Source organism: Odocoileus virginianus, chromosome 5 (assembly GCF_023699985.2).
Source record: "Odocoileus virginianus isolate 20LAN1187 ecotype Illinois chromosome 5, Ovbor_1.2, whole genome shotgun sequence".
NCBI lineage: Eukaryota > Metazoa > Chordata > Mammalia > Artiodactyla > Cervidae > Odocoileus > Odocoileus virginianus.
In genome coordinates this window covers 758,158-830,246 of record NC_069678.1, presented here as the reverse complement: position 1 = coordinate 830,246, position 72,089 = coordinate 758,158, and the positions used below count along the sequence as shown (strand labels likewise).

The 72,089-nt window shown below is 45.0% G+C and overlaps 1 protein-coding gene across 5 annotated transcripts; it reads left to right on the top strand.

The window, feature by feature from the left end:
• Positions 1 to 42,157: 42,157 nt before the first annotated feature.
• On the top strand, positions 42,158 to 63,809 carry GJA5 (gap junction protein alpha 5). 5 transcript variants are annotated; one of them, XM_070467206.1, is made up of 4 exons: positions 42,158 to 42,263; positions 48,516 to 48,570; positions 52,881 to 55,512; positions 56,065 to 63,809. In XM_070467206.1, the coding sequence occupies exon 4, from the start codon at positions 56,097 to 56,099 to the stop codon at positions 57,174 to 57,176; it is 1,080 nt and encodes a 359-aa protein (XP_070323307.1). In that variant the 5' UTR covers positions 42,158 to 42,263; positions 48,516 to 48,570; positions 52,881 to 55,512; positions 56,065 to 56,096; the 3' UTR covers positions 57,177 to 63,809. The 5 variants fall into 5 exon arrangements, with proteins under 5 accessions (XP_070323307.1, XP_070323308.1, XP_020754286.1 ...); XM_070467207.1 differs by lacking the exon at positions 48,516 to 48,570; XM_020898627.2 differs by lacking the exon at positions 52,881 to 55,512.
• The last annotated feature ends 8,280 nt before the right edge of the window (positions 63,810 to 72,089 follow it).

The window sequence follows — 72,089 nt, the reverse complement described above, 5'->3', positions numbered from 1 at the left end:
CTTGTGAAGGTCTGATACCCTCCTGTCCACACACTGTTTCTGGCTGCTTTTTGCTCCTACAGTTCATACCCATGACATCTCTCCCTTTTTTTCCAATGGACTATTATTTTTTAGCACTGCTTTAGGATCATAGCAAAATCAACTGTAAGATACAGAGATTTCCCATTTACTCCCTGTCCCCCTCCCAATATCAACATCTCCTTCCAGAGTGCTATATTTGTTATAATTGATGAACCTAGAGTGACACATCATAATCACTCAAAATCCATTGTTTACTTTAGGGTTCACTCTTGATGTACATACATGTAATGAATGACATGTATTCATCATTATGATATCATACAGAGTATTTTTACAGCTCTAAAAATTCTGTGTTCCACCTATTCATCTTGTCTCCCTGCAACAACCACTGATCTTTTCACTGTCTCCATAATTTTTCCTTTTCCATAATGTCATATAGTTGTAATCATATTCCCTGGTGGCTCAGATGGTAAAGAATCTGCCTGCAATGCAAGAGACCCAGGTTCAATCCCTGGGTTGGGAAAATCCACTGGAGAAGGGAATGACAACCTACTCCAGTATTCTTGCCAGGAAAATTCCATGGACAGAGGAGCCTGGTGGGCTACAGTCCATGGGGTCACAAAGAGTCAGATACGACCAAATGACTGACACTTTCACATGGTATGCAGCCTTTTCAAATTGACTTATTTCACTTAGTCATATGCATTTAAGTCTCCTCCATGTGTTTCCATGACTTACTAGCTCATTTCTTTTTAGTGCTGGATCATATTCATTGTCTGTAAGTACTGCAGTTTGTTTCTCCATTCACCTACTAAAGGACATCTTGGTTGTTGGATCTACTTTTAATCAATATACTGTTTTCAATATGTTGTAAATTACTATACAGATTTGATTGGCTTTCAGCCCTGCCCTGCTGTGGGCTCATTAAAGCTCATTCTTATTCCTTGGATGCCCCACAGTGCTTCATATCTATACAGGACATTGACATCATGACTTACACCTTCCCCTTTGGGGCAGTCAGTGTACAACACGCCCTGTTCTGTTGCCTTTGAGTTAAATTCAGTTCAGTCGCTCAGTCGTGTCCATCTCCTTGCGACCCCATGAACTGCAGCAAGCCAGGTCTCCCTGTCCATCACCAACTCCCGGAGTCCACCCAAACCCATGTCCATTGAGTTGGTGATGCCATCCAACCATCTCATTCTCTGTCGGCCCCTTCTCCTCCTGCCCCTGATCTTTCCCAGCATCAGGGGCTTTTCCAATGAGTCAGCTGTTTGCATCAGGTGGCCAAAGTACTGGAGTTTCAGCTTCAACATCAGTCCTTCCAATGGACACCCAGGAATTGATCTCTTTTAGGATGGACTGGTTGGATCTCCTTGTAGTCCAAGGGACTCTCAAGAGTCTTCTCCAACACCACAGTTCAAAGCATCAATTCTTTTGCACTCAGCTTTCTTTATAGTCTAACTCTGACATCCATACATGACCACTGGAAAAACCATAGCCTTGACTAGATGGACCTTTGTTGGCAAAGTAATATCTCTGCTTTTTAATATGCTATCTAGGTTGGTCATAACTTTCCTTCCAAGGAGTAAGCGTCTTTTAATTTCATGGCTGCAATCACCATCTGCAGTGATATTGGAGCCCAGAAAAATAAAGTCAGCCACTGTTTCCACTGTTTCCCCATCTATTTGCCATGAAGTGATGGGACTGGATGCCATGATCTTAGTTTTCAGAATGTTGAGCTTTAAGCCAACTTCTTCACTCTCCTCTTTCACTTTCATCAAGAGGCTCTTTAGTTCCTCTTCATTTTCTGCCATAAGGGTGGTGTCATCTGCATATCTGAGGTTATTGATATTTCTCCTGGCAATCTTGATTCCAGCTTGTGCTTCATCCAGCTCAGCGTTTTTCATGATGTACTCTGCATATAAGTTAAATAAGCAGGGAGACAATATACAGCCTTGATGTACTCCTTTTCCTATTTGGAACCAGTCTGTTATTCCATGTCCAGTTCTAACTGTTGCTTCTTGACCTGCATACAGATTTCTCAGGAGGCAGGTCAGGTGGTCTGGTATTCCCATCTCTTTAAGAATTTTCCACAGTTTATTGTGATCCACACAGTCGAAGGCTTTGGCATAGTCAATAAAGCAGAAATAGATGTTTTTCTGGAACTCTCTTGTTTTTTTGATGATCCAGCGGATATTGGCAATTTGATCTCTAGTTCCTCTGCCTTTTATAAAATCAGCTTGAACATCTGGAAGTTCATGGTTCACATATTGCTGAAGCCTGGCTTGGAGAATTTTAAGCATTACTTTACTAGCATGTGAGATGAGTGCAATTGTGCAGTAGCTTGAGCATTCTTTGGCATTGCCTTTCTTTGGGATTGGAATGAAAACTGACCTTTTCCAATCCTGTGGCCACTGCTGAGTTTTCCAAATTTGCGGGCATATTGAGTGCAGCACTTTCACAGCATCATCTTTCAAGATTTGAAATAACTCAGCTGGAATTCCATCACCTCCACTGGCTTTGTTCGTAGTGATGCTTCCTAAGGCCCACTTGACTTCACACTCCATGATGTCTGGCTCTGGGTGAGTGATCACACCATCGTGATTATCTGGGTCGTGAAGATCTTTTTTGTACAGTTCTTCTGTGTGTTCTTGCCACCTCTTCTTAATATCTTCTGCTTCTGTTGTCTTTAGCCTCTCAGTTTTGTCCCTATACTCAGGAGCAAGGACCTTCCTCTTTTGGACTGTTAACTCCCTGCTCGGGCTTACTCCCAAATCAAATTTCTCTGCAGGTGCTCTGACACCCCTGAGCTGAGGAGGTGGGCAGTCCCCCACAGAGCCCATAGACCCCAGTTCATGAACCCCCAGCTTGCCCTTCCTGAGTGGGTGGGATCAGCTCCGGGTCTGGAAGACCCCCTGCTGCAGCCTGTAATAGGGACTCCTCTTTGATAGACAGACTCTGTAGTAAGCACAATACCGCAGAGGGTGGCCCCTGGGGAGAGGTGCTGGTTCCTGGAGATCACTCTCCTGGCAGTCTCCCATGGCCCTGCAAATTAGTGAAGGTAAAGAAAGAATCGGCATGAGAGGCGTCTGGGTCCCCTCACTAGTCTCTGGGCCAAGTGGGCAGCTTCCCACAGAGTGACATCTGAAAACGGGCCTGGGGTTCTCCCGCGGGGGCTGGACGCTCCATGCCCTACTGTATTTTGAGCTCTGTGGACACTTAGGACAGTGCCTTGTGGTGTGCAATAAACACTTACTGAAGGGATAATTGAAGAGTGATGACCTCCTGTTTCCACAGTTCTTTGTTGGTGGCTGCTGACAAGGGAAAGGCACTGGGGAGAGGGAGGACGGGAAGGAGGGAGGGATGAACACAAATCCTCACCACCAGTGATGCTTCTGGATGGTGAAGTGTCTGGTGTCTGCCCTGCAAAAGGCCACACTGGCCAGGGTGACCCCTGGGCTCCTTCTACACCCAGAAGTGAACCTTCTCAGTGAGGGTCAAGGACACATGCTGCCTTTTCACGGCCTTTGCCCGTGGACAGGACTCTCGCAGCTGAGCAGAGGAAGGGCTGTGCTGGGCAGGAGGATGAGGGAGGTCCTCCGGAGATTACACTGGCTGAGGCATTTTATCAGAGATGCTGCTCATAAAAGAAGAGGTGATGAGGAAACATTAAAAGTCAACAAGGTGCTGCTGATGTTCTCCGGGCCACCCTCCTCCTGCTGGTCATGGTCACACTGCAGCTCCCCCTATACCCTCTCCCCAGCACCAATCTCCCCAGCTCCCAAGGGGAGGCTTTCTCTCTGGACCAGGGCATGGGACCCTGCTGGCCCACAGGGTGCAAGGACCCTCTCTACGCTGCTGCCCTGGGAAGCAAAAGAGGCACCGGCTGTGTCTCCATGGCAACCTGGAGGGCCTGTCTCTCCTCCTTTGGGAGTGCGGGTGGCCCTGAGCGGGGTGAGTTGTCAAGTTACTTTAATTCTGTTTAAGTATCCTCATCTATTAAATGGGGCTTGACAATACAACACAGTTCTGGTGATGATGGAAATGAGATTAATTTATATAAGATCCATAGCCCATATTTGCTCAATGAATTAATTAATTCAACAAATATTTAGTGACTAGCTGTTATGTATTCCTCTCTATTCTAAAGGCTGGGGATACAGCAGTGAACAATCCTGGCCGTCATACAGCTTATATTCTAAAATGGGGAGACAGATAATAAACAACAAAATAAGTAAATATATAAAATGTCAGATTGAGAGAAATGCTTTGGAGAAAAGTAAATCAGAGTAAAGGACCCTGAGGGTGGTTGGGGAGGGGTTTTATTTTACACAGGTTGATCAGGACCAGATGTTTGTGTCCCCACTGAATTCATATGGAGGAGCCCAAATCCATGATATAATGGTATTTAGAGATGGGTCTTTGGTATACACTTTGGTCATGAGGGTTGAGCTTCCCTCGTGGCTTAGATGGTAAAGAATCTGCCTGCAATGCAGGAGACCCAGGTTCAATCTCTGGGTGGGGAAGATCCCCTGGAGAAGGGAATGGCAACCCACTCCCTTATTCTTGCCTGGAAAACCCCATGGACAGAGGAGCCTGGTGGGCTACAGTCCACGGGATCACAAAGAGTAGCACACAACTGAGCAACTAACATTTCCACTTTCTTTTGGTCATGAGGGCAGGGACCTGATGGGATTAGAGCCTTTTTAAAATGAGATGCCAGAGAGCTTGCTTCCTCTCCCTCTCATTCTCATGAGGACATAGCAACAAAGTGGGCTTTGTAAGTCAGGGAGAGAGCTCTCATCAGAACCCGGTCAGGCTGGCACATTGATCTAGCAGCCTCTGGAACACTGAGAAAAGACATGCTATGACTTAAGCCACCCCAGCTGCCTGGTATTTTGTTATGGCAGCTGGAGTGGACAAACACAGGTCTCTCTGACAGGAAGACACTTGAACAGTGACCTGAAGAAGAGAGCAGGTCATGGAGACTTTGGGGCAGAATACTCTAGAAAAACGGAAGGGTAAGGGCAAAGACTCTGAGGTGACAATATGCTTAGTAGGTTCCAAGACTATCAAGGTGACCAGATTGTCTGGTTAGGAGTTAGAGGAAGAGAAGTAAGAGATGAAGAAGCAAGAGATCTTAATAGGTAAGAGATTATCACAAGCCCCTTTAAATAATCAATTTTTTTTTCACCAAGTTTTTTCCTGAGCTGGGAATTTGGAATAATAAAAGAATTTATGGGAAGAGGGATGGACTGAGGGTGGGAGTAGGAATCAGAATAGGGTTGACATAAGGTTTCCATGCCTTCCCTTTTGTCTCCTTCCTTCTCTAAGACCACTTGCAACTCAGTTCCCTGTGAGTCTATTTATTAACTCACAGCAGTGGTCAACAGAAGACCATGTGTGGAAGACTGCTTTACTTGTTGACAAATATGTGTGCCCCTGCATTTTTCATGCTTTTCTGTAGATGACATCCTATACATCAGCTTCAGGATTGGCCATGGGACTTACTTTGATAAGTAGAACAGGAGCAAATGTGTCAGAGCTGAAGACTTAAGTGTGCTGGTGTGGTTGGCTCTGTCCCCTGGGGAGTCTGTTCTCCTCAGGGAGTGGCTACCACTTAATCACAGGTCATTGAATGAGAAGACAAGTGAGAAACCAGGGGAGTTCCACAGAGCCAGAGCCAATCCACAAACTTCAAGAAAGAAATGCCTGTGCTTGTAAATCACTGAGACTTTTTGGGTTTAGGGGTTGTCATTGCAACAAAAATCTGACTAATAAAATTAGATTCTGTGCTATGTACTTTCAAATGTTATTTCATTTAACCCCCACACCAGCCCTTGCCTGTCTGGACAGTGGGTATTCTCATCTGAATTTTGTAGGCAAGGAAGATGAGGCCCAGCAAGGTCAAGCAACTTATCCCTCTTGTACAACCAACAAGAGGCAACCTCCAAACATAGGTCTCGCTGACTCCCCATTCCATGTGCCACTTTTTTTCTTTCATACATGATCCAGTGGAAGATTAATAAAGATGTCTCCATGACAAGCCCAAATCCCCTTTGAGTAAGGCTGGACATTTCCCCCACAAGACCAGTAGACCCCTTACCTCTCTGTGGATTCTCCCTCCCCCAACCCCACCCCCTGCTGCTGAAAGTGTTCTTTGCCTCATACTTTCTTCCAAATGGCTATTTGAAACTATCTTTTTGGGTGAAATCTTTCCAAGTTGACAAAAGGAAAAGTTTGGTCTCTCTTGCCATTATTATTTCCAAAAATACAATAACAAATTTCTTGGAAGTTTCTTCTCCATTCTTCATTCCCCAATGCACTAATTTTTCTCTTTACATTGTAAATGTGTCAACTGCCATGTTTAGTGAGTGCCTACTACAGACCAGCCACTGTACTGGGGCTGGTGAGTTAGAGGTGATTAAGGTACTTTGCTGGAGGACTTTAAAACCTAGTGCAAGCCAGCACATAGGTAGATTGTGTTATTAGAAGTGCTATAAAATAAGTACACCTGAAACTAACTAACAGGGTTATGATTGCACAGAGGAGGGATCAGTGCTCAGCTGGGGAGCAATGATTAAGAAACTTCTCTGGGGATGATGACACATAAGCGGAGTTTTGCAGGGTGAGTGGGAGCCAGCCAGATGAAGAGGCAGGAAAGAGAACAGCATGAGAAAAGGCTGCCGTGGATTTGAAGACCCTTGAAAAGCTGGGTTAGCTGGAGTATAAACTTTGAGTGCAGTCTGCAGTGGGGTGTGAGGTGGAGGTAGTGGCAGAAGATGGCCTGAAGGGACAGAGCAGATGCTGACCCCTGAGGACCTGGTACATATAAGTCAGTAGGTTAAAGTGCCCAGTGAAGGTAAAAGTGTCATCCCCCACCCTGGTGGGCAGCATTGCTTCAGTCAGAGCAGCACCGCTGTGTAGGCCCTATGGACAGGCTTTTTTTGTGTATGTGAGTTTTTTTTTTTTTGAGCAGAATTTTTATTAAAAATTTTGTTCATTTTATCTTGGAGTATAGTTGATTTACAATGTTGCATTAGTTTCAGGTGTATAGCAAAGTGATTCAGATATGCATATACCTATATCTATTCTTTTTCAGTTTTTTTCCCATATAGATATTAGAGATTATTAAGTAGAGTTCCCTGTGCTGTACAGTAGGTTTTTGTTGATTATCTAGTTTATATATGGTGGTGATGGAGTTGCTCAGTCGTGTCTGACTCTTTGTGACCTCATGGACTGTAGCCCACCAGGCTCCTCTGTCCATGGGGTTTTCCAGGCAAGAGTACTAGAGTGGGCTGCCATTTCCTTCTCCAGGGGATCTTCCCGACCCAGGGATTGAACCCGGGTCTCCCGCATTGTAGTCAGATGCTTTACCATCTGAGCCACTAGGGAAGTCCCAGTTTATGTATAGTAGTGTGTAAATGTTAATTCTAACCTCCTAATTTATCCCTCTTTCCCACCTTTCCCCATTGGTAACCATAAGTTTGTTTTCTATGTCTGTGGGTCTATTTCTGTTTTGTATGTAAGTTCATTTGTATTGTTTTTTTAGATTCCACATATAAATGGTAATGCTTGATGTTTGTCTTTCTCTGTCTGATTTACTTCACTTAATTTGAGAATCCCTAGATCCGGTTTGTTTTTGAAGCTCCCAATCTCTCACACACTTTCCCTTGTTGCTTCCTGTGTGTTCCTTCCCTGACCCCACAGCTTATCAAGACCTTTTTTGATAACTTTGCTTCACCATAGAGTGCGAGGTTAAAGCATCCCTTTCCTCAGGCATGTCTGTATTCTCACAGGGGGTGAATGGCACCCACAACATCAACAAACATTTCCTGATATCTTATGCACCAGGCTCTGTATGAAGCACCATGCATGCACACATTACATCATTTGATCCTTTCAACCACCCTGTAAGTAAGGCACTAGAGTTATCCCTGTTTTAGCAATGATATGACAGAGCCTTAGGGAACATCCTAGGAAGAAGAGAGACAAGAGGTGGGAAAATCTGGGGGGAAGGTTGGGAGGGGGTGAGTAGGATCGGGGGTGAGGAAAAACTTCCAGCTCCAACATCCCATCACCCAGGCTGACTATCAACATACATTCCTGAGCTCATCTGTCCTCTGTAACTTCAGTGCTCAGTGTTAGGAATGAGTATTAGGGAAGAGGTGCTCCATGTTGGCAAGCTTTGGGTTAGTAACTGTTATTTTCAGGCTCATGACTTGGCCAGTCACGTATGGGTCACTCATAGTGAGCTATATAATATGACTCTGTATTTGATTTTTTTTTTTTTTGTCTTGAGAGAGGGAGAACTAGAGAGGACTGGGTCTGCACTGCCTGCCAGCCTCTGGCCCTTTAAAACTACCTAGTCCTTTAGGAACCCTGTCCCCACCAGCGTCATAGAGGCCATAGAGGCCAAACCAGGAATTTGCTAAGATTACACACGGCCACACTTGCTTGTACCCAATTTGCCCTTGATCTGACCCCCTCTACCCAGCCCGTAACTTGACTTACTCAGATCCCTCCTTCTGAGTGTCTGGTTTCAGACTTCCCCTACTTTCCCCAAGGGATTCCAAGCTGCTTACCCTGGTCCCTTGGTTCCCATGCTGGCTAGATCTGGCTTTCCTCATGCAAACCCAGCTTTTTACCCCCATCCCCACCCCCATCAGTGGCAGGCAGACAGGAGCAGGGTTGCTGATGCAGTTGGTGCTCAATAAAGCCCACCAATGAGGGAAATATGATATTAATAGCTGACATCACTGAGAACTCCATTGACCAAGTCTCAAGCATTATGTCAGTTAATTAACATGTTGTTAAATCCCATGGTTAGTTCTGTCCTCATCTTATTTTGTTTTTTTAAACTTTTTATTTTGTACTGAAGTATAGCCAATTAACAATGTCGTGATAGTTTCAGGTGGATATCAAAGGGACTCAGTCATACATACACATGTACCCATTCTCCACCAAACTCCCCTCTCATCCAGGCTGCCACATAACATAGTCCTCATCTTACTTTAAATGTTCTATAGGCTACATTGACTTTCTATACTTGCTTTCCAAGACTCACTCTCTCTGAGTTTTCTTCTTTCTCAGTTTCCTTTAAGAATTCCTCCTCTTCCTTCTGACCTGTTAGTATTAGTGTAACCAGGACTTGGTCCTTTATCCTGTTTTCTATTTATATTCATTTCCTTGGTGACCTCATTCTCTCCCATGACTCTGAAACCTTTTTCCTGAACTTGTATATCCAACTATCTATTTGACATCTCTAACAAACATCTCAGTCACATTCCTCTGATCAAACCTGCTCTCCCCTCAGTCACCCCTATCTCAGTTGAGTGTAGTTGATGGCAACTATATGTTTCTGTGGGGTCATCATCCCCCCACCACACTTCTAATCCTTCTGTAAATGCTGTTGTCTGCCCCTTCCTCTGACCACTCCTCACCATCTCACAGCTACACCTTTGTTATCTCTTACCTAGATCCTTGCAGTGTCTTCCTAACGGGTCTTTCTGCTTCCACTCTCTTCCCCTACAGTATATTATTCACTCTGTAACCAGATAGACGTTTTTAGAGTATAAGTTAGACTATGCTGTTCCACTGCTCAAAATCCTGCAGTGAGAAGTAGAGACAGAGAAGTAAAGAGCAAATATAGGTATATTAAGGGAGAAAGGGGATGGGAGGAATTGGGGGATTGGGACTGACATATGTATATACACGATTGCTACATGTATAAAATAGGTAATGAAAGAGAACCTACTGTATAGCACAGTGCTCTGCGGTGACCTAAATGGGAAGGAAATCCAGAAATGAGGGGATATAGGTGTCCATATAGCTGATCCACTTTTCTGTAGATACTAACACAACATTATAAAGCAGCTATACTTCAATAAAAATTAATTTTAAAAAATCCTGCATTGGCTCTAATCCTCTCTGTGTAAAAGCCAAAGTGCTCACAATGGCCTGGGACACCATCTAACCTTTCCCACCTCATCTTCTGACTTCCTCCTCCCTTACTTGGCCCCAATCACACAGCCTTGCTAACAAAGCGAATCAAAATATGCCATCCCAAAATGTGCTGCTTTGAAATATGGATTATTCTGAGCAGAAGACAATTGAGAAATGGTTAATACAGGCTGAGCTCTATCCTCTCTCTGTTTACCTAAAAACAGGGTATAAATTTTCCCTTGGGAAGGTGTCGCCCAGTCCTCCTCCCATGTCAGAAAAAAAGGAGACAACGCTTATTGTAGATAGCTTTGACTTGTATCTGCATAAATAAATGTTACCAAAACAACTCTTATCTTCCATTAGCTTCTCTCTGTGTGTTTACCTTACCACAATTTACTGCCCCGAGAAGCTCAGATCTTTTCCTTTGTCTTTCCACTTCTCCACAGATTTATTGCTCTTTTAAAAACTGGTATATAAGATCTTGCACCTAACTACTTCTTCGGGTTTTCACTTCACTTTCTGTGAGACCTCCGTGTATGTGTAAACACAATTAAAATATTAACTTGAAATAAAATTTGTTTGCCTCTACTCCTGTTAATTTGTCTTTTGTCAGTTTAATTTGCAGGGCACCAGGCACAGAACATAAGAGAATAGAGGAAAGTTTTTCCTCCTCTACGCTGACTGTTCCTCCAACATGCTAAGTGCACAGCCCCACCCGAGGGCTCTTGTACCAGCCAATCTCTCTTCTATCATATTTTTTCCCCAGATTTAGGCTTGAGTCTCTCCCTTTAACTCTCAATTCTTTGCTCAAATGTCACCTTGTCCATGAAGCCTTCCCTTTCCATCATGTTAAAGATTGCAACCCACTCCAGGCACTCTGGGTTTCCCTGGTGGCTCAGATGGTAAAGAATCGCTACAATGCGGAAGATCTGGGGTTTGATCCCTGGGTCAGGAAGATCCCCTGGAGAAGGGAACGGCAACCCTCTCCAGTGTTCTTGCCTGGAGAATCCCAAGGACAGAGGAGCCTGGGGGGCTACAGTCTGTGGGGTCACAGAGTCAGACACAACACACACACACCAGGCACTCCCAGTCTAGCTTTCTTAGCTTTACGTCCTGCCTGTAACACTTGTCACCTTCTAATATGTTAAAATAGTTTACTTATTTATGATTTTTTTGCCCCCTTCCATTAAAATATAAGTTTCAACCAAGAATGCAGTACCTAGAAAGATAGCTAATCATTATATAGTACTGTGTTCCAGGCCTTATTAAAAGTACTTTACATATGTTAAGAAATTTAATTTTATATCAACTCTATGAGGGAGGTACTATTGTTATCTTCAGTTTATGGATGGAGAGATTATATGATTTACCTAAAGTCACATAACTAGTTAGTGGTGAATCCTGGACCCAGATTCACCTGGATGAATCCTGGTTTCAGGGTTCATGCTTTTAACCATAAAAGTATACTGTCTTTTGTTGCATAGCACATATTAGGTGCTCAATAAAGATTTGTGGAATAGATACATGAGTGAATGATTAAAATAATAACTAAGTAAATAAGTGTTATTGTTACCTTACAGATGAGGGCGTACATGCTGAACCACTTCAGTCCTGTGTGACTCTTTTCGACCCTATGGACTACAGTCTGCCAGGCTCCTCTGTCCTTGGGATTCTCCAGGCAATAATACTGGAGTGGGTTACCATGCCCTCCTCCAGGAGATCTTCCTGACCCAGGTATTGAACCTGAGTCCCTTACATCTCTTGCATTGGCAGGCAGGTTCTGTATCTCTAGTACCACCTTGGAAGCCCGACAGATGAGGGCACTGAAGGACAAATCTCAAGATTTAATAAGTAACTTGCTCACACACGGAGTGACTGAGCTGGGTTCTGAACCCAAAGTGCTGCTTCTATTTCCAGCTCTAAATATCATGGATGCAGGATTAATACAAACTGCTGATAAGCAACACTTCACATAGTTTCTCATTGTAAACCCTTCATGTAAAATGTTTCTTTAATGCACTTGTCTAGGAATTCTAATTAAATACCACGAAGGAGGTAAGAAAGAGCATCAGGCTCCAATATACTAATATGAAAACAAATCTCAAATAGGTCAGTTAACTTCCTCCATGAGAAAACATAGCTTAGGAGCATAGCTTCTGTTTCCCAGAAGGATTCCAATTTCCCAATAATCTACAGAAATGCAGAGGAAATAAAGAATTATTCTCACTGACTTCACTCCTTTGTCTAAGGAAAAATGTTGGAGTTGAGACATGCGTCATTTATGGCACTAGATTTGCGTAGAGATCGGCCACGCCTGGTCACTGCTGCTCTCGATCCTGGTCTGAGAACCACTTAGTGGCTCAGTCATTTTTGTCAATTTTCTGAGTGTGTGTTGGTTGTGTGTGTTCCAAGTTGCCCTGGTGCTTGCCCAGCTGGCTCTCCATCTCATGGAGACATTCCCACTCTGAGAAGGTCGTTTATTTACATGTCTGCATTCCTGAATTCGCCATCAAGTCAGTTAAGAAGCACTGAAGGCAGATGTCAGAGCTGTCAGAAAATGGGACCCTGGAAGAGGGTGTGCTCTTTCTGAATGCTGACAGTGCAGGGAGCTTAGAGAGAGGGGGTGCAGAAACTAAAACCTCTCCTGGCTAGGACAGCACCTGACTGCTGGGTCTAATGCAGAACTGTCATGTTAAGGGAAGTTAGTCTTAAAAGCCCTTCCATTCCAAAGTTTCTTCTTTATCCGCAGCTCAGACTGTGTTTTCAAGCCTCCCAGACAAGGCGTCATCTTGGACCCCGTGATAGCCCTGTTCACCGGAGATTGCCCCCATCGGTTCACTGTGTCTCTCCAACTAATCGTGGGATCCTTGGTGGGTCTTATTCATCTCTATCCACAGAGCTCAGTGCACAGCCAGCCCGTTTGGGTCACACAGTACTGGGCACGAAATGGTAACAGAAACAAAACCTCATGTGGCCCCAGTCAAAGGGAAACGATGATTACCTGGCAGTTATGTTCAAGTTGCGGGACCCATTTTCACCTCCAACCAACCTGTCACTTGCCCTTTTGGCAAGAGGTTTGTAAGCCCTCTCTCCACTGCCACATGACAAATAGGATGACATGGTACATGGGGGCAGACGGCAGGTAGTTGAGGGACTCGAAGATGATGAAGGGATGCTGGCAGACGGTGTACCACGTGGGCTGGAAAAGATCAACACCCGAAATAGTGAGGCTACACCCAACTCTTGGTGAAAATGCTGAGATTTTCCTGAAGGCAGCAATGAGGCCGTGACACAAGCAAGTGACCTGTCCCCCAGGTAGGGCTGAGGAAAGGACAGTGGGAAGCATGGGAAAGGAAGGGCCAGCAGAACCAGGGAAAGGGAAGGAGAAAAATTGGGATCTATAAAAACCGAGACAGCCCTCTGAGTACTGTAGGCTAAGGGTTGCCAGCAATTCCTCACCGAGGAGGGGCTGAATGTCACCAGCAGGGTCCTGCTGTGAGGTGACTGCACCTGCATATAATTATGTCTTCCATTCATCAAACAGTAAGCCATACACACTTCCCACCCCCTTGCAAGGATGAAATTAATCCTTTTAATATTTTCATTACTCCCCTGGTGCTGGATCTGAATCCTGTGGATTTGACAGCTATTTTGGTCCTGATCCTGCAGTTCGATCTGGGTAGGAGTTGGTTCTTAATGAAGCCTTTTCGTCTGTGTGTGCGCTCTGGTTAAACCTGTAACACAGCAGGTATCCCATTGTTGTTCAGTGGATGAATGAATTTGGCTCAGGTTCTTTATGCTATCGCTGGTCAAGCCTCTCCACCATGCCCATTCACGACCTTCTATCCAAGGCTAGTGCCCCCTACTCTGAACCCATCTGTCTCCAATATTTTTTTAATATTAAACAAAAGGCTAAGCATTAAGGAATCAGGGTACAGTTCACAGTACATCTCTGCTTTGTCGCTTCACTGAAAAGAGAAATAAACCTCTTCAAAGGAGTAGCTGAAATGGCTGAAATTTATTCCATCCAATTTTTCCCTCAAGTTCAAGTTAAACAGTGATAGATTCTGTTTTGGTTTCCTTAATTTCAATTTCCCGGATAGGAAACCATCTGCCTTGATGAACATGATATATCTCTGGAATTGTGTGTGGTGGAAAGAGAGGTCCTGCTTGGGTAAGGTTGACTGTGAATTTCTGGTGTGAACCAACCACACTAACTCTTCAGCTGGAGGCACCAGTGTTGAGGACTGGTGCACAACCAGCTGACTCTACCTTCAGGCTCACACAACCCTGGATTTGGATCCTTGTTCTAATACTTTCTACCTGTGGCACCTTGGGCATGCTCCTCAATGTTTCTGAGCTTCACTTTCTTCATCTATAGAATAAGGTATTATAACGCCTATTCAACAAATAGCTCATCTGAAGTCATAGTATTATGGGAAGGAATCTCATCAATAGACTTACCCAAAGGTAAAGTTGAGATTTTAACTTAAAGTTCTAGATCCTTGTGTGACTTCCCAGATGGTGTGGTGGTAAAGAATCTGCCTGCCAGTGCAGGAGACGCAGGAGATGTGGGTTCGATCCCTGAGTTGGGAAGAGCCCCTGGAAGAGGAAATGGCAACCCACTCTAGTATTCTTGCCTGGAAAATCCCATGACAGAGGAGCCCGGTGGGCTACAGTCCACAGGATCTCAAAGAGTTGGACATGGTTGAGTGACTGAGCATGCACACACTAGATCCTTCCAAAGACATTTTAGGGGGGCTTGGTAACTTATTCCAGGGAATGAAGCTCTGATGGGGGTACAGGGCACTCAAGGTCTTGGCTAAATCACGCTCGTGAGTCAGAAGATCAAGAGCTCCAAAATCAACAGAGCTAAGAGGGTGGGCCCCAGAAACAGGGAGAATAGGATATGACAGGCACTGTTCTTAGGACTGGAGATCCAGTGGTATATTGAGATAATCAAACCCTTACCCTCATAGAGCTTATATTCTACTTGGGAGAGGTGGGTAATAAACACTTATATTTTAAAAAAATTTTTTTATTTTACTTTTTTTATTAGTTGGAGGCTAATTACTTTACAATATTGTAGTGGTTTTTGTCATACATTGACAAGACTCAGCCATGGTTTTACATGTATTCCCCATCCCGATCCCCCCTCCCACCTCCCTCTCCGCCTGATCCCTCTGGGTCTTCCCAGTACACCAGGTCCGAGCACTTGTCTCATGCATCCAACCTGGGCTGGTGATCTGTTTCACCCTAGATAATATACATGTTTCGATGCTGTTCTCTTGAATCATCCCACCCTCGCCTTCTCCCACAGAGTCCAAAAGTCTGTTCTATACATCTGTAAACACTTTTTAAAAAATATGTGATATGTCAGCTTAGGGCTTCCTGGGTGGCACTACTGGTAAAGAACCTGCCTGGAAATGCAGGAGATGTAAGAGACACAGTTTCGATTCCTGGGTCAGGAAGATCCCTGAAGGAGGGCATGGCAACCCCCTCCAGTATTCTTGCCCAGAGAATCCCATGGACAGAGGACCCTGGTGGGTCACAGTCCATGGGGTCACAAAGAGCTGGACACGACTGAGCAACTTAGCATGCATGCATGGTGTGTCTAAAGGTGTCTAAACAAGAGAAGTTTTCTTTGGTAGGGTGGTGCTGAGTTTTACAGTTTTAAACAAGGTGGTGAAATATGCCTTCCTGAGACAGTAACATTGGAGCAAAAACCAAAGGAGACGAGGATGTCTCTAAAAGGGAGTGGGCAGCCTGGGTGGGGGGTGGGCAGCCTGTCCACTTCCAAGTCAGTGGACAAGGGGTAGAAAAGGCTCCAGCCTCAGTCCCTCTGTCAGTGCCTGGTGACATCAGAGAGAGCAAAGGGCAGTCTCCGAGCTAATGATGTTTTGTGTTTATTTGTATTTGGTTGTGCCACGTCTTCGTTGCTGCATGTGTGTTTTCTTTAATTGCAGTGAGTGGGGGCTACTCTTTGTTGTGGTGTGCAGGCTTTGTATTATGGTGGCTTCTCTTGTTGTGGAGCATGGGCTCTAGAGAGCAGGTTTCAATAGTTGTGGCACACAGGCTTGGTTGCTCCGTGGCATGGGGGATCTTCCCGGACCAGGGATCGAACCTGTGTCCCCTGCATTGGCAGGCAGATTCTTAACCACTGGATCACCAGGGAGGTCCATGATTGTTTTTAATAGGACCAGTTGGTAGGAACCCTTTCTGTCCCCGCCACTGCCTCACTGGATCTCTGCCTGTTTCTATCAGCCTCATTTTAACAAAGCAGATAGGGGAGTCCTTCTCTGAAGTAGGATTGCTATGTATGGTTGTGAAGGTTGCATACTATAAGAATGATACATTGAAGGGGGTTCCATTTATATTTCACACATTCTCAATTTGTATACATAATTGTAATTTTCTGGTAGGTGGCAGTAAAGTGTGTGTTAGAAAGCAATATATTACAGTGCTTTTCTGACTATTGGAATAAAGCATCTCAAAGAAGGGGAAACTTTTTCCAATTCACATTAAGACACCTGGGAGCTAAGTGGTAGCCCTTGAAGTTCCAAATTTCCAACAGGTCCCACCCGCGGTTTGTTGGGAATAGATTTACTGGTGAAGTCAAGTCCTTCCTTGGCTGAAAATTCTACTGTGGCTCCTATCACATACTGGAGAGAATTCTGCATAGAGACATCCAAACAGTGGAAATTCCAGAATTTCTGTGCTGAAGAGGCATCAGGTAGCAATCAATTGGATGGAGGGGACAAGGAAACAGGATGAAGCTTCACTAGCAGGGCAAATGTGCAGTGTTCATTTTTTAGTTTGGGGAACAGCACCGCACATGACCCCTTGACCCCAATTCCTTCTCCACTTGGTCTCTGCCACTTTCTCTTGCCTCATCTCTGATAGCGCTACGGCAAGTCAGTGACCCAGTGGTACCCAGCTACTAGAGATGACAGATCATTTACATGTAATGCACAAGAAGTCCACTCTTCCTCCTGCCCCAACATGCTGCCCTTAATCATTGCTTCCTCTTCAGAGTCTTCCTTGATGGCCAAATCTCACTCCATGCACACTCAGTCACTCTCTTCCTGTGCTCACTTCTCTACTCACGCTCAGTTGCTCATTCCTGTCCGACTCTTTGCAACTCCATGGACTGTAGCCCAAGGACTCCTCCTCATGGAATTTTCCTGGCAAAGAATACTGGAGTGGCTTGCCATTTCCTTCTCCAGGGGATCTTCCCGGCCCAGGAATCAAACCCACTTCTCCTATGTCTCCTGCATCAACAAGCGGAGTCTTTGCTGCTGAGCTACTGGGGAAGCCCCATTCTTGTGCTCATAGACACTTTATACTAGTTCCTTTTAAGTAATGTTTTCTCTCTCTGTAATAAAATGACAAGTTCATCTGTCTAGATGTCCCACTAGACCATAGACTCCTTGGATCCTGGACTGTGTCTTTTCAACCTTGGTAAACCCTCCTTGACACTGCAGTAGCTTGAAAAATGTGCCGACAAGCACTGTTTCACAAGTATAATTCCTAAGCATCTTCTGGTGATAATAAAGAAAACAGTCTTTTAAAATTATGCATTTCAAAACTGTGGCACATGCCACAAGCAGCTTCTAAATCCTTTAAGTCCTAAAAGGCTGTTTTTTCCATCTGTCATGTCTGCATTGAGCCTGATAATTTCTCAGGAGCTGAGATACAAATATGCATCACATGGGTACACACACAGATAAGAATAACACCTGCAATTATGGGATCATGGATCAAATAGTCCTGGCTGCGAGCTTCATAATTCATGGTATATGTTCACCCTGCTTTGGGGTTGGAGAGAAAGCTCATACCCCAATATGGCAAGACTGGGTCACTGAGAGCCCTAGGACTGTACAACTGGGCAGCCCCCCAGGTCTCGTTGTAGCTGTTTCAGTTTCTGTCAGCCTTGATCACTAGGGAAACGTACATAGTATGTGGCCTTTGTAACCCCAACACATAAGTCTTTTCGGAAAGTTGCCATTCTCAGGCGTCAGGCACGTCAGTGAGCCAAGTCCCCAGGGTGACTCTGGGGCAGAAATATCTCAATTTAAAAATATTCTCCAAGTGGCTTATAAAATGTGTACAAGTTCATTTACTTTCCACCCCTGTGTGCTGCAGCAGCTGGCCTGTCTGTGTTTATTTGTTCCTCTGACTTGTGCTTATTCAGAGAGACTGCATTTGTCTCACTGTCTCCTCCATGAGAGGCAGGGAGCCCCTTAGAGCAGAGGTCAGCAACCTCAGACAAGTGCTGGGTCCCGCTGGAGACTCTCGTACTCCAGGGATGGAGATCAGGGGAGCGCTGATCCTCCTGAGGAGTCTGGGGACAGGTTGGGCAGCAGTGGACAGGGCTGGTGTGAGCTGGGTGGCGGTGTGGCCATCCAGAGAGGACAGTGTCCTTGTGTCATTTCCACTGGCCCTGGAAATCAGCCCTGGTGCCATCTTGATTCCACTTACAGTGGGTGGCCAGTCCTGCCCTGGCTGTGTCCTTGGAGACACAGTGGAGGGGTCACTAGTCTAATAAAGCATAGCGTCAGAGGATAGTTGAAAACCATTATAAATATGATTTAAACAATAGAACCCATGGTGTTGAGAACAGAGGGCTGTCTCTAAATTCCTTTTGGCTGGCAAGGTGACCTGGGGATAGTCCAGCTAGTGGGCCAGGGCTGGAGAGGGAATTCTTCACCTAAAGTTTTGGGGGGATGTCATCCAAAGAAGACATCCAAATAGGCTGTGAAAAGAGGGGGGACTGGGAAGAAAAAATGAGGTCTGGCCTCCAGCCCTTACTACATGACCTCAGCGTCCCATCGGCCCCGACTGACCTGAGGGATTCTGGGCCGGGTTGTGACTATGACCACCTCAAGTGCCCATGGAGAGGACAAAGGGGCCATATCTTAAAGCCTGTCTACATTGTTCCAGTTGGCAATTGATTCTCTACTTCACGCCTCTTCGTTCATGTTTGTTTTTTCTTTTCCTCTCATGTTGGAGAGAAACATGATTCAGTTAGTGATCAGTCACTAACTGAACTTCCTGACCCTGGATTTCTGCTTTCAATGCCAGTGCCACCGATACCCCACCTTGGGTTGGTCTGATTTGCTTCACGCCTTCATGAGGTTCAATGAACCTCATGAAAAGCCTTTCACATTCCTGATCTCATTTGATCAACACAGCAATGCTGAGGGGAAGGCAGAATTATTAAAACCATTTCACAGATGAGAAAAATGAAGAAGAGACGTAAAAGGTCACTCAGCTGCAAAACAGTGGAGTCAGAACCTGAACCCAGAACCCAGACACTGTTTTTCTGTTTCAAGGAATCACTTGTGTCAGTAGATCACTAATAGCCATGCTTTTTTTTTCAGTGTCACATGTTTGCGCATGCCCTCCAATGTGTACATGTTTACTAATCTACAAATTATAAAATGTATGGCAGTGTTATTCAGAACATATATTTAATTATATTAAGTACATTATATTATTATTTACAATGTGTAAAAACATATTCAAAGGGGGTAAAAAGTGATATAAATAATATTAAAAAAGAACCCACAGGGGCCAACATTTGTTGGTAGCAGCTAGGAACATGGGGATTTATTATTCGGACCACTTTCACATATGTTTGAGATCTTTCTTAATAAAAAGTTAGAGAAAACTAATAAAGAGACAAGAAAGGGCCAACAAACAGTCATGGAAGCTTTGGCCAGGAGGCTCAGATGCAGGCAGGGTGAAGAGAGGGCTAGGAATTGCCCTGGCATCGCCTGGCTTTTTGTGGCACTATTGTTGCCAGGTATGTGGGGTGACAAAGGCAAGGGCTTGGTTAACTCAGGTTCTGTGACTTCAGTATCATCACTGGAGTCTCCTCCCTCTCATCACTCAGCTCCTCCCTCTGTGAGAGGCTCTGCGGTGTGGGGATCAAAAGGCTGAACTCTGGAGATGGACACGAACCCAGCTGAGTCACAACCCCAGCTAACTGGTTATACAGTCCTAGGAAGTCACCTAACTTCTGGGTGCCTCGATTTCCTTCTCTGCGAAGAGGAGAGAATAACAGTGGCTACTTTGGTGCGTTGCTGTGAGGATCAGATGATATATACACATCATTTACATAAATTAACATATGATGTAGCGGGACAGTGTTTGAAACATAATGCTGTGTGTGCGTGCTCACTCCCTTAATGGAGTCTGACACTTTTCGACCCCATGGTCTGTAGCCCGCCAGGCTCCTCTGTCCATGAGAATACTGGAGTGGGAGGCCGTTTCTTTCTCCAGGGGATCTTCCCGACCAGTGAGTGCTACATGTTACTTGCTATTGTTATGACAGTTAGTGTTCCCTCTGCCCTTATCTTCCTAAACATAATGGATCTGAATTCATAGGGATCCTGCTTTCCCTATTTCCACTCCCTGACAATCTTGAAAACATCTAAATTAAAAAGATGCCAATCCCTTCTGGCTAAGTGGGAGTTGGAAAAAAGGAAAATGACTGCCATACATTACACATCGTAGGGGGAAAAATTTGGTGGAAAGAGGTGAGGTGATGATTCAGGAAAGCAGGTTGTATTATAAATTCAGCCCTGTGGGACATGCTGTTCACTTCAGTGGGTGTCTGTTTCATCATTTCTGAAGGGAGTAATTTGGAACAGACGGCCCATAGGCTCCCTTCAGTGTTGACATTTTTTGACTGTGTTCTGAGTTACTTTGAGCTGTGATCATTCAAAATTTTTAATTTCAAGCATTCTCTTTAGAGCCCAATCACAAGGAATCCTCTAATCTTAGATTCTGACATAGGCCACGTAACTATGTGCCCATATGCCAGGTTCCCTTCAACACAACAAATCACAAATTATGTGTGAAACTTTTAAAAGAACAAAATGTATCATAGTTTTTATTATATGTACATGATGATTGGTTGATAACATAGGAATTCATAGCAGAATGCCAAATAAAAATATACACGTCATATAAGCTAATCTCTGTTTAGACAGTTGTATATAGCTAGCTATATAAATCTCTGTCTACTTATAGACATTTTATGATACATATATCTAGTTATATGTAGGTTAGATAAATCTGAGATACGTATCAGATACCAACCTATTTCCAAGATCCTGTGTTACTAGGAACATCTAGAGTAGTGCACTTAAGAAAGAGAAAGTATTCATGGTTTTAAAAATTTTATAAAAAGTCAATATGTGTCTATATATAAATAAAGATGCTGGTATTAAAAAGCAGAGATATCACTTTGCTGACACAGGTCCTTATATATAGTTAAAGCTATGGTTTTTCCAGTAGTTATGTACAGATGTGAGAGTTGGACCACAAAGAAGGTTGAGTGTGGAAGAATTGAGGCTTTTGAACTGTGGTTCAAAAAACTGGAGGAGACTCTTGAGAGTCCCTTGGACTGCAAGGAGATCAAACCAGTCAATCCTAAAGGAAATCAACTCTGAATATTCATTGGAAGGACTGATGCTGAAGCTGAAGCTCCAATACTTTGGCCACCTGATGCCAAGAGCAGACTCATTGGAGAAGATCCTGATGCTGGAAAAGATTGAGGGCAGGAGGAGAAGGGCACGACAGAGAATGAGATGGTTGGATGGCGTCAGTGACTCAATGGACATGAGTTTGAGCAAATTCAGATAGTGAAGGACAGGGAAGACTTTCGTGCTGCAGTCCATGGGGTTGCAAAGAGTAGGACATGACATAATGACTGAACAACCATCTAGATTATGTAGATATAGTCACAATTAACAGTGTTTATTTGCGGGTGGTGGCATTTAGGTGATTTTCTACATTTTTCCTTATGACTTATGTATTGTGGAATTTTTTTTTTTACACTGAGTATCTATTATTTACATAATAAGAAGACAAGGTTCTTATCATGGTGAAAAGAAGAGTATCTAAAGGACACTAAAGAGATACTGGTATAAAAGATGAAATTATTAAGAGGAAAAATTAACAAAATGTCTGATGTAAAACCTAAACAAAGAATACCAAAATCTCTTTAGATAAGAAACCTCTAACACATGTTTTTAAATGCAATATTTTAGATCTTTTTGTTTCCAATAGAGTTCTAGGGCTTCTCAGAGAACTCATAGGACTGCTTACCTCCAGGAAATGCCAGAAAATGTTTGAAGCAGGGACAATTTAGCCTTTTGAGGACAGTCAAGTACTTTGACACTTGGGTAACACATTTCTTTGTGTAGACTCTTAATTTTCTTTAGTTTTATAAAACTCTTCAACTCACTACATTTGTACTGGGTGTTTCAACGTGTTAATATTGGGGCACCCTCACACTGGTCCCCCGTCTCAGTTTGCCCTCCCCTTGACAACACACACAAACAAACACATAGAACTCAGTCCTTCTTTGGAAAAGAGCTGCCCCCCAACACCAACCCTGCCCCTGCGTTGACCCAGGCTTGCGTCTGGGCAGCGGTTCCCACAGTCGAGCTATCAGGGGAGCTAGTGAGGGAAATTGGAGCAGCTCTGAGCTGATAGCCTCCCAGACGTTGTGTCCGGGGCAGGTGAGGGACCTGGGCACACTTCCTCCTCCATGGACCTTGCCTCTTTTGCTTTGAAGCTGGTTCTCTGGGGAACAAAGAGTCTCACTGAACAGTCTCAGTTCTCACTGCTCTGGGTATGGGTGCAGAGGGTGATGAGGGCTAATGTCATAGGACCTGGTGCCCCAGGACTGCCTAGGAACTGCTCATTTGCCCCTTGTGACCTCAGGTGAGGGCCCCCCAGAAGCAGAATAGGCAACATCCCATTTGACGACAGAAGAATTTCCCTTAGCCCCATGCATTCCTCTTGCCTGAGCTCACTCTCATTAAAAAATAATTCTACACAAAATACTCATTTAATACTTAATGTAATAGTAGTAGAGGATATTTATAAAGCACTCATAAAGTGCCAGGGGCCAAAGTAAATGGTTCACATGTGTGGGCTAATTTAATCTTCATAATAGCTCCATGAGGTAAGAACTATTATCACCCCATTTTACAAATGAGAAAACTGAGTACAGGAGCTACTTTCTCTAAGCTACACAATGAGCGAGTAGCTCGGTGGAATTCATACCCAGGTCTGTCTTTCCCCTGAACCCATGCACTTACCCTCTGATCTGTGCAGCCACACACTGTGCTCAGAGCCGTAACTGAGACAGGCATTATGCTTTCCTTCATGGAGTTCACAGGCTACTAGGAAGAAGAGAAAAAAAGAGTTGCTTATATCTGTGAAATAGGAATGAGAGAAGATGCAAGGTTTACAGCACTCACAGCAGAGAGAGCTAACCCAGGCTGGCCAGATGGCTCACCTGTATGTGTGAAACCACATTCTAGAATAGTTTGTGAACATAAGTGTAGCTTAGAAAACATAATCTGGCTTACCCAACACCTTGTCTGAATCTTTGTTGTTAGGGAGTTGCAGATTCTTGGGTGATTCAGGCTTAACACGAGTTGGAGTTGGTGGGTAGGAAAAGGTGAGGCACAACACATATAAACTCATTACGGTAATCAAGGATGTTCCTTCTGCAAATCCTTCACTTTGCGTTCCTCAACAGTCTTGGAATTCCATCTGGCAAGGAGAATGGGAGGTTTTTTCCCTCTCCAAAACATTTCTTTTGGCAAATACTGGAAGATTCTAAACTTCATCAGGGATCTTCTGGGCCTTTGAGAGGAAACAGATTCCTTTTGTAATAATAGCACAAGCACAGCCATTCATCAGTTTCATCTCAAAGCTCCTTTCCAAGGCTCAGTGTGGAAGTCTGCAGGCCAGAGATACTAGAAAGGGCTAATCTTGGTGTTGGCCTATTGGAATAGAAATTTAAGTATTTAAAAAGTTCATGATTATTCATTTTTCTACCCATCTCTATGAAAATCAAACATTATATTTTATTCTAAGCATTCTGACAAATAAAGGATTTCTTTCCCAAATCTCTTCCTTGCAAAGATAGCAGAAGGTTAGTATCAAAATATATGACATCTGATGGGGCTTCTTCAAGACAAGAAAATAGCTAAGAACTTTATAAAGTGTTTATTAAGGGGATGGTGAAAGTCAAGGTTTCATCTGAAGCTTATAATTGCCAAGTCAACAATTTTGAAAAAACTCAACTAAGTTCTACGCTGCCTGGTAAACATGCTCTTACCCTTTCGATTCATTTCAACACTCATTTATTGATCCTTGACTACAGAATGCAGTGGGAAAAGGAACTTTAACTTTGGAGTCTAAAAGTCTGGGTTCTAAACCCATTTGTTAAAGGCTTGATTTTGACTAAATTCTTTAAACTCTCTGTTCTTCAGTATCTTCATCTGTTGAGTAAAGATCACATTTACCTGATAAGAACATTTAAAGCAGGGGTCTCCAACCTCCGTGATCTAATGCCTGATGATCTGAGGTGGAGCTGATGTAATAATAATAGAAGTAGATGTACAGTAAATGTAATGAGCTTAAATTATCCCCAAACCATCACTCACTCCATCCCCCAGTTTATGGAAAAAATTGTCTTCCACAAAAGCAGTCCATGGTGCCAAAAAGGTTGGAGACTGCTGAATTTTAAAGAATCAGTATAGTGATTTCAAGGGGCCTAATAAATGACATCCCCACTCTCTGCCCACATTAGGAAAAATGAAAGAAACAAGGAGGGACAGGAGGAATGAAATCATCATGCCCTTTCTTACTGATGAGATGAAGGCTTATAGCTTAGGGTATATAGTAACAGTGGGCTTTACTTCCCAGTCACCCACCAGTGCTGGCTGCTGCTCTGCCCCTGTCAAATGGTGATACAGGAGGAGCAGGCTAAATATTTGCTTCCTGTCCACAGGCAAGGCAGCTCTCGCAGAGCAAGGCAGGAAGGGGCTGAGCTACCCATTCCCAGAGAGTTGCAGGATGATTCTTATGGGTAAAGGCACATTGGCCTTTGGGGACCCTTTTCCCCATACAAACTATTAAAAATTATATACGCATGCATGTTCAGTCAATTCTTTGTGACCCTATTGACTATAGCCTGACAGGCTCCTCTGCCCATAGGATTCTCCAGGCAAAAATACTGGAATGGGTTGCCATTTCCTACTCTAGGAGATCTTCGGCATCCAGGATTTGAACTCGTGTCTCCTGTGGATCCTGCATTGCAGGCAGATTCTTTACCACTGAGCCACCTGGGAAATTTCCAAATTATATGTGCATTGGCATAAAGATGAAGATATTGATATATTTTAAATGCTTTCTTTGACCTAACCTAAACATTTGTCCTTTTCTTAATTTAAAAAAATTAAACCATTTTTAAGATTTAGGGTGGGCCCCTAAAAGTATTGTGGACCCTCACCACTGTGCTGAATGGGTAAGTCAGCCTTGAGTGCCCAATCTTTGTTGCCAAATTTCCCAATGAGATCGTCCCCTCCTCCCTTCTTGGAGAGGACAGAGAGGGACCAAAGTGAAGGCCTTAGGTGTTGTTCCAGATGGAGATAAGAATTCAGGGAACAGGAGGCTCCCAGATCCCCAGGAAAGTGTTAAACAGAAGAAAGGTGTGATGTAGCCTAGACTGTGAGTATCACCAAGATAAATAAGACTTTCTCTCTGCCTTCAAGAACTAATTAGAACACAAAGCACAGGGAAATCAGCGGAAAACTGGAGAACAAGTCACGTGCTGAGGGAATTTCCAGACACAAATGCTTGAGGTGGTGATGTTTGAGCTTGGCCTTGAAGGATAAAAGACTTTTGCTAGACAAGGTAGTATGGGGTGGAGTGAAAAGGCCATTCCAGACTGTGAGACTAGCTAAAGACCCGGGTTCACTAGAACACATGGATATGCTGGGAATTGAATTCAAAAAAGCACCCACTTACCATACTCTTCTGGCTCCCATGGACTGTCTGTCTGATGTATTATTGTATTCTAACAATGGATGGGAGGGAGGAAACATTTATTTAGTGCCTACCACGTTCCCAGTGCTTTATAGGCATCACTTCATTTCATCTTCACCCCAGGGGCTTGAGGTGGATACTATTATCCCCACCTTTTCAGACAAGGAAGTTGAGACCCTCAAAGTATAAATGAGTTTAACCAGGGCCCAAGAGTCTTGCTGACATTAGCAGAAGTCAGAAGCCAGGGCTCTTGACTGCCAACACAGAGTTCTGTTCCCTGCTCCTTGGAAACGTCAAAAGGGGTTTTCTGAGAGCTATACAAAGAGGAGTTCTTGAAGTTCTATCCTAGGTAGAATGTTGTCTCAGAGCTTCGTTTCTGATGTTCCACCATGCATGCTTTCAGACTCCCGGGATGTTTTTCCTCACACTGATCATCCACCTGTTGAGGGCACCTCCTTCATCCCATGCAGGATAACAGATTCCTGCTGTTTCAGGGTCTCTACTTATGATTCCCAAGGAGGGGCTGGTTCTAGGTACCCAACCACAAGTGTTCACGTGTCCCTATCCCAAGATCCCGTTAGACCCATGGGAACTAACATATAGTGGTCAAGTAGCTAATATTTAGGAAGCACCTGCTCTGTGCCAGGCACTGTGCTTAACACATTCTTGACTCATCGTTTAATCCTCTCAACATTCCTCTGACATAGGCATTATTAGAATTTTACAGATAAGGACACTGAGACTCAGAGAGACCATGTAACTTTTCCAAGGTGACACAATTTGGTGGTGACACAACTTTTCCAGGTGACACAGTCCTGTTGGAGTCAGGATTTAATTCCTGTAGCCTGACTCCAAACTCTCACCCTGAACCACAATGGGGTCCAACCTCTTGTGATACTTAGAGCTTCACATTAAGTCTAATGTTTGTGAGAAATTGGCCTCTCTGCTTTTCTTCAATTAATTCCGGTTTCTCAAAGTTCTTCAGTATTTTGAACCTTTTCTTTGTTACCTTTCAAGTTATCGTTTATAGGCATGCCTTTTATTTTCTTAGAATTTTGTTATTTGAAAAATTTCTCATTCAGAAATTATTTTCTTATATCTGTATTTTATCCATTCCTTTGGTTATTTGATTTTTTTTCTTTTTGTTTTTTCCTCCTTGACTTTTTCATCTTCTACTTGCAATAGCCAGAGGGTAAGGATGGTAAGTTGGATGTGGAATTCTTGGGCCTGAAGTCACCTCAGGAGTCTTCCCTTTTCCCTCTGTCAGGGCTGTGCCATGAGGAAGCATCTGTAGATTTTCTCTCTTAGCATCCATCCCTCTTTGTCATCAACACCAAAATTCTGCTTTGGGGGCCCTGCCGTTTCCCTGTGATATTTGAGGAAGTAGAGCAAGGGGGTCCCACACTGCCTCAGCTTGAAACCCTGCTCTGCCACTAGACCATCTGTGCACACTTGGACTGCTAATTCAAACTTTGTGGCAGAGTTTCTTCATTAGAATAGTACCTGCCTCATAGGGTTACCGTGAGAAGAAAATATGCATAAATATAGTGCTTAGAACAGTGCCAGGTAGAAAATAAACACACCATAAACATTAGTGATTTGTATCATTAATCTTTTCCAAGGCTTGGCTGAGCGAATGTTCTTTCCCTGGAATTTGAATCTTGAGCAGAATGAGAGAAAGACAGAAAGCATTAAAGCTGATTTACTCAGATAATTGTGCCTCCAAAGAAGTGGTTAATCAGCTCCTGCTCCTTGGATCCTCATCTGGTCCTTCTTGAATCTGAAGCTGCAGAAGATTCTTTTATTCTGCATTCCTCTCCCAACACTCTGCCAACAAATGTGCCCCCCCCCCATCTCATTTTGTTCTTCCTCTTCCTCTTTCCTCTCCTTCTCCTTCTCCTTTCTCTTCTCCTCCTTTGGCTAAAAGTAGGAAGTGTTAGTTTCTGATACTTCTTGACAAGAAACTTTACTGAATCAGCATCCCTTGAAAATGGCCCTTTAGCCTTGGCTTAAATCCTTCCATAAAACACCTCTCTCTTTAAATTGGTAAACTCTAAAAGTACTTCCTCATAGAAGAAAAGGTGTGTTAGGTGCTCAGTCATGTCCGATTCTTTGCGACCCCATGGACCGCCAGGCTCCTCTGTCTATGGGATTCTCCAGGCAAGAATACCGAAGTGGGTTGCCATGCCCTCCTCCAGGGGATCTTCCCAACCCAGGGACTGAGCCTGGGTCTCCTGCACTACAGGCAGATTCTTTGCTGTCTGAGCTACCAGGAACAGAACAGATTTCTAGGACCCTGGGACCAGAATGTTTGGAGCCTGGCTCAGTTATTTACTTGCTATGTAGCTTGGTCAAGCAGCTTAACTTCTAGGCCTAAGTTTCTTCATCTTTAAAACAGAGGTTGATAATATTTAATAGTCACCACTTCATGGTATTGTTCTGAAGATTATGTGTCGGAAGCACTTAGATGCCTAGTAAGAGTAAGTTGTTGGCCCCCTTCCTCCCCTCAATACCCACTCAGGTCCTAGCTCCAGCCTCTATAGCTGCCCAGAATGAGCTAAATCCTCCTCTTCATGCCAACCTTTCAAATAATGATGCTTTCCTCATTTCCTTCTTTCCCACAGGCTCGGCCCTGCTTCCTCTGTAAGCCACTGTTTGTGGGCCAGACTGATCAAACTGGAAACAGCCCGTCTTTAACTGGCCTGCCTCATTACTTTATCACAAATAAAGCACAAACATCTTTTAAGGCTTTGTGTTAAAGTTTGCCCACATCCTCGGGAGGGACCTGTACCACAACTTCTGGACCCCAGCGCCTCTGAGCCAGACTCCATCACCCGGGCTGAGAGTGGAGACTGGGACCAGGAGGAGGAGGATGCACGAAGGCCCTGGGCACAATCGCTGCTGGGAAACTCTCCTCTCCCTGCTGGGCTGCACCCTGGCTGGTGCAGAAGCAGGTATACTTCTTGCATTTTGCCTGCTCTGCCTCCTTGGCTCTAGAATCATGGACACAGCCCTGTGCTAGGCTGTTTCTGGTTGTTGACATGCCACAGATAAGCCTGCATGGTTTCCTCCTTTAGAAAGAGCTTTCCCCACAGCAGGGAGAGCAAGAGTCTGATTGATAATAACATCAGTTGCGTGGCATTTTGCAATTTGGAACACATTAGTTCGGTACAGTATTGTGACGGATTTGTCAGAGCCAGAATAGCTTTTTCACACACACACACAAAATCCACCCCCCCAACTTTTTCTTTTTTATCTTTTTGCCATGGAGACATTGAGGCTTGGTCAATGTCTTCCCCGTCATACAGCCTCTTGGTGACAGAGCTGACATTTGAGTTGAGTTTCAACTTCTTTGTGACGTGCCTTGTTTGGAAGGCTTTGGGGTTGCTGTTGGATCGCTGTTCCTGTGATGGCATCACTCTGCCCCTGAGGCTGCAGGACCTCCTATGGCCTTTTTCCCAATGGTCAGCAGAGACACCAACAAACAGGTGGCCTGAGAGCTCTTGCACATACAGATCTTTGAATGTAGAGACACAGCTTGTGATCTGACAGACCCATTATGTTCGGTCAGTCGGCAGGTGTGTCCAGGAGAGAATAAGAACAAGAATAGACTGGTGGATTGGTATTATTCATGTTATGGGGAAAGTCATGTTCCATTGTCTCTTCATCCTTCCGCTTAAGAAGGGAGCTTTCCAACTGAGGGACTGTGTTCTTTGAGATCTGTACAGAGATTTTTAAGGAAAATAAGTGCTGGCCCCTACTTGGATTTTCTTGGATTCAGGGCTCCCAGGATAAACATTTTTCTATGGTGGAAAGCAGATTGGGTGTCCCGCCTGGCTCTGTCATCCCTCACCTTCCAACCCTGGCCTGGCAGTAGGACTGAAGTTACCCAGCCCTGAGCTCTACCTGGTGGCCAAAGCAGAAGTGATTTTACACTGGATGTGAAAGGCAGGATAAGGCAACCAGGAAATCATCCTGCAGATCCCTGAAAACTGGAATAGTCCTGATTCATCTCCTTCCTTGGCTCCCTGCTGTTGCAGAACAAACTGATGTGGTTTGCAAAGCTCTTAACAATCTGGCCCCACACTCTGGCTTCTTTGCAAGCCAAGCTCCCATGAACCTTTCGGTCCAGCTGTTGTAGAATTATTTTTTGGTCTTCAAAAATGCCAGTTTCCTTTCTCACCTCAGGTCTTGGCTCATGCTGCCTGGGGTGGACTGCTCTCATTCCTCTGTCTGGAGAACTGCTCACTCTTCAAGACATCATCACGTCACCTCCTTTGGGGAGCTTCCCTGGCACTTTTATTACTTGCTCCTTTTTCAGTTCCTACAGTCTTCTGATCTTAGTTCTACTGCAGCCCTTCTCACATTTATTTTGCTTGTAATTTATTTTGTCATGTAATTTATTTTGTGGTGAGTGAACAGACATTCAAACCAGATTGCCTGGATTCAAATCCTAGCTCAACCATGGAAATGTTGGATGACCCTGGACAAAGTCTCTGTCCTTGCTTTCCTCCTCTGTAAAATGGGGATATAACACCACAGTCATTATGAAGAGTAAATGAGCTAATGTATATTAAGGACTTAGGTCACTGTCTGGCACTTTTAGTGTTAGCTGGTATCATTATCAGTAGATGTTTGAAGTCACCTGTCAAGGTCCCATCCTATTCAGGTCAACCTGAGCTTCAACCATCATGATATGGCCTCTTGCAGGCCCATAGTCAATAAGCCAGACCTGGAAGTGAGTGAGACTCTCTCTCTGTACCCTTGTGTGTAGGTGGATAGATGCTGACATGCGTGGTTCCTGGTTTCTATTCTATGTTCTTCTAGACCAGAGCTCCAACTGGATCCCTTCTATAGTCCTTGCCAGCTCCTTCCTGCATGCTTTGCCCAGGCCCCCTCAATCCAGATGGACTCCTTGGGTATCAAAATGTCCTTGTAGACTTAGCAATCTAAACCAAGACAGCATTTCTCCTCCAACTAGTTCTCCATGCCTGTGGGTCTCCCTTCTGGTAACATCACCCAGTTGATTCTCAGAAGAGTCTAGGAGCATCTGGAGCTTTATTATACCACTAAGTTTTAGTCTACATGCTATGTTTGAGTCACTTAAATATCTAGTTCTCAGCACAGTACCAAACTTTGAGAATTTTAAAAACTAGACAGATGGATGATGGCATGAATGAATAAATAAATGGATCAGTGATAGAGCCATCCATTAGCATTGATGTTCCCTATGCTTTACCACAGTGCAGTGGTGTATGAGATTGACTGTACCTGGATTTTCTGTAACTAACAGCTGAAAGCTTCCTAATTAGAGTACACTTCCAAGCATATGATCATTTCTATTGTCCTTATCTGGAGTAAACTTGAGTTCTCAACACAGTGCCACCATCTGGAATAAAACAGGTCTAAGAACATATTTTGGGCTCCCAGATTGCTGGGAGGGGAACACCTCCAAGAGCAGAACAGTTGGGCATCCAAGACAAACTTCAACTTCTTCCAAGCTTTGGCTTGGTATGGAGAGAACCAATTGCGTAGAATCACAGTGATGGTGAATTTTAGAGATGGAAGGAATGGTGAATGTAATTCAACCCAATTCCTTCCTTTAACCAAGATGGAAAAGTGAGGGCCAGAGAGTATGAGTGACTTCTCAAGGCCACCCTGCTCTCTACATGTCAGTTAGGACCTGAACTCAGGTCTCCTGAGTCCGTGATTAGTGCGTTTCTCCCCAGCCTCTCATGGTCCCATCACCTTCCTTGCCTTTTCTCATGTCTTCACCATCACAGGCAGAGCTGATACCTCAATCCCAAGGCTGTGTGGGAGAAACATGGGTAGGACTGGTGGTTTTGAGGGCAGCGGGCCTGATGGCAGTGGCAAGAGCTATTTGTTTTCGCTGTTCAGGATTTAAATATCTACTTCTGTTTACCCACAGAACTAATCCCTCAAGACTTTTGAAGGATTTTCTCAGAATCGGTCAAGGTCACCCTTATCTCCCCCAGCATTTCACCACTCACTCAGACACTTCCTTTTGTGTGTTATGTATGTGGTGGGGAAGGGGATGTTGAATAGGGGAGGCTAGTAATTTTTGTTTTGTTTTGAATTGTTTTGTTCAGAAATTCTGCTTTTTCCCACGAGTTTGCAAGGCTTTGAAATGAGGGCTAGTAATCACATGGAGTAATTTATTTGGGGCAGACAGCGGAATGTGTCAGCAGCACCAGATTACCTTGTCTTAGAAATTAAAAGGGTGCCACTTACCTTCAACATGATGATATTTATATTAACCAAAAAGTTGAAATGCCTGATAATGTCATTAAAGGAACATTGTTAAATCTACAGAGTAAGAAATTATGCAACCCAAGGACTTAGCAATAGTTGAAGGGGACATATCTGCTGGAATCAGTCTAGAAGGTCCCTCACCGATGCTCAGATTCCCAAAGGAATTCTAGTTCTGTGCTAACATCCTCGCAGACAGAAAGGCACAAACACGTTAAATTACCTTTGAGTGCCATTTCCTTTCACTACACTCTAGATAATCATTTAAAAGGTGAAGAAGATGTATACTATTGACATAGAAATTGTCCCTGACATACTGTTAAGTATAAAAAAAACAGACTACAAAGCAGCGCTTGTAATATAATTCTAATTTTGTAAAAAGAAAAATTTATAAGGATAAGAATATGGTGGTTAAAAAAGAGATACCACTATTTTAACAGTGGTTACAGGTGATTTTAAGTCCTGTTGATACTTTTTCTGTATCATTAAATTTTTATAATAATACACTATTGTTGCTGTTCACTTGCTAAGTCGTGTCCAACTCTTCTGCAACCCTCCAGGATCCTCTGTCCATGGGATTTTCCAGGCAAGAATACCGGAGTGGCTTACCATTTCCTTCTCCAGGGGGTCTTCCAACCTAGTGATCGAACCCACATCCCCTGCACTGGCAGGTGGATTCTTTACTACTGAGCTACTTGGGAAGCCCAATACTCTATTACTTTTCATAATTAGGAAAATACTATGAAGGTTTGAAAAAATAAAGCTTTCTGTTTGTAGCTGGGCTCAGGGCTTGGTTTATGAAAGGAGGAGGAGGTCGGTCCTTGCCTTAAGAAAGTTAAGTAAGTAAAGTCGCTCAGTCGTGTCTGACTCTTTGTGACCCCATGGACTGTAGCCTACCAGGCTCCTCTGTCCATGGGATTTTCCAGGCAAGAGTACTGGAGTGAGTTGCTATTTCCTTCTCCAGGGGATCTTCCTGACCCAGGGATCGAACCCGGGTCTCCAGAATTGCAGACAGATGCTTTACTGTCTGAGCCACCAGGAAGCCCCTAAGAAAGTTAGGTGATCAGTAAAATGCTATTACCCTTTCCTATGAAGAGAGGGAGGTAGGAGGAGTGTATCCTTGATGTAGGTATAGGGTAGAGATTCTTGAGTCTGAAATTCTAAAGTGTGAGATGTACTCCTGGTGTCTCCAGTCAGAGTTTGGCATCATTATTTCCCATCCAGAGGCCATCTTAACTAGGTATTCTCAGCTCTGTAGTTAAACATTAGTCCTTAAATAAATATTTTGGGCCTAGTTTGGGAAGCTAACTACCCTTTACAACATTATTTCTGTGGGAAAATATGCTCCAAATTCCACACCATCAAATCACATTGGAACTTTCAGGATGCAACCATTTTCAGTTTGGAGTCATTTTTGTCCCTTTTTCCTTAATTCACTAATTATTTCAACAATCCCTAAGTTTGTAAAAGATTACAAACTTATGAACAAATCATCTGGCTTATGCTTCATTTGTTAGAGTCTAGCACACAGTCAAAAGGTTTTCAAGACTGAAAGGGATCTTAGAGATCAGCACCAATAACTAATTTTTGAATGAATATTACTTTTCGTGGGTCAAGTTGGCTAGAGCTGTCCAGGGATCAAGCAGTTGTGCTAGTGATTTCTGTCTTCCCCAGAATTTCTCTTTATTTTTACCATGATAGTTAATTTCATGCACCAACTTGACTGGGCTAAGGATGCCCAGATAACTGGTAAAACATTATTTCTGGATATGTCTATGAGCATGTTTCCAGAAGAGGTTAACAATTGATTCTGGGCTGGCATTATCCAGTCTGCTGAGAGCCTAAATAGAACAAAAAGGCAGAGAAAGGCTGAACTTTCTTCTTGAGCTGGGGCATCCATCTTCTACTGCCTTTGGACATTGTGTCTTGGGCCTTCAGCTTCTGGGACTTGTACTAGTACACCATCCCCACTCCCTATCCCAACTTCAGCCTTAGTATGAGAATTACAACATCAGCTCCCTTGCGTCTCAGGCCTCTGGACTCAGACTGAACTATACCACTGGCCTTCCTGGTTATCCAGCTTGCACATGGCACATTGCAGCATATCTTAGCCTCCATAATTTTGTGAGCCAATTCTTATAATAGATCTTTTCTTATATATCTTTCTATCTCTATATATCTTATTGGTTCTCTTTCCCTGCAGAAGCCTGACTAGTACACTTACGTACTTTTCCTTAATTGTTGGGAGAAGCTTAAGGAACATGTAATTCTTTTATTCATTTTCCCAACACATTTACAAATTCATTGAGGTAAGAGTTGGAGTTTGTAATCCTGAAGCTCCTCCAGCATTTGGGACAATTTCATGACCATCCAGAAGTTGCTTAATAAACATTTGGATACCTTGTGAGGCAGTGGAAAGAGTGCTGGATGAGGTGTGATGAAAGTTGGATGCTGGTCTTGGCTAGCTGTGCAAGTTTAAAGTTATAAAAAGGAAGCAGTGGTCAAAGCTAATCTCACAGGGCCTTTCCAGACCTTGAGCAGAGAAACCTCACATCAATGGGACAGATTTTGTCCTGTTTGCTAACATACTTCTAGGTCAGGGGAAAGGGACAACATGTTGGCCTCTGTTAGATTTGTCAGTCATTTCAATTACTTTAGAGGTTAGTGGCAAATAACCTTTCTTGATCTTCTAGACCAAGAGCAATGATCTTTGCCCTTTTCTGAGGCAAGGGTGTTTGGTGAATCAGATCAAGAACATGGGCCCTCTTCCCCTAAAGCTTTGTGTATGAATATAGGAGTTTCTCAGCCCCATGAAGCCCACCATAAGTCTTCTAGAGGTCCATAAGTGTAATATTCAATTAAAACCCTCCAGCTAAACTCTAAACTATCAAGTACATGACTTGGTCAAAGATGTTTAAAAACAGCTCAAGAGCAAAAGTTTTGCATCTCCTTTCAAAAACCTTCAGGATCTAGAATCATTTTCTAGCTCTCAGAGAGTTATTTCAGGACCTATGGAGATCAGGAAATCTTGTCTTTTTGCTAGTTTTGAATAAGTTAAGCTTCAGGGACTTTCAGCTAAATGCCCTGTTGCTGCTGCTGCTGCTGCTGCTAAGTCGCTTAAGTCGTGTCCGACTCTGTGCGACCCCATAGACGGCAGCCCACCAGGCTCCCCCGTCCCTGAGATTCTCCAGGCAAGAACACTGGGGTGGGTTGCCATTTCCTTCTCCAATGCATGAAAGTGGAAAGTGAAAGTGAAGTCACTCAGTTGTGTCCGACTCTTCGAGACCCCATGGACTGAAGCCTACCAGGCTCCTCTGTCCATGGGATTTTCCAGGCAAGAGTACTGGAGTGGGGTGCCATTGCCTTCTCCGGCTAAATGCCCTAGCAGAGGTCAAAGGGTCTATTATCAATTAATTGGCTTGTTCAGCCCCTACAGAAGTAAGTCCCAGGTTTCCTCTATTCTTTGAGAGATCTGGCTTCTGCTGCTGACCTTGGACAAGCCGCTTCCCTACCAGGGGCCTCAGTATCCGGTTCAGTCGCTCTTTAAGTTCTCTCCCAGCTCCAGTGAGTCCTTGCTACCTGTGGGACACTCCTCTAAGAAGTCATGATCCTGGATCCTAACTCTGGTCTATTCCTGCTACTGAGGACACTTCTGTCCAGGGAGGAATTTCTAGAGCATCCTGACTGAGAAGCAATTTGCTCCCTAGAGGCCTCCAGGGGGAGGGCAGGAACAGGGCTTTCTTTTTGGTTTTCTGCTCTGGGAAGAAACTTACTAAGAGCCATGTCAGAGGGCAGATGCCCACTGACACATGTGTATCCAAATGAAACCCACAACCAGAGGACCAGAAAAGGCAAGCCAGCATCAGGGATTCAGCTGTGCCCTGAACAAATAAAAAATCTCTTCCCTTCTCCACTCTCAGGCGTTCTCCCACTTCCATGACTCATCTCCTCTCATTCCAGAAAGTCATGCCCAGGAATTAATTTATGGGTCCTGTTCAGAGGTCTTTAGGTAAACAGCTCTACAAATCCTTTCAGCTTCCCAGACGAGCTTGATTTCTGGCCCCAGGGAGGAAGCTAATGACTTGTAGTTACTTTGCTATTGTTTTTCCGAAAACAATTTGACTTCCTTTCTGATAGCCTCAGAATTCCTCCTTTACAAATGAAGGCGCTGCAGCCCTGGAAGGGCTGAGCTCACCAGGTCACTTACACAATGCTCCTTGCTCAGCAGCAAGATCTCCTTTGGGTGAAAAGTCCCAGAGGCTCCAGAAAGAAGGGTGGGCAGGCAATTCTGGGGATGTAAGATCTGTCTGGGGGTGGAAGGCACCTTGGTGCCTCTGACTTTCTTCTGAGATCTCACCTCCATCCCAGAGCTTGCAGGAGTAACAACGGTGTATGGTGTCTGAAGAACAAACTTGTGAAGATGGTGTTAGTATGACCATTTTATAGACCAGGTCGTTGAGGCTCAGTAGTTTGCCCAAGATCACACAAGGAAGGGACAGGGTTGAGATTCCATCTCAAGTCCTCTGACTCTGAGTTATGACCTCTTTGAAGAAGGCTGTGCAGATACAAAGAGAGGCCATATGATGAGAACAGGCAGACTTTGGTCTATCATTTGAGAACTGAGCCTTCATGTTAGATCAGAATCCACATTTGCAATCCACTGGATGTGGGGTTTAAGTGATAAAGTCCTTTCCCTTCTCCTCCTCCCCCTCCACATACCCCAGAGCTGGGGCTGGGCTGAGTTTGGTGCTGAAAGAGCTCTTTCTGAACCTTCCTCCTGCCAGAAAGGCTTGATGGAGTTTCTCCAGAGTGGCCAGTCCCTTCTTGCCATGAACAGTGATCCCCCACTGGCTTTTTCTGGCAGTCTGGGCCCTTTAAGGAGACATTTTGACTCTTTCTTATTAGGGTGATGGTAGGGACTTTCATTTTTGAAGGGAAGTAGACCTTCTCACTTTTTGCTACTGTTGATCACCACTCTGCCCTCTGCCTCACCACTATCACCACTATACCAGGAAATCTGGTAACTCTCTAATCTCTTGTACCCTTGTCATACATGAAAGTGAAAGTGTTTTTCACTCAGTTGTGTCTGACTCTTTGCAACCCCGTGGACTGTAGCCCACCAGGCTCCTCTGTCCATGGGATTCTCCAGGCAAGAATATTGGAGTGGGTTGCCATTCCCATCTCCAGGGGATCTTCCCAACCCAGGGATTGAACCCAGGTTTCTTCACATTGGGTGAAGATTCTTTACCATCTGAGCCACCAGGGAAGCCCAGTTGTCCTACATATGTCTACTTTAGCACTAATTACATTGCATTCAGCTCACTGGTACACAGGGCTCTCTGCAGTCATGGGGAGCATCAGGGCAGAATTTATCTCTCATGTATCTTTGTATGCCTGTCCTCACACATAGTAGGTCCTCAGTATACCTTCACTGAATTAATGATAAGTGAATAAATGACTCTACAGAACAGTGATGTTCCTCAGACTCTGGGAAGAGGATGCCGCGAGGCAAGTACAGGTCTGCTGGAAAAGCACGTGTCATGTGTTCCCAGGTACAAAGGGATGATTTTAAGTGAATGGTAACTTTGGATGTGTGCAGTGCATACCTACATGGCCGTATCTAGTGGCCTTGCTTAAAGGAGGCAATAATAGTGGCCATAGTAGTTATAGCTACTATGTTCCATTGTTAATCTTTTTTCTCTTTCCAAAGTATTCTCCCATCTATAATTTAATTTTGATTTTCAGAACAGATCTCTATGTATTTTACATATGAGAGAGAATATTTATTTAAGACTCACTATAAGTGAGTCTATACATCTCATTCAATCTTCATAAATAATCTATAGGTTTGGTAGGTACTATCAATGTCCTTATTTTAAAAGTGGACCAGATGTGGCTGTCAGGGAGAACGAAATCATCCTCTGTCCTTTAGGTTCAGTACTTGGGCTGGGGGAGTAAGGGTGGGCAGAGTGGCCCGTGAATTAAACTCACAAAAGAGATTAATAGCACAAAAAGAGATTTTTTCCCCTAAATGCATAGGGGAGCTAACAAAAGTAGTTAGCTCACTAAATGGCTAAAGTTAGAGGCTTATATAATTAATTTAGAGAAGAGACAGCATGGTGGGGGGGGGGCAGGGAGTGGTGGCTAGAAAAGACTTCTATGGGAGGAATAAATAGGTTTCCTTAGAAAAGACAAACAGGTATTTAGGAGAATAAATGGGAGACAAGAAAGTTTGTGATAATGTTTGTTTATGCAAGTAGAGTGATCGTTCTGTCTTCTTCATGGCCATGAAATTTCCCTGGAGAAGGGATTTATAGTAGTCTCATTTCCCAGAAGCTGTTGCTTCTAGTCAGATAAGGGAAACTCTGAGAAGCCTTCTTTCTGCCTAGTGAATCTCAAATGTCTTCAACTTACTCTTCATACCAACTCTGATGTTCCAAATGGGTCCCCACATGGCAAAAGAGGACCCACAGCTGCTGAATGGAGTCAAGATCTGGACCTAAACACTCTAACCACAAGTTTATTTGCTCCGAGTCCTGTGTTTTCTACCTTGAGTATTTAGCTATCTGAACATGAGATTAACCTTTGGGGATTGGGGGGAGAGGGGAGGGAGAGAAAGAAAATTAAAACAGAAAACAAGGAAGAGTCTTAGTATTCTAAATGCCTCTAATCTTGCATAATAACTTGACTCCTGGAGGACACTAATTTGGGAGGAGATGTAAAACTTTAGCTCATGAGTTTGCTTTTTATTATTATTGGCTGGATTATTAAGACAGGCCTGGAGTGCTATATCTATTTCACATGCAAGGAAATGCCTCTCCTTTGAGTGATGATGTATCTGCAGGCACTTGCATTAATGACATATTTGACAGAAAGTTTCTTGACCTTGTATTTTAAGATACTTGCCAATAGATCACCTAGATACCATGGACTTGACTGAAAACATCTTTCAGCATAAAGGAGAAGCAAGCGCCTTTTTAGTCCTTGTGAGAAGGGTAGGTGTGGATAGACCAAGAATGCATAATTTGTTAGAAGAGTGAGGTGTGCTCTGGGTATGCACTGCACACTCTAGACACTGCTGATAATTTAACCAAAATAAAATTTCCAGCCTTCTTGCTTTCAAGGACTTCCATTCAGATATAGAGGACAAAGGTCATTCTAAGGTTTCCCAGAAGAAGGTCCCAATTTTTGTGGATGCAATTCATGGACCTGGGACTCACAGAGGTCCAGTGACACTGCATCCAGCTGTTGTCTTCATGCCTTGGCTTCAGTGGGAGAGCATCAGGCTTGGCTGATCCTGGATTCCTCCTCCTCCTCTTCTCATTTCTGTGGAGGCTGCAGGTGCAAGCCCACCACAGAGCTCTTAATTTTGGAATCCCCCCCAAGAAATCTCACCTGCCTTAAGCCCAAGAAAAGGCTTGGTTGTGACTCAAGCCTTTTCTTGGGGACTAAAACTTGAGATGTGTTGAGAGTAGATTCATAGACCAGAGTACCAGGGGCAAGGAAGTCTGTGTTTCTTTCGCTTTCTGATTCTTGGATCAGGGTATTCTTGCTCATTTTAACCACTGGAAAGTAAAAGTCTTTAAGGGGACAGCTTACAACTATGGTGTCTGAATCTCCACTGGCAGAAAAGTATGTGACCTCAGCCCACAAACCAGGGCTCCAGTGACCCATTAACACCCCCCAATGAGGCAAGAGGGACTCATCACTCTTGAAAGGAGATGCTGACAGAACTTATTTGCATGTGTTACCCTTATAGGCACTAAAGAGAGTGGCTCTTTAAACATCTGGACCCCAGCATCTCGGGAAGGAAACTGGTGGAGTCAGAGACACATTGAGTAGAGAAGACATTGAAAGGTCTGTTCATTTGCCCTCTTGCCTATTAGGAGAAGCAAAAAAGAAGCACTTTTCAAAATGCCACCTTAAAAGACTAGTGATTGGGTCTCTTCCTGGAAACCTCAGATGGCGTTGGACCCGTTGGACTCACAGTCATGGTCAAAGACAACCTCTCCTTCGAGGGCTGGAGCCCATCCTTCTTGTGGCGTCTGTAGGTCTGTTTGCTTCCAGCTGGAGGGCCCTGTGACCCGCTTCTATGACCAGGTAAACAGGTTTCATGAGAGTTTCCTCTACAACCATGGGGAGAAAGTGCCTGGCCTTTAGCATCAGGCAAACCTTTCCTCCACCTATTAACTGAATAATCTTGGGCAAGTCACTAAACTTCGCTGAGTCTGAATTTTCTTTTCTGTAAAATGGAAATAATAACATAGTTTCTACCCTGCAGTGTTGTGAGGTGAGAATGCCTGGTACTTAGAAGGCCTTCAGTAAATGTGCCTTTCCCTGCCCCCTTCACCATATCAAAGACATCACTCTAATGAACATGTTGTCCAAATGATGTTTTCCTCATCCAATTTAACACTTTATTATATAATTATATATTGAGGATAAATACATATAGATACTGCCTTTATACTAACTGCTTTATCTGAATAGCTCTTTTATGCAACTAGAAATCAGCCTCTTATGGACAAGGGACAATCTTGTCTCCCACTTGGCATAGATTGGCCCTACTGTTGTTCAGTTGCTAAGTCCCGTCTGACTCTTTGTGACCCCATGGACTGCAGCATGCCAGGTTTTCCTGTCTTTCACTATCTCCTGGAGTTTGCTCAGATTCATGTCCATTGAGTTGGTGATATCATCCAACCATTTCATTCTCTGTCACCCCCTTCTCCTGCCCTCAATCTTTCCCAGCATCAGGGTCTTCTCTAAAGAGTCGGCTCTTCACATCAAGTGGCCCAAGTACCGGAGCTTCAGTTTCAGCATCAGTCCTTCCAATGAATATTCAGGGTTGATTTCCTGAATATTTGACTGGTTTGATCTCCTTGCAGTTCAAGGGACTCTCAAGAGTCTTCTCCAACACCACGGTTCAAAAGCATCAATTCTTCAGCACTCAGCTTTCTTTATAGTCCAACTCTCACCTTCATACATGGCTACTGGAAAAACCATAGTTTTGATTAGATGGACCTTTGTCAGAAAAGTGATGTCTCTGCCTTTTAATACACTATCTGGGTTTGTTACAGCTTTCCTTCCAAGGAGCAAACGTCTTTTAATTTCATGGCTGCAGTCACCATCTGCAGTGATTTTGGAGCCCAAGAAAATAAAGTCTGTCACTGTTTCCATTGCTTTGCCATCTATCTGCCATGAAGTGATGGGACTGTATGCCATGATCTTAGTTTTTTGAATGTTGAGTTTTAAGCCAGTTTTTTTTTCACTCTCCTCTTTCATCTTCATCAGGAGGCTCTTTAGTTCTTCTTCACTTTCTGCCTTTAGAGAGGTATCATCTGCCTATCTGAAGCTGCTGATATTTTTCCTGGCAATCTTGATTCTAGCTTGTGATATTATGTCTCTATCCATATCTATATCTATATCTATCTCACCCCTATCCCAGTACTTGACACATAAAAGTATTCTCTTCCCATCAGAGCAGGAGAGAGTAGCCCTGGGCAGTGGAGATGCCCTCTCCCTGCCCCTTGGAGCTTTCAGGTGACCCCTGGTGTCTATTCTGGGTGCTGGTGTTTGTGATTTGTGAGAGCATGTTTTCTGTGTTCAGCTCACTGATGTGGGCATAGCGGACATCCCCGAAAAACCTGCTCTGTGGATGCACAGTCCATTTTTCTGACAACAGGAAAAGGATGGGGAAGAGGGATCTCTGGGGTAGTGCCGGTTTTCCCATTGATGCCCCAGGAAAGCAGCTCGGCAGGGGGTGGGCAGGCAAAGGCTAGCACCGCAGCACCAGCAGCCTGAAGGAGAGAGGGCTAGCTGAGGACTGTGGCGACAGTGACAGGCGGAGGGCTGTGGGGGAGGGGAGGGCTCAGTCTCCTTCTGGGGCGAACGCGGTGCCAGGTCAAGGGGAGAAAACTTTTTAAATAAGCAAAGATCCTAGGAGCACAAAAGGGAGAGGGGAGGGAGAGATCCTGAGGGGGAAGTGGGAGGAGAGAGAAAGAGTAGGAAGAAGTGGGCGGAGGGAGGGTGACAGATAGCGATTAAAAAGAGGGTGGGAGAGGAGCGACTGACAGGCTGGAGAGCGAGGCATAGTGGGCAGCGGAGGACAGGCGGCCAGAGAACCAAGGAGCCTACGGGATTCCAGACAGGAGGAGGAGAAGAAGGTAAGAGTAAGCTTGGATTTTAAGAGCTCAAACTACCAATTGATGGGAAAGAGCCAGAGGGAAAGTCTTGAATTACAGGCTGATCACAACAAAGCTCTTTCTCTGCACCTGTGGGTTTCTCTCCTCCCTCTCTCACCACCAGCCCCTATGATGGTCAGCTTTGGGTATATTAAAGAGGATGGCTTAGGAAGCAGTAGATAAATCACTTACTTGATTTAGAAGGAGCTGCAGAAAGGCAAGTGGAGGGCCCCTGCCGTATGTCTACTTCTCACGGAGTCACCATGCTCCAGGGGCATCTTCTAAGCAGGACACCAGGCCATTTCCAGGAACTTTTGTGAAGACTGGAATTGGCCCTTTAAAAACTCAAACCATCACTGTTTTACGATGCTTCCTCTAGGCTTGGAATCTTTTGAAATGTTTCCACAGCATCTAGGAGAGTGTTTTGATTTTTTTTTCCCTCCTAAGGCATGTTGGATGGTTTAAAAATATTCCCTGCCTGGTTTCTTGTGGAGTATCATGTCCCTGCTGTACACTGTGAGCAATCTGGCCCCTCGTGTTGGAGGAAAGAGGCTGGTGAGACCCAGAGAGTAAACCCGGGAGAAGCATCCATGGAGGTCTCCTTTCCTCCTGCGCACAGGGCAGGAAGCTTACTGTGGGCCCCTCCATCTCCCTTTCAAGCATGTGGTGAAGGAACCGGGGCTCGGGGGGCCAAGAGACCTGGGTTATATTGCACTGAGGGGCTTGTGATCTTGGACCAGGCAATTCCCCTTCTGGGCCTCAGTTTCCTCAGCTATAAGATGGAAGGTTTGAAGTAACAGGACCCCTCTCATTACCGTCAGCAGGCTGAGATTCCTAACCTCAAATGCTCCTCAGAAACACCACAGAAGGGAAGCCCGACAAAGGATTTGACATCCTTACTGCACCTTGGCTCGGTTTTCCTTTCATTCCTTCTCTCATATCGCGTCACAATGGAGGACTTCCTGGTTCTGACTCCTCAGCATGGCACCGAGCTGTTTTCTGAACACAGCCCTGGCACGCAGGGTCTGACTGGCCTGAGACAAGAAAGGACACCAGGCAGGGAGTCAGGCCACCTGGGAGAGATCCAGCGACATTGGACAGAGAAGAGAGCAAGGCCACCTCCATCTGCCTGGGGTGGTGGGCTCATGGCTGGGGACATAAGCTCGTATTTAGAAGCATCCCAGCCTGACTTTCACATCATCAGGCCAAGTGGCCTCCATCTCTTCCACCCACTGACCTGGGAGTCATAGCCCAGCCCAGCCCCTGGCTTGCTGCTCACCAGGGACAGCTCTGAACCTGCCACCCTCCAGCCAGGGTTCCTAGGGCACCGCTGCTGTTCAGAGCCTGCTCCCCTTGCTGTCTCTACAAGCCTTTTCCTCCCTTGCTGGCGGCCAAGGAGCAGCCCCAGCGACCGCTGGGCATACAGTAAACCACACCAGGATGTGAGTTTCCTGGCTTCCAAACTGGCACCCTTAGGCACCCCCTCCCCAGACACATGAAGTTCACAGAGCCACGGCAGTAACACAGCCGTGTTCCCTGCTTGGCCACTGCCTGAAATTCCAGAGATGTTCTTGCTGCGTTGTTGAAACCAGGTTATTGTTCTTGTCTGTTAGCTGCCTCACTCCTGTCCCCCACTCCAGATACTGCCCTAAAGTCCTAGGCCTTTAGAGTTGGAAGTGGTCTCTTAGGTTTCCTTTGGCAAGTAAGGAAAACAAGGCTCAGAAAAGGGAAATGATTTGTTGGAAATGACAGAGAGAGCCAGGGCCAGTGCAGTTGGGAGAACACCATACTCAGCTCACTCACACCATGGGCTCTTCTGCCTCCCATCCTTGGCTGTGTTTTCTGAGTTTCCATTTCCCCCCAAACCTCCCTGCTCCTTGAATGTGAGTATCTCTACAATCCTGTTTCCTGGCAGTGGCACCACTGCCCACCTGCTCCTCTTCATCTCCGCCGGCTGGTGGGGGGCACACACAGTGGAGGCTTCTGGGCTCTTATAGCCAGCAGGGCTACCACAGGGCAGCCTGGCCTCATGAGTCCTGACTGATCCCGCCTCTGGGACCAGCTGGTCAAAACAGAGCAGGGAGCCTGTCGGTGTGGATCAATCAGACAGGAACTAGAAGACTCACAGTCCTCAGAGTTGGGGAGACCCAAGGCCCAGGCTCTGTCATCTGTCCCAGGAAAGATCTCACCCACCGTGGAGTCCAGCTATTCTCTGCGTGAACTGACCCCAGTCTGGGCTCCAGGACTGAACTGACTGAAGGGGAGAGATGCTCACTTCTCCAGGAAAGCTTCAGGGCTCATAGGAAATAAGCTGACTTACCTTTAAATAGCCAGAAGTTGCTGGTTCCTGGCAAGGAACAGCTTGAGGCCACTGTGAGAATCAATTGTTTCTGACACATTAGCAAACAACGGGCAAGAAAAATTCAGCCTTTAGTAATCCACTCACCTTCATAAGGAAAGGGAGTCAGGAGGCCTCAGAATCAGAGGTATTGAAATAATACAGAAAGATCTTAAGAGTTTCTCTAATTCAGGGACAGGGCAAAAGGAATCACATTTGGGTTAGAATTTCAACTGTGTAACCTTGGGGAAATGACTTAATGTCTTTGATCCTCAGTTTCTTTATCTGTCAAAGAAGTGAATACATACTTTCCTTGTAAAGTTTTATGAAGATTAGATAAAACGATGTATTTTAAGTGGCTACCATGCAGTAACTGCTCAATGAATGACAGAACAGTAGAGGAGAATACAGGTCACCTGGTCCTCATTCTTGAATTGAGTCTCGTTTGAAGCAAAGGTCTTTACACAGTGAAGGCTCACCTTGCCTTGAAATTCTGAAGGTACTGCTTGGTTTTTTTTTTTTCATTTATTTTTATTAGTTGGAGGCTAATTACTTTACATCATTAACTGCTTGGTTTTTATGACCACAGATTTTTTTTTTTCCCCTGGGTTTACTTTTGCTGATCTCTAAGTTGGGAATTAGAAAATTTGGATTTGCCTCTTGACTTTGCCGCTGATTTGCCAGATGATCACAAGTGGGAAAGTCACAAATTCCCCCGATGTTCTAACAGACCTGGAAGGGCCTAAGCAATCATGCAGCTCAACCACTTTGTTTTACCTATGAGTGAATTGAGGCTCAGGGAGAGAGAGGGTCTTGTCTGGAGTCACAACGAAATAGCGGGAACCAGAAAGAGCCTCTATTCTGAGGCTCTTGTCCACAGAGGACTTCTGGAAGCTGAATACAACCTCACATCTCCATGATTCGGAAGTTTAGGAAAGTTCAGGTGTAGTTAGGTGTCAGGATGCCTCTTCCCCTCAGATCACAGAGTACACAACCTCCTATTTCTCTTTCATGGAAAACTGAGTCACCTTCAAAGCTATGCTTGTGGATGTGCCTTCGGATTGGTGATTAGATTCCTAAGTGCTGCAGCTCCTCAGAAAGAAGGAATTACACAAAGCACACATTTTATAATATGGACTCATGGAGTCCATCTCTGGACCCAAAATCTTGAGTTAAAGGGAAGTTGGGAGGCAGGCTGCACCAATGATGAGTATAAATGGGGTGTGACTGGAGTGGATCTCTACACGTCTCTTCCTCTCCTCCCACCACTCTTCTTTAAACCGAATGACATAACTGATGTAGAGTTAAACTAATATCCTTCCCATTGCCCATGTTTTCCTCACCTCTGACAGTCACCCCTATCCGGTAGCACAAGGGGGATGGTCCTTGCTGAGTCCCTCTAGCCGGCCTGCTCATGTCAAATGCTGAGTCAAGTTGGCTTGTTGGGTCACATTTGAGAGGAGTTTTTTTTTTTTTTTTCCATTTATTTTTATTAGTTGGAGGCTAATTACTTTACATTGAGAGGAGTTTTTACTGGAAATGGCAGAAAACAAGGAACTACATCACTGAGTGGCTACTATGTGCCTATTAACGGTTCTAGATATTTCCACTTATTCACACATTGTTTAACCCCCATGAGGAAACATTCCCTTTTTACAAATGAGGAAGAAATTGAGAGGTTATGTGACTTGCCTGAGGTCACACTACTAGACAGTGATGACGCAGGCTCGAATCCCACTCTTCCTAGGAACCAGGAGTCCTAACACCTAACTATTTCTGTTCTCATTGCTCTTGTTGCAATCTGACATCGATGGAACTCCAGCGCCTGCTGTTTGGCCAGCTGAGAACCCGGCGGTAGACAGTGCCGCAGCCAAGAGCATTTACTGGCTAAAAAAGGAAATAACTTTCTATATGTGATTTCTGGCCAAATGGTGGCAGATGCTGAGGAGTCTGGGAATCCTGACCACTGTGGGCTGAGGGCTCGATGTGATCATCAGTTCTAGGAACAGCATATGCAAGGGATGGCCAGCCAATGAACGAGAGGCTAAAAGGAAAAACCCTGAGCCTCTTATGGGAAAGTGGGAAACAACCCTGCTTGTGGAGTTAAGACACCGGAGCTCCGGTCAAGGGTTTGTCACCAGCTGTCAGTCCTAAGGCCTCTTTGCTTTTCTTTCCCTTTTAGAGAGAAAGGCAGGCTTTGAAGTCAGGTAGACCAGGTTCAAGTCTCCCACACAGCATTTGCTACTTGGGTGACTCTGTACCAGTTCTTTAAACTCTGAGTCTCAGTTTTCTCAGCTGTAAAATGGGATAATACTGCTCTCCTAGCAGGGCTAATGTAAGAGTTAGAAAGTGGACTTGTAAAATGCTTCACACGTGGGAAACACTCAGATAGTGGTTTCTGTTATTATTACCACTTAACGTCCCTGGACCCTGGTCTTCATCTTGGGTTGAGAAATAAGTGGTTGATTTTGATTGATCCCTAGATTCCTAGATTCCTTTTAGCTCTACTGTACTATGAATCGATGACAAGATGTTGGAAATAATAAAGCATTTCATACATGTATTTTTCATTAATAACCACATAAGTATCAATCAACCCCTTCTGGGATAATAAAGACCTCCCAATATTTCATTGTAATTGAATATCTCCATTTGCCATTCCCTCCCATCCATTCCTTGTAAATACGTCTTCTAACATTTTAAGAAGATTACTTATCCTAGCACAGTGCTCTTTCTCCACTTTGCCTGCTCCCTTCTACCTCAGCTTTGAAACAACTGTCGGCCAGCAGGATCTCTGAATGACCCACTCTGTCCTTGCCAGAATCAAATAATTACATTTAAAGAGGAGTTAATTATCTGCCCTTGGCTGGAGTAAAAGGAAAACTAAAGTGATACTTAATCTCCTCCATCTGCCTCCTTCTCCGTCTCTCTCATCTCTAACTCCTCCTCTCCTCTCTAGAGATTAAGATTCAGGGGCGCAGGCCCCCTGGACTTCTCATTCTGAGACAGTTGCCCACACTGCCCAACTCAATAGCTATAGGTATATCATACATCTAGCTGGTTGCTTTCCCTGAGGCTGAAGTAGCTACCGCAAACCTAAATCAGGAAAAGAATGAAAGTTCTAAATGTAAGGATTACCCTCAACCATGTACAAATCAACTCCCTAGTCTCATAGTTATTTCTCAAACATCCTTGTGGCAGTTATCTTATGTAAAAGAGGCCACTCTTCGACCAGTAAGGATTTTCAAAGAAAGGAACTTGAGGCGATTTAGAATCTAGCACGGTTCTTAAGGCAGGAGCACTGCTGTCAGAAAAAAACAAGAGCTGGCTTTGATGCCAATTTCATCACTTACCAGCAAGTCATCCTCAAGTGATCTTGCTCAAGTCTACCCCCACTGAGGCCTGTAAGAAGGGAACAGGGCCAGTCCCTACTTTCTCTGGCTGCTGTGAGAATCAAATGAGAAAATACATGTCAAGAAACCTGCAGAGTGTCTGGCACATAGAAGGGTCTCAAAAAGTGTTAGATTCTCTTTTTTTTCTCACCTTTTTATGTAACTCTGGGTAAACTAGCAAATGAAGCTGAGAATCTGTGAGGAAAATAAAGATTAATGAGGTGGCTGAGGATTGAGACCACTCTCTCCCATAATTCTCCCTACAAGTCTATTTTAGGGAGAAACTATTGGGGGTAAAGGAAAATTAGAAAAATGTACAATCATAAGTAAGCTTCACAAGAGCTCTGAGATGACAGTTACAGTTGACACTTCACCTTATAAAGCCACCTTTGATATCTGGCATAGCACTGGGGCTCATGGACACGTTCTGAACTGAGCTGCACTGACATAAGACTACATCTAAGGCATCCTGTAAGTGATACCCTTTGGGTCTTTTTCTGACAGAATTCTCTTCATTGGGAAGCAAGTCAACCCTGCCCTTGCCGCATTCCACTGCATGGTGAGCGAAATTATAACATGGGCCCAGGGGAGTGTTATTATTACTATGAATAACAATCTTTATTGAGAACCAGAGGTCTGGTAGATACTATCCAGAACATGTGTCATTGTCCAGAATTAGATGCAGACTCTGCAGAGTGATCTTAAAATCTAATTTTGACAAACTTGGATGCGTTTCCCAGTGATTGGTGGGGAGGAGGCGGAGAAGGAATAGTCCGTGGTGACCAAGTCTCTTGCTCTAGACACACTCAGTCCTGTTCAGTTAATGGAGGGCTCCCTCGTGGGCAGAAGGGAGGCTCATGGCTTTTCTTTCCCTGGTATCCCGGTCACCACAGTCACTGCACAGGTGACCCTAGGATGGCCTCCCAGGGAGCCGCCTCTATTGGCATTAGGTGTTTTGAGTGACGCGAATGCTGTCATTTATCCACCGTTGTTTCTAAAAAGTACACAAATCCGCCTATCAATTTCAGGGCACAATGTTAAACTCTAAGGGTAAAGAGAGGATAGAGAGATTTCAGGGGGAGGATCCAATGATGAATTGTTAAGGCTTGTCTTCAAGGACAACTCAACTCAGGCTTGAGTTGGAGAGATGATACAGAGCCAGCGGAGCAAATAATTCTCATTATGTGTGCAAAACTCAGTGGTTTTACAATTAAACCCAAGCCCCAGCTCCTGCGGTGGGAACACGAATTTGTTGTCAAATAGTATACCATAGGCTTCCCTGGTGGTACTGTCAATAAGAATCCACCTGCCAATGCGGGGGATTTGAGTTTGATACCTGGTCTGGAAGGATTCCACATGCTGCAGGGCAACTGAGCCTGTTTGCCACAAGAGAAGCCACCGCAATGAGACACCCGCGCACTCCAGCTAAACAGCCCCCATTCTCCACAACTAGAGAAAGCCCATGTGCAGCAGCAAAGACCCAAAACAACCAAAAAAAATTTAATTAATTAATTAAAAAGCAGCATATTGTAAGGACTGATATGGTTGGTTCCAGAGGACAGAACTAGAATCAACAAAAGAAAGAGAATTTCCAAGGCCTCCTCACAGTAGCTTCTTACTCACTTGCAACGCACCTTCCTGAGCAGGAGAGATGAAGGTGCAGTTTCTGCTATGTGCTGGGTGGCACTTGTCACCTGCAGCTTGCCTAGTTCATGCTGCAGTCATGACTAAAGGACTGCAGCGAGCAGGATGACTACCAAGGGAAGGGTCTCACATCCCCCACTCCATTTGGGGGCTGGGTCAGAGGTAATGCAACTTTATTACTAGATCAAATATTCTTCCCCTGGTCATTAAGAGAGCATTTATTATACACTGAATAAGAAAACCTAATGCAATAAAAATACTAAGGATTTACTTTGAGAAGTCTATTACCCATCTTACAGGGAAAGCTGTTAAATCCTTGAGGGCACAAAACACGTCTAATCTGGGTTTTTGCTTGTTTGGCTAGCTGGACTGTGCAGCATGTGGAATCTTAGTTCTCTAACCAGGGAGAAAACCTGTGCCCATTATGTTGGGAGCATGGAGTTGTAACTACCAGACCACCAGGGATGTCCCCTGATCTGTTTATTAATTCAACAGATATTGACTGCTTAGTCTTTGCCAGGCCTGGTACCTCTGAGGTATTATTTCAGTACCGAGAACAATAGTAGACACATAGTTCAGGTTAGCTGATAGACAAGAAGTCTTTGGAGAACAAGTAAGGCAGCATATAACCCAGTGTGGGAGTATATCCTGACTGCTGGATGGTAATTTAGCATCTTCAGAGTTCAGGAGATATCAAAGAGGACTGAGGTCAATTTGAGACGATGTCACCATTTCCACTTGGAACTGTGGGGCAGAGAAAGAGGTGCTGGCTATGAGTTTAGGTTAATTTGGGCTACTCTAAATTGGTTTTCTTTAAAAACATTGGCTGTGTAGGGAGGCCTCAGTGCCAACCTAAGGAGGAGCGCTGGATTGGGAACTAGACACTGAATTTTATTCCCAATCATATAATACATGAAGTGAAGGAATAAAATGATGCTCACTTTGCACAGAAACCTTCCTTTGGCCCTTTCCCTCTTATCCAAGCGCCACGTTACTGTCACCAAACAAGTTCCCTAATGACTTCTCCAGAAGTTTTGCTTTGTCCCACGATGTGACACATTGAAAGAGGACATGGAAATTCTTGGAATAAAGAACGTTCAGGGTTGGGATGTTCTTGTCCAGGTTCTAGGGACCATCTCTTTTTGCCTTGGGGGCTTCAGAACTCATATCAGTTGCAAAGGGCTGTAGAATTCAACTATCCAGGGCTCTATGAAGGGCCCAGGCCCCACCTGAACCAGAGTCAACCTCCTGTCTCTTGTTTCCATCACTGTTGTTGTTTAGTCTCTAAGTCATGTCCGACTCTGTGACTCCATGGAATGTAGCCCACCAGGCTCCTCTGTCCATGTGAGTTCCCAAGCAAGAATGCTGCCGTGGGTTGCCATTTCCTTCTCCAAGGGATCTTCCTGATCCAGGGATCGAACCCAAGTCTCCTGCTTTGGCAGGCGGATTCTTTACCACTGAGTCCCAGGCCCCTGTATTTCCCTAATGTTAACACATATTGTGCTTTATTGCAATCATGTGTTTGTTCTCTCTCCTTAATGAAGGAAAATAAAGGCAGTTCAGCTCAGTAAAGGCAGGGACTCCATGCTTCTCTTTTTAATTGCTGTATCTTCAGTGTTGTCCTCACTGAATGATGCCTGATAACTGGTAAACATTCAATAAATTTATTAAACGAACAACTGAAAGGGAAGGACATCATAGGCTAAGAGACCATGAGAAGCCAAGATAAAGAGGTGATTTTCCCATTTAGGGTACCACGGAGCATTACGTAGAGTTCTCTATGCCATGCAGTAGACTGTCATTAGTTATCTATTTTATTTATAGTACCAATAGTGTATAGGTGTCAGTCCCAATCTCCCAATTCATCCCACCCACACTGTCCCCCCTCTTGATGTCTTTATGTTTGTTCGCTACATCTGTCTCTCTATTTCTGCTTTGCAAATAGATTGATCTGTACCATTTTCCTAGATTCCACACATATGCTTTAATATATGGTATTTGTTTTTCTCTTTCTGACTTACTTTACTCTGTATGACAGCAGAGTCTAACACAACATTGTAGAGCAACTATACTCCGATAAAGATTAAAAAGAAAATAATACCAGTTATATAGGAAAAAAAAGATAAAGAGATGAGAAATTGTGGGTCATGAATATGTGTGTGGGGAGTTGTGTAGCTTAAGTATTGAGTATGTGAGGGGAACAGCAGAAATAGATAGGATGGGGAGGGCTTCCCAGGTAGCGAAGTAGGTAAAGAATCCGCCTGCCAATGCAAGAGATGCAAAAGACACAAGAGACTCAGGTTCAACCCCTTGGTTGAGAAGATACCCTGGAGTAGGAAATGGCAACTCCCTCCAATATTCTTGCCTGGGAAATCCCATGGACAGAGAAACCTGGTGGGTTATAGTCCGTGGGGTTGCAAAGAGTTGGACACAACTGAGCACACACATGCTGTGGAGGGTCTCAAGAGCAAGTTAAATAGTTTGAACTTTATGAACAGTAGGAAGCTGGTAAAGATCACAGACAAAAGCAGTGGTGTATACTACCATTTGTGTTTGATAGAGTTTATTCATGGCATGGGCAGCTTCCTTTGCCCTCCTAACACACTTCCTGCCAAGAAACAGATAGTAATCTACAAAGTATTTTGTGTGCTATTCACCCAGAAAACTCAATGAGTATCTAATCTACAAGTTTCTTTGGCTGAGGTTGTAGTGGGCACAAAGAGACCCAGAGGAGTCGGGAAATTGACTTTAGCCAGGGAATTTTCCTATTATAAGCTGAGCAGCTTGTACATAGCAGCAATTTGAAGTTTCTCTGACCTTGTCTGAGTCACCCAGGAAGTTACAGATGAGAGGTTTTTCACCCTATATACTCCCACCAGGGCTCCCAGGTCTGCCTCAGCCGTACCTCCTGGTTAGTTAGTTTCTCTTATTCTCTCCCAGTGAGGCTTCCCCAGAGGCTCAGGGGTAAAGAACCTACCTGCTAATGCAGGAGACGTGGGTTTGATCCCTGGGTCAGGAAGATCCCCTGGAGAAGGAAACGGCAACCCATTTCCTTATTCTTGCCTGGGAAATCCTGTGGACAGAGGAACCTGACAGACCACAGTCCATGGGGTTGTAAAAGAGTTGGACACGACTTAGTGACTAACCAACAACAACAAAGATTGTCTTTCTGATATTCTATCAAGACTGTGTTCCTTTCTGGTACCTGTGCTTTACTTCTTCCAGGTGGGACCCCTTGGACTACAAGTGAGGGAGTCAGCAGGCCAGCCTCCTGGCAGACCAGACCAAAGCATCACATTCTTTGCCTTGAACTATTTTTATACTTCCTTGGGGACTTGCAAGGAATGAATGACAGTGCCAGAAGATCAAGGGAAAAGTCTTCAGGGATGGAGGAGAGTTCGAAAAACTTGCCCTGGAAGAATATACATCTGTTTCATTTTGTTTCTTTTTCATTAACCTTTCTCTTTCTTCTGGCTTTCTCCCCTTCTTCTCCTCTGTTTCTCTCTTCTGCTTGATAATGCACATCTCTCTACCGTCCACTTTCTCTTATTTTTGTCTTTCCCCACCACTTTCTTTGCAAGAAATGGCTGCCTTTTATTTGGTTCTTATAGTCTGAGCACTGTGTGAAGTGCTTTTTATGTATCCCCTCATAATAACTTGATGAGCTAAATAACAGTATATCCATTTTGCATGGGAGGAAATTGAGACATAGATCCAGTAACTTCTCCAAGCTCAGCAGATATTCAGAAGGATTTGAATTCCACTTAACTAACCCCCAAACTGACTTCCCTGAACTGTTACAGAGTCTCTTCTCCGCCATTTCCATCACTCCCTTGTCTTTTCCCTCTTTTTAATCCTCCTCTTTCCCCTTCTCTCCCTCCCTTCTCTCTGACACTCGCCACATCGTGGTCTCTGCATGTGTGCTGATGACCCTGAAGGTGCTGAACACTGTGCACGTGCCCAGAAGGGATCACAGACCATTCAAATTCTTATCTAATCAGCTATTTTCCTTTTGGACAAACGCTCCACAATTTTCCACTTTGGGAGGGGGCCCTTAATCATGTGAGGAAAAGGGCAGATGTCTGGTCACAAACCAGAGGAAAGGTCTCAAGACTTGGAAGGGTCTTTGATATGAAGGCGAGCAGAGATAAGGTCCTTTCTGCTTACTCGCGGACCCTTTCATTCCCAGGGACTCTGCATACTCTCAGGGTTGGGGAGTGGAGTGCTGGGAGAAGACAGAGCCAGGAGGCTGGTCTCTGTCAAGATATCAACTCAGAGGCCAAAACGTGGACCATGAAATATGGTCCTGTCCTTCCTTCCTCATATGCATAAGAACTGGAACTGGGATAGGATAGGAATCAGGGGCATGCTGGCAGCAAAGATGTGAAGGTTAAGGTTTGAGCTTGACAACCTCTAAAGTCCCATCAGAGTCTGAGGTTTTAAGATTCTAAGAAGGGAATATTTATCTTCGACTCCCTCCTTTTTTTTTTTTCATTAGGACTGGTTGATTAAAGGCTTAAGCCATAAGAACATTTATTGCTCATCAAGTGAAAATTCTGGACATAGAAGAGTCGAGAGTTGATTCAGAAGCCTTGGGGCACCGGTTGCATTTCTGAGATTCTCTGGGCAGCTTCAGGCATCTTGACTCACACAGCCTGCCCACAGGCAGTCGTGGGGGTGAAGAGGACTTCAAGGGAGGCTCTCTCTGTTTACTGGGGCATGGAAAAACATTTTCTAGAGCACTCCCTCCACATTAGACCCTCCCCACCTCACCTCACAGAGCAGAACTAACTGCAATGAAGTCTGAGAAAGTGATAGCTGACCTTCTTATCCTGCTAACGGACACAGGCAAAGAATAGGGGATTAGTTTGCCATGAGTAGGAAACATCAGTGCCTGCCACCCCCTCCTTCATTCGTTCAACTAAGACTTACTAAGCCCCCACTCTGGGTCAGGTGATGATGGTACAGAGGAAAAGACAAGTCTTGTTCTCAAGGAGCTCCTACTGGAAGGACATAGACAGGAAGAGGATCACAAGATGTTAGGAGAGGACTGAGTGTCCCCAGGGTCACTGCAGAACTGAAGATACTCAGCTTGAGGAAGCAGGGAGGGCTGGAGAAGCAGTGACTGGGTTCAGTTTTGAAGGGTATATAGGATTCAGCTAGGGGTGAGGAAACATGTAGGAGGTGGTTGGGAGGAGGGCATTCAGGAATCTTCCAGGACTTGGCATGCTGGGGACCAGCAGGAAATGAGGCTGATGAAATATGCAAGGACCTGATGAGGGAAGGTTCTAGGTGAGACTTAGAGGTTTGGGCATTTATTCTGGGTGTGAGGTGGGCAGGTCTGGGGGAGGATACCTTCTGTATGCAGAATCTGAGAGGCACAGCTGGAATGATTGCCCTGCCGAGAGGAGTAGATCACCACTACCATCTCCTCACCAGCTGGGGGAACCTGAGAAACCTCTGAATGTCTTCTTTGTGCTGCTGTGTTTAGCTGCCCAGTCAGGTCCGACTCTCTGCGACCCCATGGACTATAGCCCCTCCAGGCTCCTCTGTCCATGGGGATTCTCCAGGCAAGAGTACCGGAGTGGGTTACCATGCTCTCCTCCAGGGGACCTTCCCAACTCAGGGACCAAATCCAGGTCTCCCACATTGCCAGCGGATTCTTTACTATCTGAGCCGCCGTTGCCACCTCCCAGTAGAGCCGGCCCATGCTGCAAGGCTCGGATTGCTAGAAAATGCTTCCCGAGGAGCCAAATTTGCTACTCCCACCCTCTTTTTTCTCTACCACCTAGTTCTACCTGCTGAAGTCAGAAAAATACTGTTTTTTACCCAACAGCCATTCAACCATATGGAACATGTGAGTTATGATTTTCAGCATATCACATACCTCATCTCATTTAACCCTCAAATCCTCTGGTGTAGCTATTCCCATTTTACAGACAAGGAAACAGACTCAGTGAGGCAAAAGTCCAGAGTCACACTTGCAGATTCCTGTCCTACACTACTCCAGTGTTTCACCAGTGAGGTCCTTGAATATCTGCATCAGAATAACTGAGGCTGCTTGCTGCAAATCAAGATCCCTTGGGGGCCATCCCAGACACCTCTCTGGAGTAGAATCTCTGGAGGTAAAAGCACAGGATCCACACACATTTTAACACACATCTCAGTTGATTTCTAGATCCATTAAAGTGTGGGACTCATACTCTAATCTTGCCATCACGAGTCCTTTGAGTCTTCTCTTTCATTTTTGCTGGGCATGGGGGAGGAGAGCCTTTCAGGCGAATCTGATTTCTAAGTTGCCTTTCTTAAGGAACGCATTGGTATGGGTCAGTGGAATCACAGGGCATGACCGGACTTCCCAGACATTTGCAGAACCATCCCTCTGTTTTTCTCTCTGCCCCATTGGCAGGAGTCTTGGTGTCTGTCTTCTGCTGAGCCAAGATGGGTGACTGGAGCTTCTTGGGAGAGTTCCTGGAGGAAGTACACAAGCATTCTACGGTGATCGGCAAGGTCTGGCTCACCGTCCTCTTCATATTCCGCATGCTGGTGCTGGGCACGGCTGCCGAGTCATCCTGGGGGGATGAGCAGGCTGATTTCCTCTGTGACACGATGCAGCCTGGTTGCGAGAACGTCTGCTATGACCAAGCCTTCCCCATCTCCCACATCCGCTACTGGGTGCTGCAGGTCATCTTCGTCTCCACGCCCTCGCTGGTGTACCTGGGCCACGCCGTGCACATGGTGCGCGTGCAGGAGAAGCGGAAGCTGCTACGGGAGGCTGAGAGGGCCAAAGAGGTGCGGGCCGCTGGCTCCTACGAGTACCCGGTGGCTGAGAAGACAGAGCTGTCCTGCTGGGAAGAAGTGAATGGAAGGATTGCCCTCCAGGGCAGTCTCCTCAACACCTACGTCTGCAGCATCCTGATCCGCACCACCATGGAGGTGGCCTTCATTGTGGGCCAGTACCTCCTCTACGGGGTCTTCTTGGACACCCTGCATGTCTGCCGCAGGAGTCCCTGTCCCCATCCCGTCAACTGCTATGTGTCGAGGCCCACGGAAAAGAATGTCTTCATCGTCTTTATGCTGGCGGTGGCTGGACTGTCCCTTTTCCTCAGTCTTGCTGAACTTTACCACCTGGGCTGGAAAAAGATTAGGCAGCGATTTGTCAAGTCCCAGCCAGGCGTTGGTGAGTGCCAGCTTCCTGGTCCCTCGGCTGGCATAGTCCAGAGCTGCACACCACCCCCTGACTTCAATCAGTGCCTGGAGAATGGCCCTGGGGGGAAATTCTTCAGTCCCTTCAGTAACAAGATGGCCTCCCAGCAGAACACTGATAACCTGGCCACGGAGCAGGTGCGAAGTCAGGAGCAGATTCCAAGAGAAGGCTTTATTCACATCCGTTATGCCCAGAAGCCCGAGGTACCCAATGAGGGCTCCCCAGGACCCAGCCTCCCCCATGGCTATCAGAGTGACAAGCGCCGTCTCAGCAAGGCCAGTAGCAAGGCCAGGTCAGATGACCTGTCGGTGTGACCTCCAGTGTGGGAGAACCAGATGGGAACAGAGGAGCTCAGAGAGGGAAGACATGTCCTTTCTGACCCCATCTCTTTCATTCTCATCACTGCTATGCTAGTTTTGGACTTTGGGTCTCAATGGCATTGCTCATTCTCTCCAGAAGATGTAAGCAGGTCTTTATGGATGCGGTCAGAGACATAGCTACCTGTCCAGGCTGCTGTCTCTTCCCCATCCTCCACCCAGAATCCTCAGTGAAGCCTTTCAGATTACTCTGTGAATGGGACAGAAGAAGAGAGGGGATCATAGCAAATCTGGCCTGGGAGGGATAGCCAGAGGGATAGGATGACTCTCTACACAACAGCCACACAGCAGATGGATTCTCAGGTCCTCTGGCTTCCTTGATCTGAATACTCTTCCTCCAGCAAGAAGTAACCCAAAATTCCCAGCCCAACAATGAGCATGAGTCAAGGAACTTGCATTAGACGTGCTCTTGAGTGTGTTGTCTCCTTGGACCATACCTTGGAGTGGTGGTGAGGTTGCCATGGTCTGCCCTTGGCTGCCCCTCCCTCTGCCCAGTCTTACTTAAAAAGAGGTCCTTGGAACTCGACCAGGGGGCTCAACTTTACAAGTGCCTTGGTATGCACCTCTGGCAAATGCACCTCTGGCACCTTGATGATATTGCAGCCTTTCCTTCTGCCAGGGTGTGCAACCAGCCCCTGGGGCTGGAAGGCTCTCCTGGGGAGTCACTGTACACACAATTCCACTAGAATTCCTGCCACCACCTGTCAGCCTGCAGCTCTTCTACGGTTCAAGCTGATGATAGACACCATCCCTTCCATTACCCCCTTGGTGGTCCCTCGAGTGCTCCCCTAAACACCTGATTGACCAGAATGCCCAAGAAGCCATTGTCCTCTCTTGAATCCTGTCCAGATCACCAGCCATGGAGGCCAGTGGAATCTCCCTAGGTCTTATGAAAACAAAGAGGGCATTGTGCTTCTCAGATTCCCCTTGGGAAAAAGAATAATTCTGTTATGAAGATAGAAATAAAAAAGGAGAGAAAATACTGGAAAACTATTTTTCCCTCCTGTTTGCTTCCCTTGCTGACTGCCAACTTAGAGTGCCAAGAGGAGGTGTGATGACAACTATGGAGGCCCCCAGATTTCCCTTTCCCTGGAGTATTTAGCAGGGGCATGAAAGCAGTAAGGGAATCTACAGCTCTCTTGGCAGGGCCCTTGTTTAAGAGCACAGAGATGCCTGTGTCTTCCCAGTGCTCCCAAAGAGACTGCCAAAAGCAGTGGGGACTGCAGAAAAGCCCTGCCTTCCCAGGGACTGGCTAGGTTTCTCTCTTCAGTCCATCCACAATGGGTGGTTGCCATTTAAGATGAAGATAAATGATGCTCAGAATTGGATGCTGAAACTTATAGGGAGATGATTACTTTTTAAAATGCATGTGTGGCATTTTAAAATGCATGTGTGTGTGTGTGTGTGTGTGTGTGTGTGTGGGTGTGTACACTGATAAAGTGGGTAAAGGGGAGGGGAGTCCTGAAATAAGGAAAGGATATCTTAGAGACACTTGTGTTTTCCTGCTTTCCTCTAGATTCCTGGCAGAGGGCTGAGACTCACTGTTTTCAGTGTCATCAGCCTAAAGATACAGGCATGAGAGGCCGGGATAGAGGAGGTTGCAGGCTCAGTAGGAGGCTCAGCCCCACCTGCCCATCTCTGGGCCCCTCTGCTGAGACCTGAATGCTATTGGTGGGGAGATAGAAGGATGTGGGCAGAGGGGTGGAGGAAACTGACTGGGATGCCATTTATGGAAGAACGACTGGTTATCCCAGATCCCTGGAGGGAACACCTTTTAATCTATTGTCTGGCACTGGCATTAAGACTCTCCAAAACAAAACAAGTCTATCTTTCCCATCATCTCTCAAGTGTGTTTGTTTTATGAAATAAGTATTCTTGGGTTAGAAATTCTATGATATCAGTCCTTCATGAAGGGGCTTTCAGGAAGGAAAAAGGAAATAATACGTGTAGCTTGTCCAAATAAAGTCTGGCCCTCCATATATCTCTTCTTTGTGTCCCTTTCATGGTATGACTACAAGATAGAGGTAGCAGGTTTGATAGGGGAGGGGAGCCCTTGATCAATATTGCAAAGAGCTTTGGAATCACGCATGCTAGGGTGAACATTGCAGCTGCTGATTTACAATTGGACTGCAGCGAGCTACTTAATCCCTGAAGCTTGGTTTCCTCATCTGTAAACTGAACCTGGTAATGTCTACCTCACAGGTTGTTAAATGAGATAGTGTTTGTAAAGAGTTCAGCAGGCTGCCTGGGAAAATCATAGTCTGTCATTAAATTGCAATTATTGCTATTATCTTCATTATTTTTGCTATTATGTTGACTACTTAGTATTTGAAAACCTGGGATGTTCAGGAATGATTCCAGAACTTGCCATTATGGAGCTCACAGACTACCTAAGATGGTTAAACTAAATTACATAAAGGAAACAAAAGAGAATGAAATAGAAATTCATTAATGACCAATTCTAGGAACTATAAGGCTCCAAGAAGTTATCCACATGAAAAAACTACATTAGAAGAGGAGATACCTGACTTGTCCTTAAGGAGTGGCTAAGGTTTTAGAAAAGTGAAGACCTCAAAAATGACTCTGTGAAATAGGCCTGTGTGTGTAAGTCACTCAGTTGTGTCCGACTCTTTGCAACCCCATGGACTGTAGCCCACCAGGTTCTTCTGTCTATGAGATTCTCCAGGCAAGAATAACTAGAATGGGTAGTCACTCCATTCTCCAGGGAATCTTCCCAACCCAGGGATCGAACCCAGGTTTCCTGCATTGCAGGTAGATTCTTTACCATCTGAGCCACCAGGGAAGCCTGTGAAATTGGCCTGAGGGCCCGAGTCTCCTACATTGCAGGTGGATTATTTATCACTGAGCCACCTGGAAAGCCCAAAAGTGAAATAGGCCTGATATTGGGCTTTCCACGTGGCTCAGTGGTAAAGAATTCACCTGCAATGTAGAGGACTTGGGTTCAATCCTTGGGTTGGGAAAAATCCCCAGGAAAAGGAAATGTCAACCCACTCCAGCATCCTTGCCTGGGAAACCCCATGAATAGAGGAGCCTGGTAGGCTACAGTCCATGGGGTTGCAAGAGTTGGACATGACTTAACAACTAAACCACCACCACCATCTCCATTTCACACTTGGAAGCTGAGTTCCAGGAAGGTTCCCTGACAGTGGGCATCTTCTCACTGGCCTCTTTGATTGGGATCACATCTCTGAAAGAGAAAAATGCTTCACGCTAAAAAAAAAAAAAAAAAAAAAAATGTCCAGGGACCACCCAGTCCCTCACCAGCAAATGGGTGCCATTTCCTAGACAAAGAACCAAAGGCTGGGAAAAAGCAAACAAGTATTATCTGAACTACCAATTGGTCTATTTATCAGGGCAGGGAAATTCTGTTAAAGAGGGGTTGCAAGGTGCTCGTAGAACACATCTTGCAACACCGCTGTTGAGATTCAAGTGTATACCTGGCACCTGACCAAAGGTAAGGTGCTCAGCCCAGAAGTGCTTGAGCAGGTCAGCTGGAAAAAGCACCTGGGATCCATTTTTTCTCCTTGATAAAAAAATAGTGAATCTCATGGTTTTATAAACATGCCTGTTAACATTTGACAGTTTATGTTACACCGAGACTTCCAAAGTCAAGGGACTTATTTTATAGTGAGTAGGATTTCAGCCTCATGTATCTACTCTCATTTTACTTCCTTTCTGCCTCTAAATGTTCACCACTAAAGAGGTAAGCTGAGCAAATATAATGAACACACCTTAGGTTGTAGGTCCCTACAGGCCCCGTTCCTTACTTTCCTTCCTCCAGTGCCAGTTAAGACCACTAGTGTTTCATTCTTATGGCTAAAGTGTTGATGTGGTTAGTGCTAGTAACACTCTTATGAAGAATTATAGTATGAATGAGTTTTTCCAGATTTCTTCTTGATAGCAAACTTTGATAGCAGAGGGAAAAACAAAAGAGCACTAGGCCCTTGGCAGGTGTCTTGAGGGTTTGCTTTCATGATGTGGAAATGAAGAGTGGAGCGAGGCTGGAGGGGGAGCCAAAGATAAACTGCCTGCTTCCCAGTCCCCAGTAGACGCTGGAAGCCCCTGCAGCCCATCCATGTACTGGCCCTTACTGTCCATACAGGGAACAAACAAATTTACAAATGACAGCTATGTAAATAGAATAGAATCGACGGTTTATCCTCAGGGACCACCTGATGGTCATCAGAGATGGGTATGGTCTATAGTTTTTTATTGTCATTTCAATTAGAAAAGAGGAAAACTTGCATTCAACAAATATTTATTGAGCACCTACTTTGAGCTGGCACTCTTTTGGGCTTTAGGAATACAGTTTTACAAAATAGATATGGTTCCCTCCTTTTGGAGCTTACAACCTAATGGGGAAGACTCCCTCAAACAAGCAAGTGAACAAAATAATTACAAATTGTGGTAAGTGCCTAGAAATAAACTGACTGGGTGGGGGTGGGGGGGATTAGCTAACAAAGGTGGGGAAGTTTCTAATTCCTAAGAAATTAGAAAACATAAACTAAATGAAATGGAAACATTGAATATGAAATAGAAAAAGTGAAACAAACTAGATACAAGTAAAAGAGCCTCATATAGTCCATATAGCTATCAGATAGGATGGGCAGAAGGTCCTTTCTAAGGAGGTAATGTTGAGGCTCAGATCTGACAGCTGAGAAGAAGCCAGTCAGTGATGAGCAGGACAAGAACCCAAATTACTTGGGTAATAAGTAGGGGAACCCAAATTACTTCCAGGAAACCCCAGAATCCAGCTGTCCCTGACCGCAGTCTGATCCAACATTTTTGAAAGACACAGAATTCACACAGCACCTGGATAGCACCTAAAGCAAGACTGTTTGGCACCAACTGCTGCAAAACACAACCAAGCCTCAAGGGACAGAGAAGTCTTTTTCTCAAAGAAGCAAAAGGAACATATAAAAGATCTTAATTAAATGTATGTTGTTAACATTCTAGAAAGCTCTGTTTGATGCTACAACTATTATTTCCACCAATATCAATTCTGGTAACACACTTGGGGCCTGCTAAACTAGGCCTGTTCCCTAGAGGCCGCAGAAACTGGTGGGCGCAAGACTGTGTCTGGTGGGGCTGGGAAGAAGCCAGCAAGGCGTGGTCCAGAGGAGCCTTGGCATCGGAGAAATCACAACAGCCAAACATCGAGTGCACAGTGAAGGGGACGAGGCAGGAAGGGTAGCACATCCGCAGGGAAGCCAGGCTACAGGAGTCGTGCAAGACACCAGGCAGGCAGGCATGCTGGGGACATCCCTCCACTGGATCTGGATTTGGAGCTAGACCTCCAGACTCAGAGGAGGGAGTTGACGTGGGCAAAGCAGAGCTTCATCCTCGGGGCTGGATCACTAGGCGGAGCACCAGGTCAGTGTCTTGGACAGAGTACAAGGTGGGTGCCCATTATCAGAATTACTAAGGTGCTGATAAAGTCATTGCCAGTAATATGTATGATTTAATAGATGCCTTTGAAACCTTAAACCATAGGAATGGCCGATTGAGACTTCCAGGCTCCCCATCAAGCATGATGGTGGACGGGGAGATGATTTTTGGCATGGAACTTAGCATTGGTCTGAAATCACCCAAGTTGGCATCTACTTCCTTCACCTGCATGTAAGGCCAGCGTAGCCCTGGGGAAGTCGTGACCTGGACACAAGTCTTAAGTCCCCTCTGTCCCTTCAACCCCGCTGACTTTTCCATTACCCTGATTCAAGACCCTTGTGTGACAGGGTAGGCACATTTACTTGCTAACAACAGTTTCCTCAGAGAGAAGCTGAGAGCCATGCGTGAATGCATTCTGGAGAGGGTATTGCCCTGGGCACTGTAGCCTGGCCATTGCTCAACCATTCAGGCAGTCGCTGCTGTTCCAGCAACAGGGGACATTCAAGGCTGGTGGAATTGTCTTATGCCTTCCTGGGACTCCTCTTCAAATGAGCTGAAACGTTAGAACCATATCTGGAGCCTTGGAGAAAATAATTTCTCTCATTGTTTCTAATGAGTAGCCATGTTTAAAAACAACTGGATTATATGAGGATCTTTTACTTGTATCTAGTTTGTTTCACTTTTTCTGTTTCATATTCAACGTTCCCATTTCATTTAGTTTATGTTTTCTAATTTCTTCATCTCTTCTTTATCTTTTGATATTTTTTCTCAAGCCTTTATCAAGCACAGTAGAAAAGTTTTTGTATACATACATATAAATAGTATGTATAACATATATATTTTAGAAAACTTATGAATTTTGCCTAACTAAAAAAATTATGACATTTTGATTCCACTTGTTTGACTTAGTATGAATAGAACGCTAGATTTCTAATAAAAAAAAAACAGATATGCAACAAGCAACAACAGTTTACTGTATAACACAGGGAACTGGAGTCAATATCTTGTAATAATCTTTAATGGAAAATACTCTGAAAAATAATAAACATGTATGTGTATAACTGAATCACCTGGCTGTACACCTAAAACATTGTAAGTCCACTATACTTCAGTAAAATATATGCATATTAAGAAAAAAATAAAGATTGGAGAAAGAAGAAATTAAGCTGAAATATAACTTGGAGGGATTTAAGCTTGCAAAGGTTTGAGGTAAAATTATGCATTTGAAACCCAGTGTAAAAAACCGTGTAGGGTGTCATTGGCCAGGGACAAGTCAATTAAAAAAAAAAAAACCCCACATATTTTGGTAATAATCACATAACAAGTTTGCAGTTGTTGACCTCTAATTCCTTCATTGGCTCTGTGGTGAGATTTCATGAATGATCATTTTACCCTTACAATAATCCTGTGAGATCAGTTGACCCCACTTTACAGATAAGGAAACAGAAAGATGCAATAACCTGCGCAGCTTGTAGGTGGCAGAACTGAGATACAAACACTCATCTCTCAGTCTACATTGTACTTCACTTAGTCGCTCAGTCGTGTCCAACTCTTTCCGAACTTAAGGGCTGTAGCCCGCAAGGCTCTTCTGTCCGTGGGATTCTCCAGACAAGAATACTGGAATGGGTTGCCATGCCCTTCTGCAGGGGATCTTCCCAACCCAGGGATTGAACCCCGGTCTCCCATTGCAGGCAGAATCTTTACCATCTGAGCCACCAGGGAAGCCTAGCTTATCATATATATTTTTAGTGCAAAGGCAACACACAAAATTGTACTTATGCTATGATTATAACATATAAAATAGGTATTTATAAGAACAAAGACCTGAAAAGAACAAAAATGAAAACAGTTATGCTGGTATGGTGGATCTGTGGGGTTGCTTTAATTCTCCTTATTTTCTAAAGTATTTTAATGTTATGTTATTTTTGTAATTAAAACATTTAAATTATATTTATATTCAACCTTTGGGCTAAATTTGGTGTCTCCCTGGGGTGGCTGCCAGGAGCTGCCTCTCTTCATTTCCGCAGTTCTCATGCCTGGGAACATTTTTCTTTGTTTGGGCTCTGACTGCCACCCTTAAATGGAATAAGACTAAGCAGGAGGCACCCACCCCAGGGTCTGGGCTGCCGACTACGTGACGGTGGATGGTCTGCCAGCTGCTTCTCTAGAAATAGCTGAGCTTCTGAGGGAGGGTGGGAGGCATGACCCGCACCCTCAGTGTGGTGGTTGTGGACAGTGCCCGCTCCGTGTCAGGTCAGGGCCATAGACCACCAGGCACTGTTAGGATGATTTAGAAGGTTATCAGGGGGAGAGAAGCCTGCCCTCAGATGCTCAGACCTAGTGGGAGAGGAGAATGATGCTAAAGCACAGGGCAGAAGCATAGTAGGGTAAATGAGAGAAAAGAAGCAATGTAGTTCTCAGAGAAAGGAGGAGACCTCGGGAGAGGGAGAGCTCAGGAAAAGAATCACCAAATAGGTGCCCCTTGAGCTTGGGTGTGCAAGATGAATAAGATTTTACTATGTAGAGAGAGAAGACTTCCTGGTGGGAAGAAATAGAATGGAATGTTCCAGGAGCTGGGAGGGGCCCAGAAGGGAACGTTGAGGGGGAAGATGAGGGCAAGGGGTAAGAGGATTCTTGAAAGTGTGCCTATCACCTTGTAGGTGGTAAGGAGCTACTGAGTTTCTTTCTGGGGAGCAGGGTGATCAATGCTGTTCTTGAAGTCAACTAAGGCCAGTGGGCTGTGGAGGGAAGACCATCGAGGCTGACTATCCATCCTCTTTTGATCTGGGGAAGAAGTGAGGGGCCACAGACAGAGCCTCAACCAATGGGACTTGGTGACTGGTGAGGAATGAAGTGGGGATGGTGGTAGGAAAAGGATGCCAGAGATAACTAAGAGGTTTCAGCTCTCTGTGAACATTTATTTATTTATTCAACAAAATTAATTCCAGGAGAGGGTAATGGGTATATTAGACCCCTTTTATGTATTACTTCAGATCCTATCAGCCATGGTGGTGGTGGTTTAGTCACTAAGTTGTCTGGCTCTCATGACCCCGTGGACTGTGGCCCACCAGGATCCTGTGTCCGTGGTATTTCCCAAGCAAGAATACTGGAGTGGGTTACCATTTCCTTCTCCAAGGGATCTTCCTGATCCATGGACTGGACCCAGGTTTCCTACAGGCAGTCTCCTGCTTTGCAGGTAGATTCTTTACCAACTGAGCCACCAGAGGAGCCCGTCAGCCTTACCTGCCTCTCATTTCAATTGACAGTGGGTGTTGATCAGCCACCCAAGGTGCATCTGACCCCACTCCAGGGTGCCCTACTGACCCAGTGGTAGAGCTCTGCTCAGTACCTACACTGACACATGGGCAACCAGAAGTGGGGGGTCATCAGTGCAAACACAGGGTACACCTCTGAGCAATGGAGACAGAAGCCCCTCCCTTGCCCCTGCCACCACGCCCCTGATGGTTCCAAGGCCTGGCCACTAGGGTTTCTCCACAATGGGCTGAGCAGCCCACTGCACTCACCAATGCCCAGGGTGATAATGTGTCTCCTATTCTGAGTCCTTCCCTGCTTCTCTCTCCTTGCTTCCCACTCTTGCTCCTGGAACTGTACACCCTGATAAAATGTTACTACATCAGTCTCTGCCTCAGGCTGTGCTCCTTGGGGAATCCAGACTGAACCAATGATTCCAGTTTGAAATCTGGAAATTTCAAATCAGAAAATTCAAATCTGAAAATCTAGCTTTTTTCACTCTACTCAGAACTGTAGAGCATTCAGTCCAAGCCAAAGTTGGCAGTTCACTCTTAGAACAAGCATAGATGTGCAGGTCACAAATCCTGACATTTGACAGCATTCAGAAGTCCAGCACATATAGGCATTCTCATAGTTTCTTGTGTGTTAGTCTTGTCTGCCTGTATGGATCTTTACCTCCAAGACCCTGTGCCTCAGGCCTTTAGGACAATGTGGGGTAGGCAGAAGATGCCAGAAAACATCTGCCAAGTTGAACTGAAGTTTTACTTTCCTGAATTCCACATAATCTACGGCGGCCTCACTTAATCTAGAGACTAGTTTCCAAAAGGGCATGTCCTTCTGCTTGTACTGCTTGTGTGTAGCGAAGTGGCACCGATGGGAACTTCCACGGAGCATGGCGGTGCTACGGCCCTCCAGCAGACCCTGGGCCATTATACCGTGGTTTATCCCAAGAGCTCGCCTCCCCCAGGCAGTGGATCTGGAGCTCCAGCCTTGGAAATATTCAGGCTGCCTGCTGCTCTTATGCCCTTGTGTCCCTCTATCCAGAACATTCCTGCTCCCCTGATCCCCCACCCACCCACCACTGACAACCACGACAGCTCCCTATTTCTGTTCAAATTTTCAGTGGGAAAGGAATTAAAAGTGTGGAAAGAAATTATTTTCCCCTCCCTAGTTAACCAAGGACTTCACTGCCACTCACTTGCCTCTCTTCTTCCCCATTCCTCAAATAGTCTAAAGATTTGGGGAAAATTAAAAATTGCTACACACACACACACATATGCATGCATGCATACACACACACACACACACACACACACACAGGCCTCTATCTTCACACTTATAGCTGCCCTTAAGCCAAAGGGCTTTCTGGGTGAGGGAGGCAGCCCAAGTGATTCTGGCTTTTCTCTGGGCCTTCTGTGTCGGGTTCATGCAGGAGGCCACGAGTGTGGAGGTGTTGAGTTCGGACCGCCAGGGCACTTCAATCTGGTAGAGAGAGTGAAAGGCGCCCTCTGACAGCTGGGCTGGGAGCTGTCAGGGCGTGGAGAAAGCAGCTCAGGTGGCAGCTAAGCTTTCAAAGGAAAACACCTCTGGCTTTTCCAGTGTGCACTCTTCTGCTTCCTTTTCCTGGCACCCACTTAGACCCTGCCATCCCGAGCCCCCTGCTCACTCCTTCCAACACTTCTGTCCACCCTGCTGACCTCTCCCCACCCAGCAGAGTCCAGGGTCACGGGCAGATGGATGCATGTGTATATGACTCGTCTTCCCAAATAAACCCCAGAATGTCAGAGTACATCTGACTTTTCTGTTGTCCTCTGTCCCTCTCATATGAATCAAGGATTTTTAAATAGGGAGAGGCCTCTAGCAATCAAATTTAACTCATTTTTTCCAGGAAACTGAATCCTGGAGGATCAAGAATTCTAGAACCTCAGTGCTGAGCAGTCATTTAGGCCAATCTTCTAATTGCTGCTGGCTGCCAGTGGTTGCCCAGCTTCTCCTGACACTTCCATTGACAAAGCCCCTGGAACGGTTAGGTTTAATTTGCCTGGCTTCTCAGATCCAGAGTCAGAGCCTAGCTTTCTACTTATAAAACCTCTTTGAGCTCTTGTTTCTCATCTAGGAAATAGTATAATAGTATCTAACTCCTAGGCTTGTCGTGAAGAATAAATTAAGGAAATAATACCTAGTATCAAATGATACTTAATAAGTATTAGTTATCATTATGCCTTTTTCTAAAATAGCCCAGTCAATCTTCAGATGGATCTGCTAGAAACTGAGTTTTCCTTTTTAGTTAAAATCGTTTTCCTGTAGTTTCCATCTTGTGTGCATTGCCCAAAGTCACTCAGTGAGTTATGGCAGAACTGAGACCAGAACCCAAATCTCTCCATGGGCCAGGCTCTCTCTGAAATACTATCTGCATAACTGAAAAAGCAAGCAATCTGCCACAATAAAACACTGTTGTCTTTATTCCCATTTTAGAAGGTGAGATAAGAGAGTGAGTTTTCACTAGCCTCAGAGCTAATTAGGTTCAGAATGGGTTCCAATCGCGTCTTCTCTCCAGGCCTGTGCTCTGTCCCACTACACGTGTGGCTTTAACGGTGTTTTCTGTCTCCCGCTTCCATCTTAGCAGATCAGAGAGGGTGGTATTTGTAGATATAGATAAATTGTAGCCTGCCCTGAGATCCCACTCATCTCCCCTGTTCATCTTTCTAATGCTAATAAGTTGGTTAAAATATAGGAATAGTTCTGGCCTGCAAGTATATTGGAGAGACAAGATTAGTCCTTCAGTTCTAAAAGGGGTCTTGCATCAAAATCACAAATAACGTTCTGCTTACACCTCTATTTAAGGGGTGGCCCTAAAGGACTATTTAGGAGAGAAATCCTACCATGGTGCAGAGCTCTGATCGGTTCTTGTCATGATGCACTTTGTCTCCAAGAGGAAATGACCTGGCCTCTGGACTGAAGCCAATTCAGAGACAATGACTAATGATTTGGAAAAATAGTCAGGGAATTTGAAGAAATAAGACCGAAGGATGTGTGACAAAGAATTTTGGGAAAGAAGTATATGAACAGACCAGTCATAATAGGTCCAGGATGTGAAATAGATTCGTTCCATGAGAATGTTCTTCCAAAGGTGTGCACCGTGCAAGAGGCTCTCAAACAGTGTACAAGATATCTTGCCCTTTGAATGTTAGCCTCTTTCCCAACCACCCCAGCATTTGCTCAGTGAGGTTGTGAACCTCATCCTGGTGGCAGGGTTAAGATTATTGAAAGTCTACAACATGCAATAGACTTTACCTAGGCTGACTTCGCCACTATCACTGCTGAGAATCTAACTTCCCAGAAGCAGTGACTAGCCTTGAACCCTCAATATGTTACCATGACCAAGAGGTGCCTGTCAACCACTTCCCTGGAAGACTGACTACGTTAAATCCTTTTATCATGAAGGGGGCAGAAATTTGCTTCTCATTGAAATAGTAAGTGTGTTAGTTGCTAGTCATGTCCGTCTCTTTGTGACTTCATGGACTGTAGCCCGCCAGGCTCCTCTGTCCATGGAATTCTCCAGGCAAGAATACTGGAGTGGGTTGCCATTCTCTTCTCCAGAGGATCTTCCCAACCCAGGGATTGATCCCAGGTCTTCTGCGTTGCAGGCAGGTTCTTTACCAACTGAGTTACAGGGAAGTCCCATTGAAATAGATATTTCTGCATTTGCCATCTCTGCCCACCATGCTTCTGTCAGGAATATTACTTACAGCATGCCCGCCACACTCTTCTGTCCATGGAATTCTCCAGACGAGAATACTGGAATGGGTTGCTGTTTCCCCCTCCAGGAAGATCCCCTGACCAGGTATTGGACCCATGTCTCCTGCATTGGCAGGTGGATTCTTTACCACTGAGCCACCAGGGAAGCCACATAGTAAATGAATGAAACACATTTAGTTTTCTCCTTAAGAGATATTCTGAGGAGGGTTGGGAGGGAGGTATGAGAGAGGGGACATATGTATATTTATGGTTGATTCATTTGTTGTAAGGCAGAAACCAACGCAACATTGTAAAGCAAATATCCTCTAGTTTAAAAACAAAAGAGATATTCTGATAAACATATTTTCTTTCATTTCATTATATTCAGGGATGGTTAACAACCTGGTCATGTTTCCGTAATTCTTGTAAATGGAGCTTTGGGAACCCGCCTGGTTGGCCCATGCCCAGCCCTCATTGAAAGAATGAACATGGCGTGTGCCTAGGACTGGGAAGAGCAGAGGACACACAATGGGGGGAAATGAGGTAAAGTAGAGCTCGCCCACTAGGTGCCGTCCGGCTGGGCAACTCCGCCACTGACAACCTGTGTATAGAGAGAACGCTGCGGCTGCCACCACCCCTCAATACAAGGAGCCTCACTTCCTTCTGACCCAAGGCAGGCTTTCTGAGAGGTGAAGGGATGGGAATGTGGTGCTTCTAGATGTTTCCCTCTGATAAGATAAACCCAATGCCTGGTCCCACTTTAATCCATAGCTTCTTCGGAACTTTGCAGAGGGCAGATGTAGCTAACATTGAGTAAAAATAAACCCTGAAACAGAAATCGTCAGGAACAGGTGCTTCAGAGAAGTAGGATTTGATTCCTGAGAACAACTACCTCTGAGGGCCTTTTTGCCAGGAGGCAGGGCGCCTGATGGTGGCAGTGAAGTTGGCTTTCTTGCCCAAGACTCCTACCTACCCTCCACCTCTAACACCACCACATACCACAGCCCCATCATTCTCTCCTCACATTCCTTCCCCACCTCCTGCCCAATATAGATTCCTGAAGCCACCACCTTCTGACTCAAGGATTATAGTTTCTCAAAATAAGTTGTACTGAACAACTGCTGTCCCCAGAAAGAGATCGAGTGGAAATTCCAAGGCCCTGGGACAGGGTCTCCCCTCCCTCATGCTTAAGCCCCTGCCTCTGTGCCCCTGTAGGTGCCTGTGATGGGTTGTTCTGAGTTGCTTGGTCATGGCTAGTGGTCCACCCAGTATTCATATAGTATGGAACTGACAATGAGGTAGATTCCATTCCCCAGCATCCTTGTATCTGTGTAACTATCATCCACGGAATATGAGTAGAAATGACGTCATTTCCAGGCTGAGACTTTTAAGAGGCTGATGAGGGAAATCCACATTTTCTTCTCCTGTCTGCCACATGAATGTTAAGAACTCTGAGTTTTCAGGAAAGAGTGGAGCCACAAGACAGCTCCTAAGTACTACATGAAGGAATGCTGCAACCTACCAATGAGAAACATGTACACTAGACAATTACATGATCAAGAAATCAATATTTATTTGTGTTCAACCACCATTCTTTGTTATAGAAACTAGCACTATCATAATGCTGTGCTCCGTTGCTTCAATCATTCCCAACTCTTTGTGACCCCATGGACTGTAGCCTGCCAGGCTCCTCCGTCCTTTAGATTTTCCTGGCAAGAATACTGGAGTAGGTTACCGCTGAGCAGAGGAAGCCCTGTAGATGCCTGACCAAGAAGCAAATGGAAAGAGCAAGTCTTTCCAACCCTGTACTCCATTTTTACATCAAAAAGAGGTTGGTCAGGTGTAGGTCAATGTATTGAAAGTCCTTTTGTATTGTGCAACTCTTTGAATACAACGTCCTGTAAGCTCATATAGGCCACTGGCCCACCTGAGCAACACTGATCAAATTGTGAGGCAGGAAGCGATATGTGGCTGGGCCTTACCCACTTTGCTCCATGTCAATCCCTCCCTCCTGTGGGCCTGGATGAGCTATTAGGCTCCCTTCCGTCATAGCTCAGGGAGGATCAGTGTGAGGCCCAGATTGCCCTAGCAGGAAGGGACATGCTGAATGGGGCAAGAACTGGAACTAAATTATATGTGGGCCAATCTTTTCAAGACTATGTGGGAGATGCAGATGGGGTGTTAAATAGCCTCTCTTGAGAGGAGAGAGGCCTGCAGGGCCAGGAACCCTGGCAGGACCAGAGAAGGCTCTCCTGGTCCAAGAGAACTACAGTGGGGAGGAAGCCATGAAGCCATGTCGAGTTAATCGACAATTCTGAAGGTCAGTAGGGAAAACCTGGATTTGATCCTGTAAGCAATAGGGAACTGCTGTAACTTTCTGAGCAGAGGAACATCTCATGAAAGGGTTACCAGAAGAACAGTGGCTGTGCTCATGTAAGATCATCTCTAAAA

Coding starts and splice junctions, on each gene's coding strand:
- GJA5 (XM_020898626.2), top strand. CDS start 56,097: ATGGGTGACTGGAGCTTCTTGGGAGAGTTCCTGGAGGAAGTACACAAG.